Source organism: Eretmochelys imbricata, chromosome 26 (genome assembly GCF_965152235.1).
Source record: "Eretmochelys imbricata isolate rEreImb1 chromosome 26, rEreImb1.hap1, whole genome shotgun sequence".
Classification (NCBI taxonomy): domain Eukaryota; kingdom Metazoa; phylum Chordata; order Testudines; family Cheloniidae; genus Eretmochelys; species Eretmochelys imbricata.
In genome coordinates, this window is record NC_135597.1 from 8212759 (window position 1) to 8284847 (window position 72089).

The window sequence follows — 72089 nt, forward strand, 5'->3', positions numbered from 1 at the left end:
GATGCTAACAAGTGTCTCAGGGATGCACAAATGAAAGACATGCAGTGGGGATCAAACCCTGCCAAATGTTGGAGTTATTATTGAATGAGAGAATGAATAATGATGCCTCATTGATATTATTCAGGGGCCTTTTCAAAGCCTTGCCCTGCAAAATTCCAAATGTCCTCTCGATGTGCTGGACACCTATAATTCCCATTCAGATCACTAGGCATTCAGTGCCTCACAGTAACGGGCCCTTCCATACTGGGAAAGACGTCTATGCTTCATGCCAAGGAAGCTGCGTTATTACTTGGCAGGCTCAGTGGGTAATTATGTTATGCGCTGCTTATATCTGATGTTGTGCAAATAATTCCTCCCACTGTTTCTTTCAGATCCTGAATTGTTTATTTGTTTGAATAGCTAAGGGAAAATATAACAGGCTCCCAAATGCTTTTTTCACCCACATCTACAAGGGAGGGCCCATTCTCCTTGGGGTGCATCCTTAACACATTTGTGCATGTAACTCCCATTGATCTGAACAGGAATGAAGGGCCTGGTGCTCAAAACCGTGTGAGAGGCTCACTACATTGCAGAGAAGGCATCAAGAAGAGAATGCAGTACAAATACACAGCAGGGCAGCCTCACATCTGCAACTCTTGTGTGCTACATCATAGGAAGATTTTGTGGCTCTGGCAAGTAGCTGGAGCAGGAAGTCTTGAACTTTTAAATGGCCCCCCCTGGACCTTCTAGAGACTGGAAAATATGACTGAGTACAAAGGTCTCCTGGAAACCCCAGGATACACACATCTTGCTTGGTTTCGAGTTTTGTTATAAAAGCAGTAAGGCTCAGAAACATTTTGAATGAGTCTGGGATGACCAGTGTGTTTAAAAAAGAAAAGAAAAGAATATTGTGGCAAGTTTCTGAAACGAGGTGAAATTCACCCCCCTTTCATCAAGTGTTTCCTTGAGATGGAATTTACTAGATTCCAAAACACAAAGCGGAAGGGACTAGCCTCACCAAGCCCTGAAAGCCGAACCCACTGAACTTCAGACAGCTTTGGGGTCAGGGGACTTCTGCAAGTTACAGAGGGCCAGATCCCCAGCTGGTGTAGATTAACGTAGTTCCATGGGCACTGAAGTCAATGGAACTCCACTGATCTGCACCAACTGTGGACCTGACCCAATGTGTTGTCAACTCTCTATTTGCATCAGCAGGAATCTAGGGTGCTCACAGCCTCTCAGGACTGGACCTTAACTGAGCAGCAGAGGTGATCTGAAGTTGAAAAGTCTTCATGTCAGAACTCGCTTCACTGAGACCTTTCAGAGATACATAATATTAATGCTTTCTTTCCCCATTTCCCTTAACTTCTGTTGCTGTTGGATCAACCGGTCCAGCCGTAAAAAAAAAGGTTATATCATGAAGTGGCTTTAAAGTTTAAGCTCTCCGAATGTACCCATGCTGAAACCACCACGGTATATTTATAATTCTCTCTCGCAAGATGCATTAGATGTTCTTGTCCCCTTCCCTCCACCCCATTGCACTTCAAAATCAGAATCGCCGGAGCTTTAAAAAGAAGAGACAGTGAAAATCAAGCCCTTTAAACGGTAGGGAAATGATGTTACAGTCATTTCAAGGGGTCGGTGCTTAAAGGTGCTTTGGGGCTTCAATGCCCATTAAAATAAATGGAAAGATTCCCATTGACTTCAATGGGCTTTGAATCAAGTCCACAACTCTCAAAGACTTCAGTTTTAAAAAGCTTTGATCCACACTGTGTTAAGACGTGCTGCTCCTTTGATTCAGGTCACTCCCCCTACTTCAGTATCCGACCCTACTTCCCATTAAAAAGAACAACTTCCTGCTAGCAGAACTATTCCAGCAGAGCAGGGTTGCCGGAGCTGAAAAGTTGCATGTAAAGATCCCCCCTCCTCCCCAATCCCATTAGAGATCTCGAACCTTTAGACATTCTCCCCGTTTTCACCGAGGGAGATAGTGTGTATTTTAATGGTCGGCACGTTACGGTTCTCCCGAGCGATGCTCCTTGATGGGCCAGCACAGCAGCATGTCCTCAGGAAACCTTTGCTCTTCACTTTGGCTCTGGTGCAGCTGGACTTGTCTTTAGAGATTGCACTTTTTGTAGACATGCTTTGCATGGTGGAGAAAATCTTCCACTCGCAGACCCCATGGGACTTGGAAATCCTATAGAAGGTTTCCCCTGACCCTACAGGGATACAGACAACATCCTTGGCACCGTCCATACTGGGCCTAGCTGGCTGGTTCAGATTGAAGCTAAGGGAATGCTTGTTGGCTGCTTGCTTCCTTGTGAGACATTGGGCTCGCAGGACATTCTGGAAGGCTTTTTTAAACTCTTGACTCGAGCACGGGTAGATGATCGGGTTGATGCAGCTGTTCAAATACCCAAGCCAAAAAGTTATTTTAAAAACCGTGTCTGAGGGCTTGAGTGCAGGAAAGAAAACGCCTGGAATGGAAAATACAGGGAGTGTTAAGACAAAACTGGCGAGAAATTGCAGATAGTCAAAGTGTAAGAGAGATAACAATGAAAACAAATCAAGTTCATGATTTTTGGATGCTCCAAAAACAGACTCATTCCTCCTGGGGAAGAGAACATTTCCGAATGTATGGTGCTCTACAATTACATAGACAGTATCTAATAACTGTCCCAGGGGACCCTATCTGTTCAGTTACAGATGCAGCAGTAATTTCATATTTTAGGTTCTACAGAGTCCATAGTTTGGTGAAAGGAGGTGACAAAGGGAAATTACTTTCTCCCAGGAGCTCATTCACCAGACTGCTCGGGTAAGTAAGGAGACAACTTAACGGGATTTGAAATGGCCCGGGAATCACCACCTCTGGGATCCCAGCTAATGGGCAGCCCAATGACCACGTTCACACAGGAATTTTTAAAGGATCCTAAAGGACCTGAATGCCTCCCTCACTTAGGAACCTTCAAAAATCCCAGCCCACAGATTTTTCAGCATCATGCGCCTAAGCCAAAATTCACAAAAGCCAATGGAAAGGTTCCCATTGTTTGCAATGAGAACAGACCAGGCCCTTGAGCAATAGCTGTATAAACCGTAGGAGTTGCAAAATGTCTTTACTATCCTGCAGTGGGAGTGCTTAGCAGTGGTTAACTGAAATTGCTAGAATGGTAAGGCTGTTTCTCATGGAGCTAATTAAAAAGGGAAGGGAAAGGGTGGCTCAAAGCCAAAACGGGCCGATACTTTGTTCAACTGTAGTCGGCTACAGGGAACACTGATTGTAAATGCAAAGCCAGTATAGGTATCATTTTTTGAAGGGATCACATGACCCGTCTCCCTCTGCTTAATAACCGTGGGCTCCAGCTCGCCTGCAACATGGGGAAATGTATGGATATGTGTGCAAGACACAGGCCGACCTAAAAATCTCCCTGCTTGGTTAACACTCTGTACCAAAAAAAAAAAAAAAAAAAGCAATTGTTCAATGAACTTATTGATTTTTAAGAAACCTTCTCCTGTCAAAGAAAGTAGCCAGCCGTTTGGGGTACGCTCGGTCCCCACAGATTTACAAAAGCCACAAAGCACGCCAGCGATTTGTTTTTGACTAATAGCATGGGACATCTACTGTAATGGACTGGCTTGTGTGGATACCTACCCCTGTCATTTTCCAGGCTGGAACCAGAACTGCTTGCATGTGTATCTTAAACCCTGTACTGGAAATACCTACTAGATACTTTCCTTTAGCATAAGCGCCAGGAGCTGTGTGGTCTATCCCAGCTGTTGCTCTGAGGCTCTGAACGGTCATGAAGGAGGACAATTGTGTAGTCTCTAAATGACCATAGAGTTATGCTGTTTTCACTGCATTTCACTACATTCCTCTAATCTTTGAGACGCAGCTCTTTGGCAGAAGGCAGTCTTTTCACCTTATTGTAAAAGCAGCTATTCCAAACTTACTTAACATAAAATTCTTACTGTAACTTTTCCATTTTAAAAGATTTTATCCCATGAGCAGAAAGATTAGCCTGAGTATGTTCCTACTGGAGCGGTTCAAAATTTTTAAAATGGCCAAAAATTCAGATTTTGACTGATGCCACCTCTACCCCTTCAAAAAAGTCACCACTTAAAAAAAAAAAAAAGTTATTTAGCCGGGGTAGCGCTGGATAAATTTTTTTGATTTTCAGATTTTTTTGTTGAAATTAAAAAAAACCAAACAGTAAAAAAGGTTTATCAAAGCCAGTGATTTTTTTTAAGCTGTTTTTTCAACCAGCTTGACATAGAATCCTAGAAATGCCAGGCTCGAGAAATCAAGTCCAGTCCCCTGCGCTGAGGCAGAACAATGTAAACCTAGACCATCCCTGACAGGTGTTTGTCCAGCTTCTTCTTAAAAACTTCCAATAATGGGGATTCTACAACGCCCTTTGGAAGCCTGCTCCGGTGCTTAACTTCCCTGATAATTAGAAAGATTTTCCTAATATCTACCCTAAATCTCCTTTGCAGCAGCATAAGCCCACTACTTCTTGTCCTACCTTCTCGTGGACATGGAGAACAATTGATCACCATCCTCTTTATAAGAGCCCTTAACGTATTTAAAGACTATCAGAGCTCTCCTCAGCCTTATTTAAATACTAAAGTTGCTCAATTTTTTAAACTCTTCCCCATAGATCAGGTTTTTTAAACCTTTTATTATTTTTTAGCTCTCCTCTGGACTCTCTCAAATCTGTCCACATCTTTTCTAAAGTGAGGTGCCCAGGATTGGAGACGATTCTCCAGCTGACGCCTCACCAGTGCCAAGTAGCTCAGGATAACATTCCCATTAATGTACCTCAGAATATTAGCCGTTTTTGTAATTGCATCACATTGTTGACTCACATTCAATTTGTGAGGCCACCACAGCCTAGCCAATTCCCCATTTTTTAGCTGTGCATTTGTTTTTCCTTCCTAAGTGAAGTACTTTGAATTTGTCGTTACTGAATTGCATTTTGTTGATTTCAAACCAATTCTTTAATTTGTCCAGGTTGTTTTGAATACTAATCCTGTCCTCCAAAGTGCTCGCAACCCTTCCCAGCTTGGTGTATTCTGCAAATATTATAAACATACCGTCCATTCCATTACCCAAGTCACTAATGAATTAACTAATTAATTAATTCATAAATATTTGTCAAGTATCAGCGGGGTGGCCGTGTTAGTCTGTATCCACAAAAACAACGAGCAGTCCGGTGGCACCTTAAAGACTAGCACATTTATTTTGCTACAAGCTTTCATGGGTAAAATGCCAAGTGGGTTTTTTACCCACGAAAGCTTATGCCCAAATAAATTTGTTAGTCTTTAAGGTGCCACCGGACTCCTCTTTTTTTTTTTTTTTTTTTTTTAATAAATATTTGTGTTTTCTTGCCAGGGATGTCACATGTTATTAGTAAGTGTTGTTTGTAGCCACCCTTACTAATAATTCTGCTTGGCGCTTGTAGAGTAAGATTCATTCTTGGGCAGAGGCCCAGCACAACGCCTATGCATCCGGCATGTCCCACTTAAGCAAAGTGACTGAAAGTGTTGCTAGAACGTGTGGCATTCTTTCATTCCGAGGATGTAAGTGGTGCATAGGCTTCAGACTGGCCTGCTACATGACGGTACACTTCACCCATAAACGTTAGTTATAGTAAGAAAGCTTACCGACGTTATTCAAATGATGCTTGTAACATGAAGAGAGGCACGTGCCTAAGTGATTTGCTGAATCAGGGCCATAATGACCAAAATATAGAAACGCCGCTAGGATACCGAAGATGGCACACTGATGCTTGTGGAGAATTGTTTACAACGCTGCCGGCTAGCAGTTCCAGAATAACACTAGAAATTCGCCTGTAATAAGATCCCACAGTGCCCTCGCTCAGACGCTCAAGCTTCTTGGAAATGAAAACAGTGCCGTCTGGCTGTGAATGAAACAGAGAACTGGATTCCATGCTGTCAAAATATTGCCTGTTCTGGGGGCCCATGTTAAATAATAAAGCCTCTAGGACCACTTTCTGCTGCAGATCCACCATCGCATGAAATCCTTAACAGGTTTTTGAGGGAAAGATCGTTCATTATTATGCTTTCAAAGTACTTGCCTCCAATAATGTGACCCGATCGTTCCAAAATCTGTGATTACTTTGGACAACATATCTTGGATATAAACATCATCCCAACTTCCCAGAAAACACAATTTGCTTGTTTGGGTCTTTACAGCCAAGATTTTGATCAATAGCTCTTTTATCATTGACATATCCCCCCCCGCCCTGTGAAATCATAAACATGCCTAGATTGATAGGGATATTGTTGTACTTATTTGCACAACACATGAAGTTCGCCAGAAAACAAACATTCATCATTTTTGTTCTCCAAAATCATACATACAACGATACTGTTAGAGACATGGGCCTGAATGAAGACAAAAGATCTCAAATTGAACTGAACTTTGGGGAAGTTCAGATCACCCCCCTGACCTTTGTGTGCCCAACCAAACCCCCCAAGCTGAAGAAGTTTGGATTCATTGCATTAATGCTTCTCTGCTCTTGAACCATGCCAGAAAGCAGTTCCTGAACACTACAGTGTTTCATTCTGGTCTCAGGGGAGCCTAAGACAAGGCGACTTTTGAAAATGTAGGGGAATGTATGGGTTCATCTGTAGGATCTGAACTCAGCTGCTTCTGGATACGTGTTCAAACTGAAACTTAGAAAGTTCAGAAAAGTTATTTAAGCTGCATGCACTGAAAAGAGTTTTTCTGGGTGAATGTGTGTGTGAGAAGGTATCAGGATATTGCCTGAACTGGACACACAAATGATGAGAATGATTAATGACTCTCATGCTGCTTCTGCTGATTTCAATCCCTATTGTCAGATGCAAAGCGATGTCTACCCACCATGACACAAACCCTCATTTTCTGAGCTGAAATGATGGGCACAGGAAGTACCTTAGGGGCAAGTGAGGAATGGGACATGTGGCCAGAGTGCAGTGTAATCTAGTTATCTTCAGTTGGTGCAAGGTCTCTTAGGGACCACAGCCAATTGGTGCAAATTAGAGCAGCCACTAGGCTGCTTTAAGATGCCCCAGGCTATGACTGAGGCAGCATATGAGAGAGTTGTAGCTGATTCCCTGACAGTCAGGCTAGGCACAGCAGAGAACCTTGCTCTTTATTTTCAAACAGGTAGACGTCTGGCTGTGGATCACAACTGCTACTCGTGCATTGCACATTACAGTCATTTGCCCGTGTGAATGTGCCTTTTTTGATTGAAAATACCTTTCCTATTCAATGTAACACTGATAATATTTTAATTCTTTACCAAGTGACTCATCCAAACTGTTGTACAAAAGAAATCAGATCAGTATTTCATGATTTTTCTTCGTGACTATGCCAGACATTTCTTAGTATACAAATGCTATTTCCCTGTAATAACAAAATGCCCTACAGCTGTTCATTATCTCTCTGACAGATTCTTTTTGGTTGGGAATTTCAAAGGCACCTAAGGAGACCACGATGCCCCAATTCCATTGAATTAATGTGACATCAGTTTGTCCATTCCTTTCCCCTTTTGTTTCAATGCAAAAGGTAAATGAAATCCAAGTCCAGGAAGAGCTCTATGAAGCCAAATGTAGTAGTGGGTGAAAAAAAATTGTTTGCTGTGACTTTTGGCTCATTTTAAATGGAATGCTAACGCTCTGCCAAAGACTGTTAAAAATAGAAAATAGCCAGCGTCAAAGCCAGGTTCCTGCTTTTCTGGGTGGGTGGGGGGATTTGTATGCTAATTTATTAATATAACCTTTTTGGTTGATCAATGTAGCAACTTCCTATTTAGGAACAGCACATTGTACATGAAAAGGACACAGAGTAGCTTTAACCGTAAACATGGGTTGCCATCTGTAGAATCCACCATCTTCCTTTCTTAACTCTTTCATTCCCATGGTAGATGCAACTTGCACATTTTAGACAAAATTGTGCTTTCACATTCATGGACTGGGCCGGGCATCAATGCAGCTTTGCAAATTGACACCAACCGAAGATCTGGTATGTCTACTTCAGTGGTGTTGCACGGGCATCATTTACATCAGGTCAAAGGGAATGTAAAATTTGTCCCAATCAAAACAGTAGCATATTTCACCCTCTTTACACCAGTGTAAATGGCTTGCACAAGGGCAGAGCAATTGTAAACTGCACTGAGGATACTTACATTCTAAACCACCGTGTGGTCTGGGCAAGACCTTTAAGCTCTGTGTCTCGTCTGTATAATGGACATAATACAAGACTATTGGTGTAATTAGTGTTTGTGTAGTGCTTTGTGGCTATAAAATGTTAATCTCATGCTGCAGAACTTGAAGCCAGAACTTTACTCACCCCAAAGCTAGGGATATATTTTGAGCCAACATTTTAGATTGTCCTGTTACCGAGATCTGGGCTGGTGCTCATGTCCATGTCAAGTTACTATTATTACACCCCAGCTAATACAGACAGAAGCCCTAAGGTCCCTAGTGATGTCAATTGACGTGAGTGATAGGAGAATGCAATGTTTTGATGTATCTTCTACGAACGGAAAGACGTTTTATTTATCTTTCATCCATGAGTTTCAAAGCACTTTACAGATATTAATGAATGAACCCTCATAAGACCCCTATGACACAAAAATTATTTCCACTGTATTGCTGGGGAAACTAAAGTACACAGAGTTTAGGTGAATTTCCCCGGTTACTCACAAAATCTGGAATTGAACCCAGATCTACAGGTTCCCCATCCTATGCCTTCATCACAAAACCATCCCTCATACAGCATTTACAAATCTTACATTCTACAGTGTGATTTTACCAGTTCACGAGTCTGTCACTGTATTACACCCGCCTGCTCTGTGAAACAAGGAGAAATATGCCAACTGTGAGGTATGACATCTTTTGCCACTTTAGTGTGCTCAAAGCAGCGAAGGGTAATGAAGTGCAAAAACAGTATAATTTTTATTCTGCACTAAGTGAAGGCTTGACATGACTAATGTAATCTCCTGCCACGATTGTGCTGTACTGTCTGCCCTTGAAAGAGTGAATCAAAATCACATTGCTTGGAAAAATCTAGACAGGAATCCCACTGACTATGGCACTTATTTGATGACTTATATAAACTCATGACCAATAAATATAAAGGCCCAATCCTCTGTCCAAAAATAGCACCATAAATATGAGAAATGAACACACAGAGTGCTCAAAGACTATAATAGCATTGGCTTTTATTCCATAATGCTGCTGTGTAAAAAACATGAGGGCAAATATATAGGAATTTGGTTGAAAAGCATAATAATTTACAAAAGAATATGATATGCAGTGTACGTACGCATCCTTTAAAAAAACCCGGAGAAACATTCTAGTCTGTCAGAAAATACTGTTTTGGAGTGGCTAAGTCATTATGCAAGGTAGCCTATTTCCTCTTGTTTTTTCCTCCCCCCCCCACAAGATGTTCTGGTTTAACTTGGATTTAAACTTGGAGAGTGGTCAGTTTGGACGAGCTATTACCAGCAGGAGAGTGAGTCTGTGTGTGTATAGGGGTGGGTTTTTGGAGGGGGGTGAGGGAGTGAGAGAACCTGGATTTGTGCAGGAAATGGCCTAACTTCATTATCATGCACATTGTGTAAAGAGTTGTCACTTTGGATGGGCTATCACCAGCAGGAGAGTGAATTTGTGTGGGGGGGTGGAGGGTGAGAAAACCTGGATTTGTGCTGGAAATGGCCTAACCTGTTGCTCACTTTAGATAAGCTATTACCAGCAGGACAGTGGGGTGGGAGGAGGTATTGTTTCATATTCTCTGTGTATATATAAAGTCTGCTGCAGTTTCCACGGTATGCATCTGATGAAGTGAGCTGTAGCTCACGAAAGCTCATGCTCAAATAAATTGGTTAGTCTCTAAGGTGCCACAAGTACTCCTTTTCTTTTTGCGAATACAGACTAACACGGCTGTTACTCTGAAATCTGTGGAAAGTGTTATTTTGATAAAATGTTCATTAAAAAGCTAATCATTTTAATAACGTAGAAGTGCTCCATTTAGACATTTTTAGTACAGAATGTTAATTTAGAAATGACTTTTCGTTTTGAAATTTAATTGCATATGATAAAAACATTAAAAATTACATAAAAAGTCTACATTGAAATGAAATGTTCTGATTTTAATCAAAACAAGATGTTTTAACTGACCTAAAATGTTAAGTTTCCAAAATTCACCACTTTCCCCTGATTTGGAACAAAAATATATTCGGAAATGGTGGAATGTCCCACAAAACAAGAAATTGCAGTTCCTGCTCAGCTCTAAAAATTTGGAGTTGTTCAACTGAGTTATGAAACCTTCATATAGGGCTTCATTTCAAGGGCTTCATTATTTCTGGTCATTGTAGAGCCATGGTACCTTCTGCAACAATAAATGTGTTAGCCCTGACCTACTGCACAAACACCAACACAGGACAATTACATTCTGCCTATTACACTGTCCCAGCAGTTTCAACTGGTTATGGCAGTAGTTATCAACATCTTCCATACCATGAGCCTTCTCCACATCCCTACACTCCCTTCCCATCTAGCTGAATGGGTTGGGCAGGGTGATACCAGTGGAGTTCATGACCTCCACCTTGAGAACCCACTCGATATGGTATTTTTCTTCCAGTCCTTTAATATTGTGCAGAGTCACTGTATGCATTTAAACCTGTGATGTGTTTAAGACCAGAGGTGAACGCATTCAGTGCTGAATGGAAGTTATCGTTAACTGGTAGTGGTAAGACGTATCTGAAGGTATTTCATTCAGAGCATTTGAAGGCATAACAAGAACCAATGGCTGGAAGTTAAAGCAAGACAAATTCAAGTTAGAAAAACAGTAAAAGCTTTGTTATCCAGCACGAGGGAGGTATGGGAGGTGCCGGTTAATCAAAAATTCTGGTTAACTAAGAGTTACATTTAACAATGGAATACCACTTTTCAAAGAATTAGAATTCAATAAAATGGATAAAGTATCAAATAGTTTACAGGTACTCACCAATCCAGTAGTAGTACGTCGCTGAAGAGTGGTTGGTTTCTTGAAAGCACTTAGGTGTATACAGGTAAAGTTCTCTATACAGTAGGTTATCTTATGACACTTCATATCACCCAGATCACTAAAAATACACGTAACGCTAAAACTATACTGAACATAATTGAATCTTTCTTTGATGATTCAGGAGGCGCTTCGGGATCTTGCAGTGCCTCAGGATCATCATTATCAACATCAATCATCATTGTAGATGTGGAAGGTGTAGAAGACTGGGCTGAATCTGTAATGACCCTACGACACACCCTGGAAGCTGCTTTTTTGAATAAATCCCTGATACCAGCTTGCTTGCTTACTTGTCTTCTGCCTCTTTTGCATAAACACAGAGTGCAGAATGTGTAATTGCATAACCTCCAGGGCTGTACACTTGTCCCGGTTACGAGACTGAAGATTTGTGTTGGGAGATATCAGAAATGCCAGTTGATAGAGTTTTCCGGTTGGTAAAGTGCCGGATAACACAGCTTTTACTGTAATACCCTTTTTAAACAATGAGGATGATTAATCATTGAACAAACCATCACTTGATGTCTTCAGATCAAAACAGACTACCTTTCCGGAAGATATGCTTTAGCCAAACACAAATTAATGGGCTCAATACTGGGTTATCTTCTCTTCATCCCAGGGCATCTTTGCAGACACAGGGAGCAATACAGTGTCACCATTCATTCCTGTCAATGGCTTGTTCATCCTGTAAACCCAACCTGGACTGATCCTGCATACAATCTAGTTGGTGGTCAGTGGCAGTTGTGTGAAATTCTCTGGCCTGCCTTATACAGGAGGTCAGACTAAATGATCTAATGGCCCTTTCGGCCTGTGAAAACTGAATCCATGAAACAATTTTGGATAATAAATGAATCAACAAAAAGCAAAGTCTGCTTAAGGATAATTCACAGACAGGAAAAAAAAGAGTGTTAAATAAATGATTCACTTTGAATTGTTCATCCACTTTCCTCCCCATCATCTGGTTAATTACTTAGTTCCCCATACTGTGGCTGCTACTGCTCAGCATATGTGAGTGCTCCACAGTGCACTTGTAAAGTTTCCTAGCAGAGCTAAAGGATGGGAGAAGAAGCGAGCGGAGAGTTAAGAAAGGATAACTGCTACTACAATGGGATCTATGCCATCAAGTGCCAGCAATGCCCCTCTGCCATGTACATTGGCCAAACCGGACAGTCTCTACGCAAAAGAATAAACGGACCCAAATCTGACATCAGGAATCATAACATTCAAAAACCGGAAGGAGAACACTTCATCCTCTCTGGCCACTCAGTAAAAGACTTAAGGGTGGCAATTCTGCAACAGAAAAGCTTCAGAAACAGACTCCAAGGAGAAACTGCTGAGCTTGAATTAATATGCAAACTAGAAACCATTAACTTGGATTTGAATAGAGACTGGGACTGGCTGGGTCGTTACCCATATTGAATCTATTTCCTTAAATTAAGTATCCTCACACCTTCTTGTCAACTGTCTAAATGGGCCATCTTGATTATCACTACAGAAGTTTTTTTTTTCTCCTGCTGATAATAGCTCATCTTAATTAATTAGCCTCTTACAGTTTGTATGGCAAATTCCACCTTCTCTGTATGTATATATATATCTTCTTACTCTACGTTCCATTCTATGCATCCGATGAGGTGGGCTGTAGCCCATGAAAGCTTATGCTCTAATAAATTTGTTAGTCTCTAAGGTGCCACAAGTCCTCCTGTTCTTTTTTAAAATCCTCTGGGTTCTGTTGAACTCTGCGCATAGAACAAGATACAACTTGAGCAATGGCAGAGCAAGCTTCTTGTCACTGTGCTGCGACTCTGTTCTGGATGGATCATCTTCCCTGGAGGTGAGGAGGGAGTTCAGAGTCCAGATTCATTCGGTCCTTGGCCCCGAGTTGGGTCTGCGAATTAGTCACAATTTTGGTTTGAACATTTCACCCACTAGCAGCCTGGGCTGAGAACGCTAATTTGTTTGACGTAGGCCGGCCAAAAAAGCTGTCGGTATCAACCATTTTTCAAGTGACTGCTGACATAGATTGGATCACCACCAGCGATCAAGCCAGGAAAGGCTTTACATCTCCTAACAAATCCAATTCAGTCTAACCCTCAAGGACTCTTATGTCTTAGCTCGTATTTCTTTTGCAGAAGTAAAAGGTTAAATCCTGGTAAACACCACTGTTCATTTCCTTCCTTCTTGAGGAGTTATTTACTTCTGCGCAAAGGGAGTGAAAAAATGTTACCAAAACAGAATTCTCCATTCACACCAGTTGTGTTTTACACTCACTCTGCACTCACTTTTCAAGTGTGTAAATGACTACACAAAGTACAAGGCACGAGAGAATCAGGCTCCAAGCTTTTCCATGTGCATATCATGCCGGTATACCTAAATGCCCACCATGTCGTGCTGACAACCAGGAAAGAAAAATTAAGTCAACTTTTAATTCCTGTGCATTGTAGATTGGTTAAATGATTCTTGATTTATGTTGTGCATTCGAACGGATACGTTTTATTAAGAGAGTCATTAGCATGATTCAGTCTCCTCTTATTCAGAAATAAAATTTGTGATTAGTGTTGTCAGTTCTTTTAATTTGCTTTCCAGATTAAACATTTCCCATCATTTACCCTTCCTCCTTCCCCTCCCCCAACGTGTGAGGATTTTGTTTTTCCCAATATAAGCTTTTATTTTTGTGTTTGCCAACTTTGTTTTCTGAAGCCAACAGCTGTATGTTTTCCACATCCTGCTGCTGATTAAATGCCAAGACAGGCGCAAAGGCACTCTCTGATTTCTCTGTAAATCAATTACTTGGAAGTTATGGAGTTGCTTGATTACAGTGTATTCAAAAATCAGTACAGATGTCAAGTATGCATGTTGATGCTCAAATAAATTGGTTAGTCTCTAAGGTGCCACAAGTACTCCATTTCTTTTTAAGTATGCATGTGTTAATGGAAAGCACATGGCATATGGAGTCCCCAAACTGTACAGGTTTCTGGCCTTCCATATTATAGGAAGCAGCATGAGGATCGTAACCCTTAAGTCTTTGTGTCCTTAGGACTTTTGTAGGAATGGTATATTGGTGAATATTCTGAAAACACGTAGAGGACTATGAATCATGGATGTTAGACAACATCATTTTCAAGGTTATGTTCCCCACTTCGTTTCTTCCGTATATGTGTTCAAAATCCAGTGGTGGAATAAGAGCACAGGGGTGATCGAAGGAGCAAGCAGTAACCTGTGAAATATTCATGCTTGTGTAGAAATATTAGGGTTTATATTCTCTGCAAGACGCAGTGATGAGTGGGAGACAATCACAAACACACCAATGGCCACATTCCATCCAGTAAAGTGCAGTGGTTCATAAACACATTCTGAGAAGACAGAAACAAATGAGGCTTATTATTGTTATTTGATCGGGGGGTTGCATCTGAAGGTGTCTGAGGGCTCCAGTGGAAACACAAATTAAAACAAATTAAAAAGCATGAAGACAGAAGGCTGAGCAGCAGACATTCCCTCAGGGAGATTGGCCCTGTATTATCTATGGCTTTCTACACCTAAAGTGAGGCAGTTTGCGAGATGGAGGTCACCAAACATGGTTAAACCCATTTTTGCCCTTGCTCCCAAGCTTGGAGTTTGCACTGGATTTTTATTCCATGTGACCACTCTACCTACACTGTTCCTTATTTTCAGATCAAATAGAAATATACATATCTTACTTCTTCAGAGTGATCACGGCTGTGCTCTGTACTTCTACTGCCCTGAAGCAAGTGTCACCCAGCCCTCTTCCATGGAAAGAATCTTTAGTGGGAACAAATATAGGATCAATTAAGCTTTGAAAAGTAGGAAATGTGCCAGATTTTTGTAGCATTAAATTAATGTACCAAATACAGAAGGGCGGTTTATTTCTTAATACCGGTGGGCATGCAGAATGGATAAACCTCAGTGCCTAGGATTCTGGAATGTTTTGGATAAGTTGTTCATTCTTATTCCCCTTCCAATTCTTTGCATGTCGGAAATGCCAAAATAGCAAGAGAAAAGCTGCTCTCATGCACCAGACTTTGAATTCAAGGATCACTAGATCATACAGTAGAACTCATCTATTTCCCCACCACTTTTGCTACACAGTGTAGGGGAAGGCATTTGATGGATTGGATTGATTGAGTGAGTGGAGGAGGCTGGGCTGGGTGTTGGAATTGGAAATATTTGTTACAATCTACAGGTGTCCCTGGCTCTGGGTGCTCTGTTGGGATTTTTTAAAGGGGTATTTTATGTTATGTTCTATGTGTCTAGTTACGATAAGTGCCAGTTATATACATAAAATAAATATTTCTGGCATAAGAAACAAACACCAAATATCACATATGCAAGCCAGTAACTTCCAGATTTGCAGCCTGGATCTGCAGACTCAGAATGTTCAGCTAAACACTTGGAGCCAAATTCTGCTCTAAGTTACACCATTGTAAATCTGGAGCAACTGATAGATCAACTCCATTATTGATGAAATTCCAAGAAAAGAAACAAACCAAAAAACTGGTTACAGTGAAATTACTTGGGATACCAGTATTGCAACCCTTGTGATTCTATCATGATATTTATGTTTTCCCTAAAGGCTCCAGCTCTTGGAGTCATGTGACTAAAGGAGACTCCCAGCTTTCATTAAAAAAGTAGTCCTCATGGTTTCAGAAGAAAAAGCTTGAAAACATGAACCCTAAAGGCTCAAAACCCAGAAGGCAAATAAAAAGAGCCCAACATTTTTTTTAAGAAAAAATCTCATTATTTCCAAGCCACTCGGGGAGTGGGGGCAGCTAATATGATTTTTGAACATTTGGGGTTGGCAATACTGGGATTCGCACCCCAGTGCAGATGAATAATCTATGTCCCTTAAACTTCTGAACTGAATCCAAACTTTTGTGGATCACCCATTCCCACCTCTTGATGCATGATGCATAAAAAGCACTCTGACATCTTTTTGAGTGGAAAATGACATTCCTCCTGGCTCACATACTCTAGGGGCATAAAAGTGGTGACTTGAAATCATCCCTGTAGAAGACAAGAACATTTTTACTGGGAGGGAAATCTTCCCATTTGACAGGTAAATCAGCCAGGAAAGCCGTACATGCAGAGCTTAAGTCACTACCGTGTAAAAGGTAAACGTTGTTTAAAAATCTCTTCTTTCATTTTTAGGTCAAACTGGCTGGAATATGACTTGGGGGACTTTTGCCGTTGTGTTCAATGTGGCCAGGATTTCATCCCAAAACTAACAAGGACTTTGCAATCCATGTGTATGGCAGATTCCCCTTGTGTTGAAGAAACACTCCAAAGAGATATTTCCAGCTGCTGTTCTTCTTGGTTTTATTTTCTTTATATTCAACGGCTCCACACTCATGCACGTGTACCTTCCAGATCTTGTTGCATACAAATGTGCTCCCTCTCACTGACCTGCTGCCACCCTGCTTTGCTGCAGTGCTTCTCTGTTATTACGGAACATGCTGAGATGTTAACAGAGGGAGTCTCGAGCCGAATGCTGTCTCTGGGGCCCACGTTTAATATTTTCCGACATGGACACCATTTAGGGCTGGATAGTCTTAGCCTTTATTCCGCTGTGCAGGGGATCAAGGGGGGAGGAAGGTCTCCTCCTTTCTTCTCTGCACAGCCCTGCTTAGATTGTGACATCTGCTAGGCTGGGGGAGAGCATAGGCTACTTGCAGAGCAGGGAGTAACTGGCAAGCCAGAAGGGGCGGAGAGGGGCATGGAGTGGGGGGACCCCTGGCTCCACCAGGTTAGTTGTTGGTCAGAGCAGATGGCAGGATATACAGGAGAGAGGGGGCTGTTGCATGAAAAGGGGCAAAATATTTCACTCCCTCCCTGGTGTAAACAGGGAGCAGAGGAGAAAGTCCCATGTCATTCTCTGGTTGCTTTTACACGCCACCCCAGAGTCAGCGACGAACTAAACATTCAGTAAGGGATGGGTGGCTCCAGCACATAACACTCTGATTAACCCAGTTAGCTCCTGGATGACCACTTGATACTAGGGCTACCCTACTGCAAAGAAAAACGATGCAATTAAGAGGTGCATGCACATAAATAACTAGCCACCCAGTCTGATACTCAGTCCTTGTGTCTCCTTTATTCCACTCCGTTGAGTCACATCTGACCCTCGATTGTCAGCTCCGCACAGCCAGGCTCACATCATGGGTCTTTATTTTCTTGGTCAAATTCCGAGCACAGTCCTGGGCAATTATTAAAAATTATATCAGCCACCAATCCTTCTACCTGAGCTCTTTGCATAATTCCACCAGAATTTAATTTAATCAGGAATCTCAGTTTATAACTCAGCTAGGAACCATTATTAATGATATGACCATAACACTGAGAGGCCACAAGTGAGATAGGATCATTGTACAAACATCACCATACTGAGCGACAGTCCCTGCCCGAAGAGATTCCCATCTAAACAGCGATATCAGATACTTAAGACACTACTCACCATGAAAAAGGGTCATAGAATCTGGCATTAAATTGATAGTGCCTATAAAGCAGAAGGCTCTCCTGATGTGATATGGTATATTTCAGAAAAAGAAGAGGCTCCTATGGTATTTTGTAGAATAGGAATAAAATATAAACCAAGCACACTGATGTCACCGCTGCTAGTCATTTTATGACTTCCCGCAAGCTTTGGCAGTCATGGTTTTCTATGTTGGGTTTAGATTCTTATTATACGACATGCACGTTCTCCTGACAACCATCGTAAATTTCAAAAAAGGGAAACAGCCTTTTCCTATGGGAATAGAGTGATCGCCAGAGCTGGGTGAAACGTTCTCGTAATGAAACCTCAAAGCAGGTAAAATGTACTGTGGCTGGTGTTACTCAGAATTGGAGGCAATATATTGATTGAGCTTGAGCCCTGTTCAAGTGAACTTGGGTGACTCCCACTCAAACAAAACACAGCAGTGTCAGTCGAGTTTCACTCCTCGGGAAATTCCAAGGATGTGGCGCCTAGGGACGTGAAATGAGAATAAAGGTTCACATTAACTTCTAATCTCAAGCCATCATGTTTTCTTCACTGCTGCACTTATATTTGTCCCATGCTGTCAGTTAAACTAACAATAACTACGATGGCTTTTAATGCTGATCCGTGCCATGTAGCTAAGATACTCGTCTGGGACACAGGAAACGTGGGTTCAAATCTCTGACTTGCCAAAGACTTCTTGTGTGACCTTAGTCAAGTCACTTAGGGCTAGCACGTTAGAGGTATTTAAGCAACTAATTCCAACTAAAATCAATGGGAGTTAGGTGCCTAAATTCCTTTGAAAGTCTGGCCCTTCCTTGTTCAGTGCCTTAATTCCCCCTCTGTGAAATAGGGATAAGAGCACTTCCCTACCACACAGGCTCTTGTGAGGTGCTCAGATACCATGGTGGTGGGGGGTGACAAGTGCAATAGACAGATAGATGTGCAACACAAGTGAAATTATTTGGAGTACAGAAATTCTTGCATTTTGTGATGAGCTCAAAAATATCGGTGTTGCCAAAAAATGTCAGCACCGTCAGGCCCAATTCCAAACTGCAACATTCAAAAAGGTCTCAGGTTGGAAATTTTGTACATATCTGATGTGGAAAAAAAAAACCCCAACCCTTTAGACTCCACTTTGTGGCAAAGCAAAATGTGAGGACATTGAAATTACATGAGACAAAAGAATAATTCAGGAAAAGTTTCCAGACCATTCCACCACCCAGGTAGATGGGATAGAACCCTCATGCAAGGATTTTGGATGTTCCATACCTAATATTTAGTTTAGCGCACATATTAAGTTATTATTATTAACAATAATATCCAGCTCTTATAGAGTGCTTTTCATTCATAGACCTCAAAGCACTTTACTAAGGAGGTCAGTATCATTATCCCCCTTTTACAGATGGAAAAACCGAGGCACAGAGTGGGCCGTGGCATGACTAAGGGGGTTAGTGGAAGAGCCAGAAATAGAATACAAGTCTTTTGACTCCCAGTCCAGTGCTACACTGCCCCAATTAAAATATATGGTTGTTTCTGTTCTTTATTCCCTTCTTCATTGTCACTGATTTTCTTGCTGTGATTTCATGAGGAGAATGAGATGTTTGCTATTTAGATCCATTCCTAAATCACCCCAGGACTTCACAGCACCTGAAGTGAAAAAATGTGGAAAAATCTCAGCGTTCAAGTTTTTCCCCTTGTTATTTCTGTCCATGAGTACATGGGAAGGCAGTGTTCTCGGGAGACTGGGAGTCTGGACTGTTGCATTCTGTCCCTGGTTCTACTGCTGACTCGCTGTGAAAAGTTGTTCTAGTCATGTCACTGCTCTGTGCCTCAGTTTCCCCATCTGCAAAGTGGGAACAACCACCCTTACCTCACAAAAGGACTCGGCAGGTCCTTCCATTCAGAGGGCTTTGGGATTCTGTGACCAGTGCAAAGTATCATGATCATAAAATAAAGGCCTCTTGAAAAATTAGATTTTGGATTTATGCCTTCTTATGGAGCAGCTAGCATTGACCAGTGTTGAGGAGAGATCACAGATTGGCTGGGCCCATTAATCTCTTATGGCATGGCAACTACCATTGACTTGCTGGTTATGCCATGCAAGGTGGATGAATTGACAGCTTCATGCCTCTTGGTGTTTCCCTTTGTGCAAAGTCACAGAATCATAGAAGATCAGGGTTGGAAGGGACCTCAGGAGGTCATCTAGTCCAACCCCCTGCTCAAAGCAGGACCAATCCCCAACTAAATCATCCCAGCCAGGGCTTTGTCAAGCCTGACCTTAAAAATATCTAAGGAGGGCAATTCCACCACCTCCCTAGGTAACGCATTCCAGTATTTCGCCACCCTCCTAGTGAAAAAGTTTTTCCTAATATCCAACCTAAACCTCTCCCTGCAACTTGAGACCAAACCACTGCAACTTGAGACCATTACTCCTTGTTCTGTCATCAGCTACCACTGAGAACAGTCTAGATCCATCCTCTTTGGAACCCCCTTTCAGGTAGTTGAAAGCAGCTATCAAATCCCCCCTCATTCTTCTCTTCCGCAGACTCAACAATCCCAGTTCCCTCAGCCTCTCCTCATAAGTGATGTGTTCCAGTCCCCTAATCATTTTTGTTGCCCTCCGCTGGACGTTTTCCAATTTTTCCACATCCTTCTTGCAGTGTGAGGCCCAAAACTAGACACAGTACTCCAGATGAGGCCTCACCAATGTCAAATAGAGGGGAACGATCCCGTCCCTCGATCTGCTGGCAATGCCCCTACTTATACATCCCAAAATGCCATTGGCCTTCTTGGCAACAAGGGCACGCTGTTGGCTCATATCCAGCTTCTCGTCCACTGTAACCCCTAGGTCTTTTTCTGAAGAACTGCTGCCGAGCCATTCGGTCCCTAGTCTGTAGCAGTGCATGGAGTTCTTCCGTCCTAAGTGCAGGACTCTGCACTTGTCCTTGTTGAACCTCATGAGATTTCTTTTGGCCCAATCCTCCAATTTGTCTAGGGCCCTCTGTATTCTATCTCTATCCTCCAGCGTATCTACCTCACCTCCCAGTTTAGTGTCATCTGCAAACTTGCTGAGGGTGCAATCCACACCATCCTCCAAATCATTTATGAAGATATTGAACAAAACCGGCCCCAGGACCGACCCTTGGGGCCCTCCCCTTGATACCGGCTGCCAACTAGACACGGAGCCATTGATCACTACCCGTTGAACCGGACAATCTAGCCAACTTTCTATCCACCTTATAGTCCATTCATCCAGCCCGTACTTCTTTAACTTGCTGGCAAGAATACTGTGGGAGACCATGTCAAAAGCTTTGCTAAAGTCAAGGAACAACACGTCCACCGCTTTCCCCTCATCCACAGAGCCAGTTATCTCATCATAGAAGGCAATTAGATTAGTCAGGCATGACTTGCCCTTGGTGAATCCATGCTGACTGTTCCTGATCTCTTTCCTCTCCTCTACGTGCTTCAGAATTGATTCCTTGAGGACCTGCTCCATGATTTTTCCAGGGACTGAGGTGAGGCTGACTGGCCTGTAGTTCCCAGGATCCTCCTTCTTTCCTTTTTTAAAGATGGGCACTACATTAGCCTTTTTCCAGTCGTCCGGGACTTCCCCGGATTGCCATGAGTTTTCAAAGAAAATGGCCAATGGCTCTGCAATCACATCCGCCAGCTCCTTTAGCACTCTCGGATGCAGCGCATCCAGCCCCATGGACTTGTGCTCGTCCAGCTTTTCTAAATAGTCCCGAACCACTTCTTTCTCCACAGAGAACTGGTCACCTCCTCCCCGTGCTGTGCTGCCCAGTACAGTAGTCTGGGAGCTGACCTTGTTCGTGAAGACAGAGGCAAAAAAAGCATTGAGTACATTAGCTTTTTCCACATCCTCTGTCACTAGGTTGCCTCCATCATTCAGTAAGGGGCTCACCCTTTCCTTGACTTTCTTCTTATTCCTAACATACCTGAAGAAACCCTTCATGTTACTCTGAACATCTCTTGCTAGCTGCAACTCCAGGTGTGATTTGGCCTTCCTGATTTCATTCCTGCATCCCCGAGCAATATTTTTATACTCTTCCCTGGTCATTTGTCCAATCTTCCACTTCTTGTAAGCTTCTTTTCTGTGTTCAAGATCAGCAAGGATATCACTGTTAAGCCAAGCTGGTCGCCTGCCATATTTACTATTCTTTCTACACATCGGGATGGTTTGTCCCTGTAACCTCAATAAGGATTCTTTAAAATACAGCCAGCTCTCCTGGACTCCTTTCCCCCTCATGTTATTCTCCCAGGGGATCCTGCCCATCAGTTCCCTGAGGGAGTCAAAGTCTGCTTTTCTGAAGTCCAGGGTCCGTATTCTGCTGCTTTCCTTTCTTCCCTGTGTCAGGATCCTGAACTCGACCATCTCATGGTCACTGCCTCCCAGGTTCCCATCCACTTTAGCTTCCCCTACTAATTCTTCCCGGTTTGTGAGCAGCAGGTCAAGAAGAGCTCTGCCTCTAGTTGGTTCCTCCAGCACTTGCACCAGGAAATTGTCCCCTACCTTTTCCAAAAACTTCTTGGATTGTCTGTGCACCGCTGTATTGCTCTCCCAGCAGATATCAGGATGATTGAAGTCATAACACTCGCTTTAGGTGCCTAAACATCCTGTTTCAATTGCTCCCAATGCCTTTGGCTGTTTGCATTATTGAAAAATCGTACTTCCAGGCTCCACCCATCAGGTCACCAGTGCCCAGATGTACTCGGTGGGTAGGACGCAGGACTAATGGCAGAGGTGTGGTGTAAACGGCAAGGCAGTAGGGGCACTGGCAAGAAACCAGACTAGCTTCCTACCCCCAGTCATGTGATCCATGTGGGTCTACTGAGGACTATGTTGGAATAGCCAACTAAGAGAGAGGGTGGACATTCCTGGTCCTACTTGCCGGGGACGGGGCTCTGTAGCAAAACATGCCAGCAGACAGTAGTCAGCCTGGAAAGAGACACAGGTGTGGTGAACCCTGCCTTAGGGAGCAGCCGGCCTTGTGAGTCTCTGCAGTTGTGTGGTATTGGTCTGAATTCTAAGGAATAAAGTCGTGTTATGTTGCAACCTTCCAGCAAGAGCATTTATGGTTTTATCTATGACAGGTTTCAGAGTAACAGCCGTACTCAGTCTGTGTTCGCAAAAAGAAAAGGAGGACTTGTGGCACTTTAGAGACTAACCAATTTATTTGAGCATAAGCTTTCGTGAGCTACGAGACACAGCACAATCCTTCAGTGGCCACCATTACAGAGCGTGAGCGGTAATGGAGTAGAGTAAGTCAGTGGGGTGAAAGGTAAGGGATGGGTGGCTGAATTAACTGATTTTCAAATGTTTAGGCTCGCCAAAAATTGCTCCCAAGGGACAGGATTCTCCCACGAGACAGACCCAGGTCAAATCTTCCGATATTCCTGTTTAAAGAGAAATATCAAGCCACGGGCGGATTTCTCTCCTGTAGCACAGATGGGACGAGTTGTTTTCGGCATGGCCTTTGGGAATTCCATTCTGCAAGTCCATTGGCCTCTCTGTGAAATGGCCAGAGGGAGGGGGGAAGCCTGCAAAGGCCCTAATCTGCATCTTTGAAGGACACGACGCGTTATATTCAGCCAAAGCAAACCCAAAAGAAAAATACGACCACCCACAAATCCATAGCCATCTCAGGCTTTGTGGCTGTCACTACACTCCTCCCTGTGGCTACTTGTGACATCCCATCAACAGCACAGAGAGCACTTGGCTTCTCATGCTCCGGAAGGATGCAGCTGAAGTTTTTTGGTTTAGCGCTGGTGACATTTGCAAGCTGTTGTTCTCTTGGGCTTCGGACACGACAACAACAAAACAGTAATTAGAATCCTGCTGCCGAGAGGCATGTAGGCAGCAACTGATGGTTCCCTCCAAAGTATTTGTGCCAGTTCCCAAGATTCATTTACTACTATGTGACAAACACAAATACCCCCTCGGATATCCTCTGCTCTGCTCGCTGTGTCCTAAGAACAAGGAAGGATTAGTGCTCTCCTAGGGCAATTTCCTTCCAGTATAGTGCCCTGTCCCCATGATCATATCCATCCTCAGCCGACTGGATGGTCCCGTGTTGTTCTCCAGTTCCTGAGCCCTTGAGGCAACAGTTATGTCCCAGTAAATACAGTCCAGTCTTCCACAGTAGGTGTCCAGCAATCAGTTGTGCTGCTCTGCTTCTGTGGAGCTGGTTCCCAAGGATCTCAACTTAGTCTGTACCTAAGGAGCCCCCCCATCCTACTGTGACCCCCTTCCCGAAAGGTCCTGTGTTATCGCTTTGCCTGAGGAGAGCCTGAGATATCTCTCAATAGCTCCCACCAGAAGGAGGCTCCTAGAGACTGCTATGAATTACCACCTCCAGCATTCTCCAGCTCTGCAGTAAGTTTTGACATACCATAGTGTGATCTCCTGCTCTGCACCATCTCCAGACTGGTTCCACCACAGTTGTGAACATATCAAACCTTCCTCTGTTTCGAGAACCTAACTCAAACTCTCAAATTTGGAGATATTCCTACATTTCCCTTGCAGTGTCTGGCAGAGACAAACAGGAGGAGGAGCCTGCATTGAGGCAGGCCGTTCTGATGGCATGCCCATTCAGAAGCAGATGCAGATATGCTGCAGAGTCTGCCAGGACACCTGTTCTTCTGAGGTTTCTGGCTCAGCTGTACAACTTCAGTTTTGATAAGCATCCAGGTTTGTATGTGGTCATCTGAACCAAGCTCTGGAGGAATGAAATTCACCTATTGTGATCTAGAATTGTTAATCCTAACTCCAGAACAGAGCTACATTAGCTATTGCTCATAGAGTTTAAGGCTGGAAGGGACCACTGTGATCATCTAGGTTGAGCTCCTGCGTAACGCAGGCCAGAGAACTTTCCCCAAAACAATTCCTGGAGCTGATTTTTTAGAAAATCATCCCATCTTGATTTTAAACCTTTCCCATAATGAGAATCCACCAGGGCCCTTGGTGTTCCAGTGGTTAATTATCCTCACTGTTAAAAATGTATGCCTTATTTCCAGTCTGAATTTGTCTAGCTTCAGCTTCCACCCAAAGGCTCACGTTAGACCTTTGGCTAACAGATTGAAGAGACCAATATCAAATATTTTCAAATATTTAAGAGCAGAAATGATCAGTGCTACTTTACACTTCTATAGTACTTTCTATCCAGGGAGCTCAAAGTAGCTGAACAAAACTTGAAGCTTCTGCAACGCAGGGAATTATGATCTCCTTTTTACAGACGGGGAAATTGAGACACACGGATGTTAAGAAATTGGCCCAGATTTGTGAAAAGAAGGCTACCGCGGAACTGGGAAGAGAATCCAGATCTCCAGACTCCCCGTCCTGTGTTGTAGCCACCAGACCGTCCTTCCTTAATTAGGCGCTGCATTTTTGTTTATGTAAATCAATGCACATTCCATAATCCCTGGCTAATTGATACACAACCTGCACTCATCACCTCCATTTGAACAGAATGCCAGAATGTAGCCACATCATCAACTGGTCAATCACAGACCAGCCATGGTGTGGAGGGCGGGTATTAAAAGCATTTATAGCTGTTATCAGCACCCAGCAGGATTGTAATGGAGGTAAACAACATGGGGAAGCTAACCCGACACTGGCAGGTGCAATGTAAGTGACTAACCACAGGGGAAGGGAGAGAACGGCTGGGATTAGAGAGGCCATCAGGCCAAGAGCCCGCTGTCCAGGGGAGGGAGGTCAGTGGGAAACTTTGCACTGAGAGATGGCATGTGAGAGCACACCCCCAGCCTGGGCAGTGAAAAGCTTCTTCGTAGCCACCTCCTGTGAAAGAATCAACTGTACTTGGAGAGGTCGCTGGTCTCCTGGTAATTTCTAATCAGGAGCAGCCTCCAGTCCATGCCAGTGGAAAGGCAGAGAGTGAAAATATTGCAGGGTTTCTAAGAGGGAAAAAGCAAGCCATTCTAAAGGCAGTCATTGCCCCCCTCGCACCTCATATCCCTACCCGCTTTCCCCCTCCACCCCCCATAATGCTGGACTGCAAGCTTTAAGCCCCAGCTTGCATTGTGGGGGAAGGTGCAGCAGGAGCTGGGAGTTCTGACTGACTCAGCTCACATTCTTCTGTGAGCTCCAGGACAGCACATGCTGGGAGCTGCAGCCCCACCACAGGGTGCAAGGTGGATTTCCATGCCTGCCTCGGTTCACTGGGTGAGTTCACAGGGTAGCCAATGCTAGCAGCCTCAAAGCAGTCCTTGTTGGCCTCTCCACAGGAGTGAAACATGGAGGAAGGTTCTTTGATCCTGGTTCTCCCCCCACTTATGCCATCGCAGCCCAGATTCAATCTGGCCCATGAGAAAGAAGTGGCCCATGAAGACCCACTACAGACTCACAATTCATGTATTAGGATCACGGCTGCACTTACATGGACATTGTTCTTCCATCCTTCACAACCAAATGTGGACACCATAAACGTTAGGGCCCAAAGGCTGGTCCTCAGTCACTCCTGTGCAGTGACGTTCACTGGGGAGCATAGGTGAAGCCAGGCAGAATTTCTCCAAAATGGATCAATTCCTGCAGTGGGTCAAGGGTTTGTCCAAGGACTTAAGCAGTTCAAAAGAGGGTGCAAATATCCTATAAAGGGCATTTGCACCATCAAACTCTAGTTTCCCTTGTGGCAGACAAGAGACAGGACATTTAGGTGTATTAATAATAGAAACTATTTGTAGAGGTTCCTGCTGGACACAGACAAAGTACCTTGTGGTTCTTCCTGGTTCCAGGTTAAATTTAGTTTGTGCTGCTGAGAGACAATCTCTACTTGGGTCTCCTTTAGTCCTGGCCTGGACTAAGCAACCATGGAAAGGGAAACAATTCTGCTGCCGTGCACTGGGCACATACATTCAGGGAAAAGCTGAGAGTTGTCCGGGAAGGGGGTGTGCAAACCTTAACAGTAGAGCTGGCTGGAATATTTTTGATAGTTTTGTTTTCCAGACCTGCTGTTTTCATCAAAGTGAAAATGTTTTGTGGAGACATATTGATTTTGATGAGCTTTTTGCTGGCAAGGTCCAGGATGGACTCTCTGGTCAATTTGAGAGACAGAGACAGAGAGCGCAAGGGGATTAAAAAACCGGACCTTTTTGCATAGAAAATAAACAGCGTTTGACACTATCCCCTTTGACCAAAATGTTCAAAAGGGGATTTTTTTTTTAGTTCCAATGTGTAATGCATCCAAAGTTTCTTCCAAAACCTCTGAAGCTGTCACAAATCAGAATTGTTGTTCTCCAGCCAGCTCTACTTAGGGTGACCAGACAGCAAGTGTGAACAATTGGGACAGGGTGTGTGTGTGCGTGTGTGTGTGGGGGGTTAATAGGAGCCTATATAAGAAAAAGACCCAAAAATCGGGACTGTCCCTATAAAATCAGGACATCTGGTCACCCTAGCTCTACTAAACAGCATCTCAACCAAGCCAGAAGGGGGTAAAATGGGCTTAACACCTATTCCACAGCTATCTATCCTGGGGATAAGGCTCCTAAAAGCTCTGCCAAAAATGAAAGAGTGCCCATGCAGTGGAAGATCCTTAGAAAAGGTTGGGAGGGCATTACCTACCCAGATTTTAAACCATCCCCTCCTGATTGTCACCTATACGTGTTAATTTCACCTAGATTGTCTAGCACTCTCCATTCAGAGGCTGGTCTTGAACGACTTTGGAGGGCTCTCTCCGCCGAAGGTATTTGAGAGGGTACATATGGCAACTGGTGGCTGATGAAATGATCTACCTGTAGCTCACAAGAACATGCTCCCCCAACGTAAAGCCTGGGTATGTTTGAATTCCTGCGTACACCCTGAGAGCAGGCATGCAAGTGGAATGTCTACACTGGTCCTGCGAGTGTCCCTCTTCCAGTCCAGGCACAGGTCACTGATACAGACACTGTTGTTATGGACACATTGGTTACTAACACAGTGAGAAGAAAGTTTCTCCCTTGAATCTCTTTGCCCATCATTGATCAGTCACTGAACAACATGTCGTGCAGGCTGCTGGATGCTTTCCTTATTATCTTGTTCTGATTGCTGACTCAGCTTTGCTTTACACCCTGTTCTGATGGCTTTGCACCCTACCTGGCCTGTCTGAACCGGGCTGACATGCACTTTACACAGCGGCCAGAGAATCTAGCACCACTAGGCTTTCCCAGACATGCTCTCCTTACGTCCAGAGACTTGCTGTGCTCTCCTGACTATACCTTGCCTTTGCCTATGATGATAGACCTGTGGACCCCAGTTTTGCACTGAGCTATCTACATGGGAACAGACCCCTCCATTAACATTGTTTAGCAGTTCTTCATGGAGTTGTTTTATTCCAAAAAAGGGCAAGATTGCAATAGGTGTCAAGGGTCTGTTGTTGGCTCTCTTTCTTTTGGATGTTCAATATTTTAAATCTGCGTATCCTGCTAAAGGAATCAGCATTGCATTTATTTTCTCACAAACTTCACAACATCACTGATATTGGCTTACGCTGATGGTTACTTCCACATCCCTCCAACAGGTATTTGGAGGATTATTCTGATTTGTATATGTTTGCATAATGCGTCAAAGGTTTCAAATAGAATGGGTTGGGAAATGTTTTTATTATAATTATTTGTATTGCAGTAATGCCCAGGAGCCCAGTCATGAACCATGACTCCGTGGTGTTAGGTGCTGTACAGACTAACTGTGGAACTTCAAAACTTTTCATGTAATGGAATTCTTGTTTTCTAGTCAGCACTGTTGAGACCCCGCAGCTCCCCTTAACTTCAACTAGCATCGTTAATGCTCAATACGTCTGAAATCTGGCCCCTGGGTGCTTCGCTTGCTCTGCCACTAACCACCTTTGTGACCTTGAGCAAGTCACTTTCTCTCACTGAGCCAGAGTTTTCCCATCTGCAAAATGGGGATAATGATGCTTGCAAAGCGCTTTGTAATCTATGGATGAAAAGCCCTGTATAAAAAAGCGAAGCATTATGGGTCTGTGATATAAAATAGATAGGAAAACAGCCTGGATCGAGACGTACCAGTGGTTTTGCATAATATACGTGTCTTCGTGCTGCATTTCTGTTTAGCACTCTTTTTTCCTTTAACAAAAAGGGCAAACAGATTTTTGGAAAAATGATTCTAAAGAGAAACCATGTGAAGATAGGGAGACTAACCTTAGCAAACTTTCCTTATAAGGGATCAAAGATTCAAAGTCCAGTGTTGAATAAGGACGTTTTCTTCAACCTAAACCAAATGGATCAACAGCAGCAGCAGCTCTGGGTGGGCAGCCACATTTGAGGATTTTTTTTTACCAAAGTGCGTGTAATGTGCTCTCAAACCCTTTTTGGGTATGTTTGGGACATCTTGGCAACAAACATTCCAACAGAATGACACTCAGAGCAGAAAGAGCCAGTCCCTCCCAGGGTTTTTCCTTATGCAATGACTAAGTCTTTACTCAGACACTTTTCCAGTATTGCCCAGCATTTCAGATGACAGAATTAGATAGATTCTGCAGCCATTGACTTTCATGAGGCAACAACAGCTAAAGGATTTAGTGAAATATTCTGTTGGAATCCTATAGAAGTTAATTGAAAATGGTCACCTTTCTAAGTTATTTTTTTAACACTTTCCCTTTGCATTTCATTGAGAATTATATCCCTATCCTAAAGGAGTACTTGTAGCACCTTAGAGACTAACAGATTTATTTGAGCATAAGCTGTAGCTCACGAAAGCTTATGCTCAAATAAATTTGTTAATCTCTAAGGTGCTACAAGTAGCCCTTTTCTTTTTGCGGATACAGACTAACACGGCTGCTACTCTGAAACCTGTCCCTATTCTAGAGTCCTATAGAATGGTACAAAGCAGCTATCGAAGAAAGGAGATCATTTTCCATTTCACTCTGCAGGTTTTTAGGGAAATTTCCATTAGATGCCATGGATCCTTTATTGGTTTCATGCTTCTGAAGTTGTATAAGGCTTTCCCATAAGGGCACAATTTCAAAGCTCTCGTTTAAGCTTTTTCTGGCATAAACTGGCCGCTGCTGCAAAGAGATCAGTTTGCTGATGGTTAGGATGATTTAACGAGTTTGGACAAGAACTAATTTAATAACTGCAGTTTATAAACTATAGTCTGTTTTTCTTTCATATGTGTTTTACTTGTATCCGCAAAATAGAGGGGAATAAAGCTCTGCAGGCATCTAAACCAGAAATTCATGTGGAATCCTGGATTTTATTGCAGTGGATAAGTAATTCTGTATTAAAATAATTTTCTCTAAACAAACCTTCCAATGCTGAAGTTTGCTAAATCTGTAACAATACAAACACTGATACTGATTCCCAACACCTCCTTGGCCCTTGGATTTAAAAACCACAATAAACATAATCATGAGCATAACCCACTAGAATTTGAGTGGTTTATTCTTGTTTTCCATTTGGTCTGCTAATCCAGCTATTACCTACACCCAGACTCTTGTGCTACATCACAGACATTGTTAAAATGCAGAGTAAGTTTTTTTTAAAGGGATGCATTCAAATTTTGAAACTGTGTGTCATTCCATCATTTGCAAATAGCAAACAGCTGAGTTAATTATTCTTTTCAAAGGGAAATATATTTGCACTCGCTCTGTTTTTTTTTTAAAAAATGGTCACCTTTGCAACAAAATCCAGGGAAGCTAAAATAATTCTTTTGCAATAAAGACCTCATCCAAAACCCACTGAAGTCAATGGCAGCCTTTTCACTGGTTTCAGCAGGCTTTGGATCAAGTCCTAAAGGGCAGATGATCAAAAGCTCAGTTCTCATTTAGGCACCAAAATAAATTGCCAGGTTTTCAACAGATCTCAGCACTTTAGATGCTTGTTGAGTGCTTAGCTCTGGAAAATCTGCCCATAAATGTCACAATGGGAGCACTATGGAAAATCCGGACCTGATTGTGGGTACTGAGCAACTGAAAGTCTGGCCCCTGGGCTTCTTTGAAAATCCAGCCGTAATTTTGCAAAGAGAAATATTGGTGTTGAAGTTAACGGTGCTTGTGTCCTTTACGCCTGCTAAGGATTTGGCCCATAATGTCTGTAAAGGTGGCCAGAGGACAACAATTCCATTTGGTGGAGGAATTCACAACTGGCTTCCTTCCAAACTGTCACAAAACCTGACATGCTCTGCAAAGGAAAATTCTGATTGAGTTTGAAGTTTTTATTTCAGCTCAATAAAAGTGTTTTGTTTCAGTTGCCACTTTTTACAAATGTATAATAAAAAATCGAAACAAACCGTCCTTTCAAAATGAAAAATCAAACCGTTTCATTCCAATAATGGCAAAACGAGATTTTTCAACACTGTGGGAAAAAAATTTCCCCATGAGTTTTTACTAAACAAATTATTGGTGAAATTGACATGATTTTGAGACGTGTTTCAATTTTGAGGGGACTGCGTTTTCCAACGGAAAATGGTTCTGTCAAAGTTTTGCAGACCAGCTCTAACCCACAGCAAGGCAAAAAGAGATCCCCTCCCAACCCCGGGAAGTTCTTATAAAAGGTTAAGGTGTTTTGCTTTACTTACCAATAGGCATGACTATAAAGAAAGGAAGCCAGCACAATATGAAGCACCCCACCACTATTCCCAGGGTCTTGGCTGCTTTCTTTTCCCTGGAGAACTTCAGGAGACGCACTGAGAAGTGGGTTTTGTTCTTTGTGCAGGATGTAGATCTGCTCCCTACCGAGGTGTTTTTGCGATGGATCCGGAGGGTCACCTCTTCAGAATGAGATTTCTCCGTTTTCAAGCCAGAAGTCAGGCCTTTGCTTTCCCTTTTGGCCACCACATACACTCTACAGTACATCACCAAGATGATGGTCAAGGGGAGGTAGAAGGAGCCAAAAGCAGAGAACAGTACATAGCCAGGCTCTTCAGTGATTTGACAGATGGTCTCATCTTCTGGAGCTGGCTCCTTCCAGCCAAAGAGAGGTCCAATGGAGATCACCAGAGACAAAGCCCAGACGCTTAGCAGAGCTAGGAGTCCCCTCTTTTCCGTCACTATAGCTGGATATCTCAGTGGGTAGCTCACCCCAATGTATCTGTCTATAGAGATGATACATAGGCTCATGATGGAAGCCGTGCAGCATAGGACATCGACAGCTGCCCAGATGTTGCAGAAGATCCTTCCAAAGACCCAGTAGCCCGAAATCTCAAAAATTGCTGAGAAAGGCAGGACAGTGGAAGTTAAGAGGAAGTCCGCAACAGCTAGGTTGATTATGTAGTAATGGGTCACACTCTGAAGGTGTCTGTGGCAGGCTACTGATAAGATAACCAGAATATTACCCAGCACCCCAAATATAATCAGCCCCCCTAAAATAACCCCTAATAATATGGCCTTAAAATTGTTCACTATCCCTACAGTCTGGGTGCAATTTGAACAGTCAGAGGAATTTCCAGGGAGGAAAACCATTGTCGCTGGCAGATAAAGTTCATCCAGCTCTTGTGCTCCACTCAACTTTCTACTGCTTAAAGTGCTGAGATCAACTCTTTGAAGGTTTTGCAGGCAACATTTGCCCAGCTCCGTTGGTAAAAGGTATTATAATAACAACAATAATAATGCCTTAGAAACACAGAACCAGGATAAGTAACTGATCCAGAAACATCCTGGAAAATCCTCTCTAAGCTTCTGCTCTTCTGGTTGCCTTTGGCAGCCAATTAGCAACATAGCCCCAGTTTTGAAGACTTTCCAAGTCTGGCCTCCTTTGGATTCTTCCTGGGACGAGGGGGCCTCAGCTGTATGGTGTAAAGTAGGGGCACCAATGAGGACATTTCTCCTACTTTCCAGGATAACTGTCTCAGGGGAAATGGAGCTGCAGTGCTAAAATCATTCCTGCTTTTTAGAGACAGTAAGACTCAGTTTGCAAAGGTGAAGGGAATAACGTAAAAATCCCCAGTGTCTTAATTTGGATTCCTCCTCAAAGGAAGTTGGTGACACTTTCGCTGGCCTCTGTGTTGAAATTTTATTTCGCACCTGGAGTTGTAGAAACCTCGGCAGTGGTAACGATGCTCCGTCAGCTCTGTGATTTTCCAGCTGAAGGATGCTCATCCGTAGCAGGCTTCATAGTCTTGATGGGTTGATCAAAAGTTTCTGAACCTCTGGGAAAATTGTTGTCTTGTCACTTGGTCCCCTGGGCTCAGGATCTGGGCTTATTAACACTAGCTTGTTGTAGGCTCAGAAGGAAAGGGGAGGTTTGCCTTGTCAAAGACACCTTGATGCTGTGCTCTTCCGTGACATGGTGCCCGCCTAAGAGAGGTAAAGAGACATGGACAACATGATTCAGACAGCTCATGGCTACCTACTGCTGTGGTTTCCCAAGCAGAAATATTTTCTGGAGCCTGGGAATCTATTTTAGTGAACCTTCCCCATCAGCTACGATATTAGATTAATATCCCAGTCCCTTCCACCCAGTGGAAGCCCTGCTGTTTGGCCGACGTTGCTCCAGACAACACAGGCCAATATGAATTTTTGTTGTCTGATCAATTTTTCTGACCACCTCTCCTCACCCCCAGCTAAGAAACAATATTATATATTCAGCACAAGCCTGCCGTCCATTGACCTGAGGGTAAAGCAATCAACCCTGTTTATTAGCTTCCCTACAGGGACCTTTTATTAAAGATACAAAGGGACAGAAATCAGAACTAGAAACTGATTGTAAACTAAATCTGGAATTTAGTCTAGAATCCCCCAAAGTGACTCCCTTGCAGATCAAACTGCTCATTAGTTAGAATAAGCCACACATTTTAGAAAGCTACAGGGGAAAGTGACTTGTGAAATGTATGGGGTGTTGCAGAAAGAAGGAGGTTTTACTGGCTGGAATAGCATTTCAAAACATCTGGAGGCCAAATTCCTCCTCAGCCAAATAAAGATGGAAAAAAGATAGAAATGCGAGACTGAGGATAGGAATTTGAGGCAAAAAGGGCAGGAAGGTTAGTTATAAGTGACAGCTAATCATCTCTTATAATGCTAGGGATGGTCTAGATTTCCTGTTCAAGCACTGATCAGATATTTGAAAGGCCATCAATAGCGACACAGACCTCAGTTCCCAGATAAGAAGAACCTCCGTAAATTCTTATGGGCAAGCTCACTGTATTATGTCTTGCAAATTAACTCTCCCGTCCGATTAAACACACTCCCAACAATCCAGCAGCAAAAATCAACTCATCTGCGAATCCCAGGAGTGTGTATTTTTCTACAGGGATGGAAATAAAAATAAAATTCTTATTTTAGCACCTGTAGATGCCCAACTCAGATGCACGGGTCTCTTTTTTTTCCACGGTGGGTATTTGCCTTCCTTCCAATGCTACATTTACATTTGTCTTTCCACAGGAGGGAATGAGACCCCGAGTTACTCCAGGGAAAAGGAAGGTTTTGAATAAGCACATAAATGAAAAATGAAACCCCCATAGTTTTAAGCATCTTCTGATATTATTATTATTATTTTATTTATTATAAGTCTGATGATGGAACAGGGAATTAAATGATCAAACTTCATTCCCAAGTGCATGAATAAAACTTCCCAGCAAGTAAAGGAAAGGAGAAGGCAGAAAAACGGTAAGCGAGGCAGGAAAGGAAGGAGGTATGATACATATATGCTCCAAACAGCCCAACATCTGACCCGACCCTCAGCCTGCGTGCTAGAGGTCTCGGGAGACTCTGCCCTACCTCTGCCCTTCACCCACACTCACCTCCTGGAAGGCTGCACAGCTCCTGTTGCTGAGCATCTGGGAAGGACATTCACAGACAGCCCATAGCACAGCACTGCAGTCTCCTCTCTGCATGCAGGGATGGGGCACTCAGCCGGAGATTCCACCAGCCTTTCCTCCCTTTTTAACTCCCCTTGTGTTTTGATGACTCACAATTACAGTAATGCCCTGTGTCCCAATGGCAGAGGGGCTCGGGGCCAGCTTCTCCGCCCTCTCCCACTTGCAATGTTCAGCCCCACACTGTCAAGAAGCTGCTGTAGCAGGCAGTATCCCCTGCCATTACCGTAATCTCCAGCCGCTGCCGTATTGCTCAGAAACAAAGAGCACTCATGGGATGCCCAATTGTCTTTTGCGCTGATTTACTGGGTTTTGCATGGGAAAGGAGTGAGAGAATTCAGAAAGTGTATTTTTCAAACGCGAAAGATACCTAGTTGGCAGAAATGTCACATTCACAGAATTTATGGGGTTGATAATTGCCTGAAAATGAATTGGCAAAATATCACCTGAAATTACATGGGGGAGGAAAAAAATCCCATGAGTCTCACACAACTCTGTTGGAATAAAAAACGTGCAGTGCTTGCCAGATAAAATGAGCATGAAGAAAATAACAAGGACTGACAAATATTCCTATATACACACACACCATAGCTCAAGAAAGATAGACAGTTATTGCCTGCTTTCCCCATTTGGTCCACGTTGCAATGATCCTCCTCTTTTCCCAGGTTTTCCCTGGACAGGGGGAAGATGGAGTGGAGCTTAACTAAATGGTTGGGGAATTGCATCAGGAAATAGTGTCTGGTTTAGGAAGAAGTTCAGGAAAGTGAAGCATGAGAATCTTGTATTTAGATAATAAATTGTGGGGGCTGACCTTTTGCTTCTGGCTCTTTTGACCTATTGAACATCTGCCTTTCGGTTTTGTGCTGTATCAGTATCAACTAACAAGAGAATAGAAAAATACTGAGTCACAAAACTGCGTGTGCGTATCTGTGAAAAGCTGCCTTCAGATTGAATGCCTACAGGGAGAAGGATGAAAAGAGTTGGACTTTTATATGGACTCCAGTCGCCGTAGTCTAAGACAGGATACTGGGCTAGATGTGTCATTGGTTTATTCCAATGTGGCAGAGTCACCTTGGTCTTATATTAACATGGAGGATTCTCTGCACCTTGAAGTCTTTAAACCATGATTTGAGGACATCAGTAGCTCAGACACAGGTGAGAGGTTTATTGCAGGAGTGGGCGGGTGAGGTTCTGTGGCCTGCGTTGTGCAGGAGGTCAGACTAGATGATCATAATGGTCCCTTCTGACCTTAATGTCTATGAGTCTATGCAATCAGGTGCCACACAGTTCCCTGGATTTCAGTGGAAGGATGAAACATAAGAGGCACAGTTGGTTTGGATGCTGGCTGAGCATGACTTGTGACTCTTTTTGCCTCCATGTATAGTGGGAATAATGGGGTGCTGTGAGACTGAATTCACTGACGTTTCCAAAGTGCTTTGGAAGGTGCCAGAGAAGTGCAAGGAATTATTATTAGCATGATCCTTGCACAATATTATCCTGGAATTAAAATCCCTCCCTGTATAACAGCATGTAAGGAGCACCTATTAGACAGCCGCACAGGGAAAGAGAGAGAAAGGAGGAACAGCCTTATGGACCAGCATTGACAGACACCACAGAACATAGCAAATCACTGATTATTGGATTGCTTTCACTGACGGCACTGCAAGAGACCACTGACAACCGCTCACGACAGTATGTGGAAAAATTTCATCTGTCGGTCAGACCATTGAAACAAAAAAGCTCAAACAATGGGCTAATGAGGTGTTTCCCTTTTTGAGTTGGAATGACAGAGTACAAAATGTGATTCTGGCTGGCCAAAACATTGTTGGCTATTTTAATTATCTTCCCAAGACTTGAACATCAAGGCAAGAAACATAACAACCTGCCTAAAAATTATGTAGAGGTAGAGAAAGGGGGAGAGAGAGATGTGAGATAAAGTGCAATTGTCTCTGGGGAATTAAGTAGTACTTGATGGAAAAGAGACAGATTAGACCTAAATACTATTTATATAAGATGTTGTTGATGAGACAATGGTGCAATCCTCCAATCGTTATAATCACGTTTTAAGTTATCGTCAATGGTTAGGCAGGTTGGGAGCTGTGACTCCTCCTTGTATGATACTTTGCTTCTCTGTTCCCATATCCCTTCCTCCGCATTTGTTTGCCTGATCTACCTGTTGCATTTTGTCACAATGGGATTGTCAGCTCTTTGGGGTAAAGATGATCCTTTTGCTGCATGACAGTACAGTGCCTAGCGCAACAGGTCCTTGATCCTTAAATGATGACCGCTAGGCAGTCTTACAATACAACTAGTATGCCCAATCCATCTAAGGTACTAACCTGGCCGCCACTCCTGTACTATTCATCCACCTCGTGACTTTTCATGTATCTCTCCTCACAACACCCCAGTGCTATTATCCCCATTGTATTAACATAGAGACTAAGTGACTTGTCCAAGGGAATCTATAGTCAGTTTTTCTCAGTTCTTGACTAGCACCATAACCACTGGACCATCTTTCTTCTCTCTAGTAGGCAAACTCATGAAATTTTGACTAGAACTGGGTGGAAATTTTTAACGAAACTCGTTTTTCTGCAGAAAAATGAAGATCTGGGTCTGTAGTAGGGTGTGCTGAGTCAAGAGCTGACTCAGCACCCATCACTCAAATCCTCCCCAGTATAGGTCAAATGGGACTTAAATGAAAGATCAGTTAACTGAATACAGCCAGAGCTGAGGGGCTAATTTGAGGGGGAAGCAACCCCAGCAGCTGGGAGCATGTAAATTGCCAGGAAGGAAGTACTGGGGGGAGAGATGAGATCCTGATGGAAGGCAAAGGTAGGCAGGACTGACTGCTATTTGTTCTGTTCCCTTCTCGAGAAGCAAGTGGGGTTGCTGGCTGGAGGACTGTAAAGACATATAAATTGCACTAGAGACAGAGGCTTGCTGAAAGAACACAATCAAACATGGTGGTGGTGAAGGAGACCTGAAGTGGTGTGGTCTGTGATTAAGGCCTGTCAAGGGGACCACCCCATGACAGGTCACACTAAACATTTCACAGAGTCATGCAGAATTCACTGAGTTGTTTCAGTTTGAGAAAATAAGCAAAAATCCTCCCTCCTCCCCCCGCATCAAACCATTTCACTCAATGTTTTCAAAACGAAACATTTTGATTTTGCAATTCAAAACAACTTTTTGTTCAGAAATTCCCTTCAACTTAATTTAAAAAATGAAACATGAATAAAAAGCTCAAAACTGAAAAGAAACATTTCATTTTGGGTCCAAAAAATGTTTTGTTCCACCCAAAAGGATCCCCCCCAACCAGCTTTTCAGAATTGCCAGCAAACCAAAAAAATCAGCTCTTATTCAGACCCAATGTGGTAGAAATTTGATGAAAATGTTTTCAGGATCATCCCCTTTCCTTGATGTGGTCTCAGAACTGAGCTCCAAATCATTGCTTAAATGAGGCCCAGCTCTGAGCATTGCCTCAGTCACATGTGTGGTTTCACAAAAGGATTAGTCACAGTGCTTTGACAAACCTGCCCTGAATACTGAATACGCAATGAAGCTGAAATCTGTACAGCCGAGGAGGGGTTGATTTGTGTGTGTGTGTGTGTGTACGCACGTGCACAGCTCTATTTGTGAATAATTCCCCATGAGGTAGGGGGGAAAACAGTGTTTTTCTAAGGGTCTGAAGCATTATCAAAGGTTATGATATGAAAATCGAAACTGGTCTGGATTTTCCATTCCATGCACTTAATCGAGAGTGGATTCAATGTTTGTGTGGCGCAGTGGTCAAGAAGCAAAGCACACCTTGCAGGCTTCAGCACTGAAAATGCACAGGGACCATTATGGGCCAGACTGGTGTAAATCAGCATAGCTCCATTAATGTCATCAGCCAATTTACACCAGCTGACAATCTGCCCCTATATGTATCTCAATGCCACTTAAAATCTCATTGCTCTTTCCTAAAGAATCCAATCTGTGTACATTATCGTGAGATAAATGATACCAATAGAATTTCTCATCAAACCTATGGGAAGCAGCAATGATGATATAGATACTAGACATTAATATGGAAATGATTCCAAAGTATTTTACAAACATGAATTCCTTCAGTCTCACAACACTCACGTGAAGTCACTAAAGATCTGGATTTCGGGGAGTAGTATTCATTTTAAAGACTGGTGAAGTGTGGCAAAGCAAGGTTTGAGTGCTCATCAAGTTAGCAAGGAGAAAATCAATTGCAGAGCTGAGACTATTAGAAGCTCTGACTCCGAGACCCCACGCTCTCACAGCTTTATACAGCTCTCAATCACCTGCTGGCCTTTACTACGGGCAAGAAAAGTGCAACCGAACAGCAAAAAAAGTTGAGAAGATCCCAAATGTTTTGATTTGGGAATGAGTTTGAAAAAAGAATCCATCCTCATCTTATGACAGTGACAGTTACTCCTTATTTGCCGTCTTAGTTTGAAAACAAAAAATCCCATGGGAGTAAATTACAGAAGAAAAAGAGCTGAGACGGGAAGAGTTTTTTCAAACCTCGCAAACCTCAAAAATAGGTCAAGAGGTTCACAAATGCTCGAACTTCTGAGGTTTGCCCATTCATCCCTGCTAGGTATTTTAAAGGTAGTATTTCTTATTTGTAATACTCTTGAGTGCCCAGAGGCTCCAACTCTGCTTGGCGCCCTCGGTGCAGTACAAACAAATAGTGAGAGACAACCAATTAGAGAAGACAGCCAAAAATGGGAGAAAGGAGGCATTATTATTAAAATGATCATGCTACTCAGTTTTTCATAGGAGATCTCAGTGTCTCAGAGTCCTGAAGTGTCATGGGTTTTCATTTCACAACCAGAAAATGCTTGTTCAAGAGATATTCTTACAGTGAGTAGAATTTGCAACGTTTGCCAAGACCTAGCCATTCACCGGAATGAGCATTCAGTGTGATGAGTTGGCATTTGGAGTGAAGAGAAAAGTCAAATGAAGATGACACTAAGCTGAGGGGAGAGGTAGATACACTGGAGGGTAGGAATGAGGTCCAGAGTGACCGAGACAAATTGGAGGATTGGGCCAAAAGAAATCGGATGAGGTTCAACAAGGACAAGTGCAGAGTCCTGCACTGAGGATGGAAGAATCCCAGGCATTGCTACAGGCTGGGGACCGACTGGCTAAGGACCTGGGGATTACAGTGGACGAGAAGCTGGATATGAGTCAGCAGTGTGCCCTTGTTACCAAGAAGGCTAACAGCGTATTGGGCTGCATTAGTAGGAGCATTGCCAGCAGATGGAGGGAAGTGATTATTCCCCTCTATTCGGCACTGGTGAGGCCACATCTGGAGTATTGCGTCCAGTTTTGGGCTCCCCCACTACAGAAAGGATGTGGACAAATTGGAGAGAGTCCAGCAGAGGGCAACGGAAATGATCAGGGTGTAGGGTACATGACTTACGAGGAGCGGCTGAGGGAACTGGGCTTGTTTAGTCTGCAGAAGAGAAGAGCGAGGGGGGATTTGATAGCAGCCTTCAACTACCTGAAGGGGGATTCCAAAGAGGATGGAGCTCGGCTGTTCTCAGTGGTGGCAGATGACAGAACAAGGAGCCATGGTCTCAAGTTGCAGTGGGGGAGGTCTAGGTTGGATATTAGGAAACACTATGTCAGGAGGAGGGTGGTGAAGCACTGGAATGGGTTACCGAGGGAGGTGGTGGAATCTCCATCCTTAGAGGTTTTTAGGGCCTGGCTTGACAAAGCCTTGGCTGGGATGATTTAGTTGGTGTTGTTCCTCCTTTGAGCAGGGGGTTGGACTAGATGCCCTCCTGAGGTCTCTTCCAACCCTAATCTTTTAGGATTCTATGATAGGCACTATCAAAAGCTGTTGTTTTGTTCACAGGTCAAGACTAGAATTGGTTTTCAATGGAAGCCAGTTTTGTGGAATTTTTTTATTTCTGTTGAAGTTTTCCAGTTTCTTGATGAAAAATTGAAAACAAAAATATGCAGAAAGCTTTGCCACTGGAAAACTGGTGCTGGGGGCGGAGGAATAGGGGGAGAAAGGAGGCAAATCAAAATACCTCAATTAGAAAAAAATTGCAGTTTCAGTTTTTCGTGGAAAATCCAAAATGTTCTTGAGGGAAGCTTAGAAAAAAAAAAAAGTTCTACACAATTTCTTATAAAAAACAAGTGGTATTTTCCAACAAACTCTATTAAAGACACGTCTTTGGTATTTTGCAATAAACGCATGCTGAGAAATATACATCTGTCATGTACGCTCTTGTAGATCAGAACATGATTTTCTCATTGGTGTAAATAAAGTTTAATAAAAATGATTGGTCCTGCTTTGAGCAGGGGGTTGGACTAGATGACCTCCTGAGGTCCCTTCCAACCCTGATATTCTATGATTCTATGATCGCTTTTACATGGCTTGTTGATGTGCTCTCAGGGTGAAATTCAGAGAGCCAAACAGAGCCTATTTAGGGTCTATTTCGAGGTTTTAAGTTGGATTTGAGTGGTTCATAGCCTTGCGCTGGCTATCTGCATTGGGTATCAACTTGAACCAATGTCCTCATTTCCATGAGTAATGAAGGAAAGTGGTTCAGACCTAGCTTTTGAGGAGTTTGGGGAATTGGAGGTACTGGCAATGGTCACAAAACGAGAAGAGCAAGAGGTTTTGAAGGGAGACTGATTTTAAATGGAGCTGATGTTTCCTCACTGTCGGGGTCTAGATGTGTACAACCCTTCTTGCACTGCAAGCTTACTCCACACCCTTAATTACACAATCAAAAAGAAATTTAGATTCATGACTGCACTTATCAATGCCACGCTCAGGAGGAATCACCTTATTTAAGATTAATGTCCTTGTCCTTGGACACCCTTCTGTTTCACTCCTTTTTGGAGAAACAGTTCCAGACTGCAGTTACAATCCACAAAGAAACATAAATTCATTTTCAGTGAGGAGCTCACGGATACAGCGAGACCATTGAGCAGGCCAAGGTCAGAGGAGTGGTTGATAATGACAGTTACATGCTTATTTGAAAGATGCTACTGGAGTCCAGCAATGGTCTATCCATTAGAGGGCATGTCTACTTTGCACACTAAGCCAGGGCTCTGATTCAGATTTGAGCTCAAGCCCCTTTTCCATTCACACATGAATCAGTCTGACTTGGGTCAGCAAGCGCTCAGGGCCAAGGTCCTAGGACCCTGCTAGGGGGTCCCCCTGTGATCTTGAGGCGTGGATGCAGCTCAAGCCGCAGACGCGACTCAGGTCTGTGTAATGCCGTACAGATGCGTTAGCACGGCAGAGAGACCTGGGCCTAGCAATTGTAAACCCAGGTTTTACAACGCAGTGTGGATGCTCAAGGAAACACCGACTACACCAACCTGGGTCCCCCAGATCTGAGTTTGCAATGCAGGGCAGACCTACCCCTCGTCACGTCATCAGGCGGAGATGGTCTCGGTCGTAGCAGGGTCAGTTCATAGAGGGAAAGATGGTCTCAGCATTAAGGCACTGGCGCGGGACTCAGGAGATGTGGGTTCAGTTTTTGGTTCTACCCCAGACATTGGGTTCAATCCTTGGCAAGTCGCTTCGGCCTGGAGCCACAAAAGGACTTTCAGGGGCCTTGAAAATCACTGGTCTCCACGCAGGCTGACTTGGCACTGAATGTGTGGAGGCACCTACAAGCCAAGCCAGGGGAGGGCTTCGTGCGCGACAATGGCACCTAAAACTGGGATTTCGTTGCCTAAATCTAGCCTTTAGGACCTCCCTAAGTCTCCTTGTGGAGCTGGCCCTTCGTCTCTGCAGCCCTCTTTGTGGCTACAGTGCGGCAGCCACATCTCTGACATACTGCAGCAGAGCGGTCGCCCGCTCCTGCCCTGAAGGGCCTAAAACAGCCCAGGAGAGGGCTGTGGCTGGGAGCCAGCAGTGCCCAGGCTGACTGGGGGAAGCAGGCTCAACTGTGGCCACACCCCAATCAGGGCTCAGCTAGCCCTTATAAGAGGGCAGTGGGCCAGGAGCGGACAGAGTCTCCTTTGGCTGTGGAAGGAGATGGGCCTGGCTGCTGGGGAGCTTGAGAAGGTACCTGGAGTGGAGCAGGGTTGGGGGAAGGCCAGAGGAGCGGGGAGACACCAGATTGGAAAAGCCTCAGGCTGCTGGCCTGACAGAAGGCCAAAAAGGGTACTGGGGTTGCAGGGGGCAGCCCAAGGGTAGGTAGAGGCAGCAGGTCCAAACCCCCCTTGCCTGTGATGATTGCCTTATACACTGCAGTCTGCCCCAGTGTGTGGGGGATCAGTGGTGACTGTCAGTAGCCAAAGACTAAGGTGAGGTGGGGATAGTGGGTGGGGGCTTCCCCGGGGAAGGGGAGATGCAGATCTGTGGGGGCACTGCCAGGGGGATGCAGCCCAGGAAAAGGGGCACTGGGGGTCTGGGAGGGGCACAGGGGCCAGCGGCAAGTGGGACACTGGCCTTCAGGGGGCGCTCTGGAGGCTGGAAGAGGTAATGCCCTGAGAGACCAGCAGGAGGCGCTGCAGGGGTGAGTCCCGCACCATGACACATACCCCGAATATAAATGTGAATTTGGGCCTTTGCGTCAATACAGTCCCTCCACTGTAAGTGAGAGGATAGTCGTGTCTTTTAGCTGCATCTCAAAATATTTGGGGGAAAAAAGCCACGAGTTAATTGAAAAATAAGCTATGACATGCTGCTAGGGTTCTATATATATTAATCTTTGGGTTAGATGCCAGCCCTTTGATATGCCTTTCAATAGGCTTAGAAGTATTAGATTTTTACTAGTAAACATTGGTAAGTGTCAATTTCACCATGCACACAGCACCAAGGAAAAAAAGATTTCCATCAACAATAATTGAACTTTACATATTGGGAAAGTAAGAAAAATGCTGCTTGAAAACTTATTGATTTCAGGATATTTATTTTGATGTCATGTTGTCCATGTGTTTTAATGGTTCAAATTTAACTTCAACATGAACAGTGTGATTTAAGTTTTCAAATCTCAGTGGCTACTGTCATCAAATAATTGTCATCTGATGCCTCTATAATTTCTCACAACTGTGAACATTTAAACTGATAAAAAAAATAAAAACAAGTGCTTAAACCCCATAATTTCCCACAATTGTGAAAATTTAAATCAATAAAAATAGACACAAATGCTTAAAAATCAACATTGATATTATCCATCAATACTATAAACAATAAAAATCAAATCATGACAAGCTTATCCATCAAGTTATTGGCTTTGTTAAAACAAAGTGATAGCAAGTATTGCTTTGAGAAATCAGCCCCCAGGGTTTAGGAAAGTTTTTCAGTTTACCACTGGGTCAGAAGGAAAAACCCACCGATGAGCAAAATGATTTAAATGTGCTTCAGGAAACCTTTCTCCCATTCCACAGGAAAAGGATTTCCCCAGAGATGAGGAAAGCTGGAGGTTCGTAGAAGGTAAATTGCAACTCCAGAGTATTTAAAAAGGAGCCACTGCTGGTGGGTTACAGATGCTCATTCGCTGAAGATGATCATTGAATACATGGGCCTTGGAGGGTACTGCTGTCTGAGGTCTGAGGCTTGGAACTGTGTAATGTGTGTTCACTACAGATGACTTAGTTTTCCCCTTGTCGCTTTAACTATAAGCGTTATAACATACTGGAGAGACACTGATGAACAGCTCTACGTGGACTGTTTGAATGCAATCGGATTAGAGTTATTCTCTCTGAGGGACAGCAGCACTTAGTGCTGGAAATTACTCACATGAACAATGATGGGATTTTTACCAATGTCTTTGATAAAAGACGAGAGCTGAAATTTTCCAAGCAGCCTCGATTTGGAGGCCCAACTCCTCTTCACCCCAATGGGAAATGGGAGTTTGAAAATCTCAGCCCTGGAGTTCAAGATGGCATAGGCAAAAATGTAAGTCAATGGGACTTGTGCCTAGGAAAATCCCACTGTTAAAGAATTTGAGACTAGCTCTGGATTGGAACATGCTCCACGTTTGGGAAAGCTGGGTCCATCCTCCAAACTTGGTCCATTTTCAAGTCTAACACACAACCCTTGATTTGTGGCCTCATCTCTAAAACAGCTAATCATGCTAGCAAAATACTTTTATTTTCCAGTCATCTGTGGAACACCCTAGAAATGTTAGTAATGAAGTGAACCACTAGCACCGACCTGTAATGGTTTTGCTCACCTAATTTAACAGGGACAAGAGGTTGGGGGAGATATATTTAGAGACAGAGGGCCATTGAAATTAATGGAGTTATGTCAATTTCCACCCGCTGAGGAGCTGGCCCAGAGGATATTCTGTGATCGCTGTGGGTCTGAAGGTTGACGAATAGATATTTGTCTATGTTTGTTTGCGTGGAACTCAGGAAGAATAGCTTTAATGAATTTCTTGGCATAACTTACGACTCAAATGATCTGGTAACATCCAACCACAGAGAGACCTATTGCTAACTTCAGGAAGATTGATTTTTTTTACCTACTGCTGAAGCACATCGATCAGGAGCTGAGAATCTACTTCAGTGTCTCCCTTCCCCCTACCACCCCCCTTCTTGTTTATCTTCTGCGTCTTCAGGTTTCCAGCTTCAATGTCTCTGCAATAGTAACGTGGCTTTTCTACAAAGTTGTTTCACAGTGAAGGTGGGGTTCTGTGCCACTTTCTCTGCTCTAGCTTGAATTTAGCTTTCCGTATGTTAAGCACTTTGGGATCCTTTTGGGCTCAAAGGTATTATATTAAAAGAATTGTTCTAGTGTGGGGGAATATATACATACCTGGAAAGAGCACCATACGTTGTAGAAATGTATCTTAAAATGGTCACTTTAATGAGGTATTTGTATATTGCATAGTCACTTACATGTATCAAGGAGCAGTGTGGCCCAGTGCATACTATACCAGACACAAAGTTAGATGATCTGGGTTCTGTTCCTGCTTCTGATTTTGTTTTGGTACTGTAAACAAGTCACCTCTGTTTTCTACCCCCCACTCTGCCCCCTTGTTGGTTTTGTCCATTTGGCCTGAAATCTCTTTGGGGCAAAGATTATTCTCTTATTATGTACATGTACAGCCCCTTGCACAGTGGGGTCCTGATTGCAGCTCAGGCTTCTAGGCAATACTGCAGTAGAAATAATAACGTATTACTCATCAGCTCCTCATACAGAACTAGCTTTAGGTGTGTTATGGCCGTTCGTTATAAGTCTGCAACTTTACGTTCCTCTCCAAAACAACAATCACCTGATGGCGTTAAATAATCACAACTTGGAATACTTTTTTGGGAAGAAATTCTCTTCTGGTTGTACAGATGCCTTTTGCTGCCTGGAGCTGCAATTCAGTCTGAGTTTTATCTATCCTCTCATGTCACAGTGATTGCTGGGATCATCATTCTAGAGCCAGGGCTTCATGGGCTGCCATCCTCTATTTCGGTTGCCCTGCAATTTAGTATATTGTTCTGTCATCTCTTATAAGTCCCTATCTTCCTGTTGTGTTTGAACAGCAACTTTTGCCTGAATTTCCCTCCTAAGCAATTTAGACCATAACCACAACTTATATTTGATCGATAGGACCTTTCATTTAGAGCCCCCCCTCCACCCCGCACTTTGTAGACGGTAAATGCAGAGCTTTTTTTACCCACTGCAACCTCCAGGCAGCGATTCTCTGCCAGCAACATTGCACAATGGTGTTTAAGAGGGGATGTGAAAAGGATGTATGGTGTAACTGATTTACCAGTCTTTCTGCAGAAGTATGTTTTTCCATTATTTACTGACCATATATCTTGTCCCAGACTCTCATAAACAAGAAAAGAACCCAGCAGATGACTATGAAAGTCAGCAACTTTAAAAGAAATATGACAACAGTAAGTCATTTTGGTGGCGTACAACTTTTTGATGGCAGCATGATCCCTTGGACGGAGTATATGACCCCAAACCCATTGAAGTCAACATCTGGAACCCTGGAAACTCTACTGAGAGTACTTTGTCTTTGAACTCTCCAGCCACACCCAGCGCTCTTGCATAACAATAGCAGCTGCTCCACACACAGAGAGCAGCACACCCAAGAATAACTTCTTTTTTGACTTCCATTCTCCAAGCCATTCTCAAAGCACACCCACTTGCAGCCCATTATACTCTAATAGAGCTCTAATACAAATAGAAAGCTAGGAAATTATCCATGGATCTCAAAGTGCTTTTCAGGGGAAGTCAGTGTTGTTATCCACATTTTACAGATGGAGAAACTGAGGCATGGGGAGGGGAAGTGACTTGTCCAAGGTCACCTGGCAGACCAGTGACAAAGCTGGGAGGAGAACCTGGAGTGCAAGTCCTGTCCAGTGCACTATCCACTAGGCCATGCTCAATACCAACATCAAAGAATGACTTTGTGATGTGCCACAATACCGTATTGCCAGTCCCAAGCATTCAAAAATCATGAGTCAGGACTGCCCCCCGGCCCGTCATTGTAAACAAACATTGAGTTCTTTTTAACTTGCCTTCTGGTTTTTCAGTTGTTAGGGTTCACCTTTTTCAAGCTTTCTTCCAGAGAGTCTCACATAATCACAGGGCTCCAGAAGTTGGGGCTTGAAAAGAAACCAACAACAAATATCCCAAGGCTCAGGAGAAACACCGCAAGAGTTGGCAACAGTGCAATCCTTCTTAAAGGGGCAAATTCAGCTTAATTTTGAACAGAGCCTGGCATTTGAGTTCTATCCCGTTGATGATTTTATACAGTGAAATAGTAAAAAACAGCAAAGCGAGAACAAAAAGCATAGGTAGATGATTTCAGATGAGACGGAGAGTCGATGAGGTGACAGGAAGGGGGAATATTATCCCAAAATAGCAGGGGAGTTTTGCTCACACTGTTTAGACTACATGTAATATTTTATTTCTGTGGATTTTGGGTTAGATGTATCCACAATCCCCACCTTCAACCGCTATGATAATTCCCATTGATTAAATGACCCCCTCTGACATGGCTGTAGCGGGGAAAAAACAGACGAGTTTGCACTTGCTGGTCTTCACTAACAATCAACACTGCGATGCTTTCTCATTTAGTCTTACCCCTTGGGAGTCCTTTCCAATGAATAGGCTAGAGAACCAGAACATTTTCAACTGTCCTTATTGACAAGGCTTTTTTGATAGGTTGGCTCCTGTTGGTATCATCCAGGTTAAGGTGCTAGAGATGGTCCTGTGACATCAAGCTTTTTGAAGAGAAGAGTTTGATCCCAGGTGCATTACAGTTCTGATCTGCTTATTAGGACAAGGAGGCAGGAGCCTTCTCCTCCTCCTCACAGTGATAAAGAAATAGAGCAAGGGGGAAATATAGAGTCTGACTCTCTTCTCTTCTCACCACCCCCGCCCATCCCACTCTGTGGCATTGGTCAAGAGGAAGTCCCATAACTGCTTTCCTTTTTTAAAGAGAGCCCTAAGCGTATTTTTCTCTATTGTTATAATCTTCTGCACTTCTGTAGCGCCCACAACCCAGCAATTGTGGCTCTCAACTCTCTGCCCTAAGCTACTAGAGACTTTTCATTGGGATTTCATGGGGATTTGCAGCTTTGCTCTCAGCACTTCTATAGCGCTACAGATCTCAAAGCACAAATGGTATTATGCAGGGGGAATATGCACAGCTCCCAGGCTCCTGCTCTAACCACTAGACAACACAGACTTAAAGCAGGTTTACGGAGGTTTTTACATGAAAATCTCTCTCCCCCCGCTCAAAAAAAAAAAAATCTGTAAAGACCTTGCTTCATCCTCCTTCAGATTCAACTCTGTGTTGCCAACAAAATCCTCTCGGTGATTATTCTGTCTTGACTACTTGGGCAAAGCTTGCTTCTTTCTTCTGACATCCGCTTGCTTCTTCATCTATCTATTGTGTTTTGTCACAAACCGGAGTGATATGGGGTAAGAGCTGTCTTTTACTTCATTTCTATACAGTAAGTCAGGTGCTGATTAGGATATGCAGGTATCACTAGAATACAAATGCTAAATAATTGTTCTTTACTGTTTTCACTTCTATAAGCTCTTTCATGTAAGGATCCCAAATGGCACTAAGCAGAATTAATCAACAACTTCCAGACTCCTAGTGCTGTTACAAACTCATTGGGTCAGTTCTGTATTTAAGCTTATCAAAAACATGAATGTGATTTACATCTCAGTGGCACACTTGTGGCTGCAGGGATTCGAGGCAGGCTTGATGCGCATCTTCACACCCTTAAAGCAAATTGTGACTTCTCCCTAAAGATGTGAGTATTTTAGTAATGTATTCCTGTTCTTAGGTTTTCCAGCTCTCTGGCCATTATTACTCAAATACGCACATCAGTAATTCCCTTCCTCAGAGCCAGATTCTTATGCTTGTATAATACCATTTACTGCAAATTAACATTTCATGAAAAACAAAGCAAATAACCAACCCTCCTGACTGAATGATATTTAACTACTCTGCTTAAAAACCTCAGCAGGCAAAAACAACTAATTAGATTTGTAAAGGCAAAATGTTTTGACACCAGCCGGGACTTTAATGCAACAGTGCTGTGTATTTTTCCTAAGCTCAGAGTATTTCTTCCCAAGGAGACTTGCAAAGCAGAAGTGGTCTCCTTATTTCAGTAGATAATTGGTACCATTGTAAGTGTGACACAGAAAATTAAAACATGGCAGTGACCTGAAGTGCAGCCTTAGCCAGCTCTAATGAGCAGATGACTACAGCAGCTTTTTATCCTCGTCCCTTTTTGTCTGAATACAAATGGAATTGAATCAAAGCCTGCAGATCTGAACACCCCCAGACATTTTCCTGACGTCAGATTGGCTGGGACCTTTGGGTTTTTCTCCATCTTCCTCTGTACATGGGACCTGGCTCTCTGCTTGGATCAGGTGGGTATATCGCATCTCATCAGTTCCCTGCCTTTGCAGGGGCCTGGGGGACCGGTGGTGCCTCGGTATCTCCTGTTTTCTCCCTGTGACACACAGTTCAGTTGCCTAAGCGCTGAAATGTTTTAGTAGAACCACAGCATCTGGACTTAATGCATGAGTGTCTGGGTGAAAATAGATGGCTTGTGGTACCCAGGAGGTCAGATGAATGCTTCCTTCTTGCCTTAAGCTCTATGGGAGTTCAGAGAGGGGGTTATTCAGCAGCTAAACCTAGCTCCTATATATATATATATATATATATATATGTATATATATATATATATATATATACATATATATATATATAGGGTTGAAACCCAACTCCAGCACTGGAGCCCTCTGAACATGGAGGTATAGAGCGAGCAGACAGCTTCAAAGTCCAGATATGGAGCCTCAGTTTGCAGCTGGAGCCCATAGCTTAATTCTGCATGTTGCAACACCAAGGGGGCGTCATGGATTTACAGGATCTGTGCTATGTCCCGGACCATAGATGGTCTCCCAAGGGGTCACTCTCTTCCACAAGGGTAGGCCATGTGTCCTCAGCACCTCCAAGGCTGAGCCTTTGGGCTCCAGCACTCTTGTTCTTCACTATGAGCTCTGCCCAGGGAGTCTGAGTGACACCGACTCCTGTTCAGAGACTCTAGCCCTTTCAGGGATCAATGCACGTTCGCAAGTATCTGCAGTGACTCCGTGCAGACTTTTCAGAACAGAGTAGGGTTTATTCGTCAACTGAAATACAACATCAAGAAGTCCTTTGGTTAGCACAGAGAAGCCAGAGGTTTAGAGACCTCAGAGTGGCCAAAGTCAGGGTTCCACCACTCGAAGCTGCTGTAGAATCTCTCTTGGCTCTAGCTCGTTCTCTCTTAGTCCCAGGAGGGAGCTGGTGTGCCTCTGTGAGCCCAGCTTTTATCACAGACACCTCTTCACCATGCTGTGGTCACATGTTCAGCTACCTCTGCAGGTGATAACCTTCAGCCATCTGGGTTTCCATTGTCTCTTCTGGCTCCTCCAGGCACATGCATAGCCTCTGTTCAGTTCAATGCTGGTCTCCCATCAGGTGGCTATGTGAGTCAAACACCTGGGGCTTTCCCTTTACACTCCTTCGTAGCAATACAACACACCTGGGGAAACTGAGGCATGCACGAATCACAAAAATATTACTAAAATTCCCACATTCATCACAGGATGCTATTCATTTCTAGCTTCTGTTTTGTGGACGCCAGAAGGAGAGGTAAATTACTGGAAGAGTAGTGCCTAGACTCTTTTCTTTGGACTGGGTGCATATTTTAAAAACCATCCTTAGAGGTTTTTAAGGTCTGACTTGACAAAACCTTGGCTGGGATGATTTAGTTGGTGCGGTCTTGCTTTGAGCCGGGGATTGCACTAGATGACCTCCTGAGGTCTCTTCCAACCTTAATATTCTATCTTATCTATAGCTCTGCACATTGGATATTTAAATATATCTGTTGTAAAACACTCCAATAAACATAGTTTACATAATGAAGGAGCAAACAAAGTTCAGAAGGGAAAAAAAGATTTCTCCTTCAACCTTCACCCTTTGCTAGAATTGGACTCGGCTCAAACCTTTTTTAAATATTGTGGGTTAGCCGCACAGAGATACTTTATACTCACGAGTTCGCAGCTGTAAAAATGCCAACTCCACTTCCAAATGTTACATTTGTTCCCTACCGCTATAATAGATTAAAGCAAAACCCTGAATCCAAACACACCTAAACCTTGAGGGTGTTAGTAATTGGATCTGATCCCTGCTTTGTTAATGTACTTGTCATTCGATAAGACACAAATGAAACTAGTTGGGGCCCTGAAGTATTTTGCTGTTTAAAGTTCATTTGCAATTCAAGAAGCTAGCAGTAAAATACACAGGGTCTATTTTGCAAAGCCCTTCCCCAGCAGAGAATGTCCAGATCCCACATTTGGGCATTTAAATCAGCATCTAAAACTGACATGTATGTGCCTGGATTTGTGCTGGAAATGGCCCAACTTGATGATCACTTTAGATAAGTTATTACCAGCAGGACAGTGGGGTGGGAGGAGGTATTGTTTCATGATCTCTGTGTGTATATAATGTCTGCTGCAGTTTCCACGGTATGCATCCGATGAAGTGAGCTGTAGCTCACGAAAGCTCATGCTCAAATAAATTGGTTAGTCTCTAAGGTGCCACAAGTACTCCTTTTCTTTTTGCGAATACAGACTAACACGGCTGTTACTCTGAAACCATGTATGTGCTTTAGTCTGAGTTGATTTGTAAGATGCCAGAGTTTGAAAATGGGGCCTATCCGTGTCTGTTTTGGAAAGTCATATGGAACAGAAAGTGGTTTAAAACCCAGCAGAACAGAACAATAGAAAATGCTAAAACACTGTCCTTGTCAGGGATGACCTTACAGAGGACTGGAAGCTCTAATAGATTTCTTAAATTACTTTATTTTTTGCAGTGTTGTTGCAGCCCTGTTGGTCCCAGGATATGAGAGAGACAAGGTGGCTGAGATATTATCTTTTATCGGGCCAATGTCTGTCAGTGAAAGCGAAAGAAGAGTTCTGTGTAGCTCAAAAACTTGTCTCTCTCACCAAAAGAAGTTGCTTAGATAAAAGATATTATCTCACCTACCTCATGTCTCTCATATTCCTGTGACACTTTGAATGTAGTACTACTAATCAGCATGAAGAACAAATACCATTGGGAATGTCAACTTGTATACCAAAGGGTATGGTTAAATGTGCGACATTTTCCTTCTATTGCCAACGAATGAAAGTCCAGGAGAACACAATTTATTCCTAACAACTTCCATTGTCACATGGATTACAAAGCAGTTTAAATTTGAAATTGCATATTACCCGTGCTATAGTGGAGTGAAAAGAAATGGGCTGTTTGTTACAGTGGGAAAAGCATTATATAGTTCATAAAGAAGGAATGATGTATTGTGCTATTTATCACTCTCTGGACCCAACCATAATCACAAATAGCTGGCTACTGAAGGGACTAAGGGCACAATTAGAGGGAGGAAATACGAATTCTCTTATTCTGTCAATGGAGGAAAGGCTGATTAATTTAGTTAGTTGCTCAGAGATTCTTTCTAAGGAATAACTCTTGTAAGTTCAGGCCACATGTTAAATGCCCATTAGAAATATAAAAGGAATCAGTCTTCCACTCACAGTGATAACAAATGGGAATTATCTACTAGGTACTGAGTGCCTTGTGCTTAGAGCAGCGGGATGGGGATCTGATTCTCTTTGTGTAGTCATTTACAACTGTGCAATGCAAGTGCAAAGTGGCTGCGGTAAAATGCTACCACATCATTGTTTTACACTGACGCTGCACAGGGGGAAGTAGCTATACAAGATGCCTGGCAACGGAGAATCAGGCTCTAGGGTCCACAGAGGACTTCAGCGTTGTGACACTGAGGGCAGGTCTACACTTCAAACACGGCATCGGCACAGCTGGAACAACAATGGGATCCACAAACCCGGAGTTAGGCACTTAGATTCCCGACGCAATGCATGGGGAAAGATAGGCACCTACTATGGGATCCACAAAAGCCAGCATGCTAGGCAGGGAGCTGCCTGAGCTAGGCAATGGAAGATGCCGACAAAAGGGGTGTGTGTCCTAAACCTCATCCCGCTCAGGGATTTAGGAGCCAAAATCCAGATTTACAGGCAGGCACCTATCTCTGCTTGCGATCCACAACTGGGGACCTGTCTGCAAGAGTCAGATGGCCTTAGCTCTGTTCTTGCAAGAAATGCAGGAGGAGCAAGAGAAAAGATTTGAATAGGGATTTCCTATCTCTCAGGACACTGCCCTAACCTCTGGACTATGGGATAGTCAGATGTGAGTCTCCCTCAATCTCTTCTGTTGAAGCTGTTTCATTTTAAGCCACTGGGTGCACGTTTGCTGTCACATTGCCCATTATGGTCTCATCCGCCACGCCCGGATGTTAGGGCGGAAATACTCTGGCAAGAGGAATGGATAGCTGTTATAATCCCCATCCAGTCCCTCATTGCCGACGCCACAATTTGCCTGCCTGGTTTTGACTTGCCCCATCGCCAGTGGTCCCTGCTGAACAGGTTCCGGACCGGGCAAGGTCTCTGTGCAGCCAAACAGTATCGCTGGGGCCTTCGTGACAGCCCTTTGTGCAGCTATGGCATGACACAGACGATGATGCACGTTGTCAATGAATGTCTGCTGACTAAGCTCAGCGGTGGCCTAGAAGAACTGCATCACGCCACTGAAGATGCCATCGCTTGGCTAGACGACGATGCACACGCTAAATAAATAATTTAGTCTAAATAATTATATTTGGAACCAGGAGCCAGGAATCCAGGTGTGCCTCTGCTCCCAGGTGGGTGCCCTAAGCCACCATGCTAGAGTGTCATTCTTACTCTCTCTGGGCCCTGGCTATTTTGTGGATCGTCGTGGGGTTTAGGTGCCTAAATCTCTTTGTGGATCTGAGCCTAGTAGTAGAGACTCCTATGTTCTACTCCCAGCTCTGTCAGTAACTGATATTTGACTCTGTGCCTTAGAGAAAGGACATAAGTATCTACTTCACAGAGGTGTTCTACGGATTAATTAATATTGGTCAAGTCTTTTGACATATTGAGATGAGCGTTTTCCTGTGAGTAGAAACCATTATTCCCCCTTGACCTGCCAACAGTGATCAATCAAAATGGGAATTGCGTTTGTAAACCCATTCAGTTTACTGGTGTTTCCGCAAATTAATTGCACTCGAGTTATTTGTGCCTTAGAAAATCCCTGCTCCCTAGAGTTTGCAAAACTCAAGCAATTTTAGGGGCCTGCACCTGTGAATTTCTAATGTAGCGATCACCTTGCTATTAGATTTCAATAAGAGTTGAGTGTGCTCAACCTTTTGTAAGAGCGGGGCCTTTGATTTGCGAGACGGCTGTGCAGACACCTTTTTTGGCAGGGATGTGGGATTTTAAAGTTCTCTTTATACTGAAAAATGAGCCTGAACCAAAACCCTCTTTCTGAACATCCACAAACTTTGGGGAAGTAAGTTGGATCCAGATCTTCTCTGAACTCTGTGGCTTGGGGTAAGGTTCTAGTTGAAAAACCCGCCGAACGCCAGTCGTTGAGTTTTGTTTGACTTTTATGTTTTCCATGCAAAAACCATAAACTGGATCCAGCTCATAAGCTTCAAGAAAATCAACGCGCACTTTAGGATTTTGTTACAAAAGTTTGCCATGGCGCTCTCAGAAATATAAAGGGAAGGGTAACCACCTTTCTGCATACAGTGCTATAAAATCCCTCCTGGCCAGAGGCAAAATCCTTTCACCTGTAAAGGGTTAAGAAGCTAAGATAACCCTGCTGGCACCTGACCCAAAATGGCCAATGAGGGGACAAGATTCTTTCAAATCTGGAGGGGGCGGGGAACAAAGGGTTTGGTCTGTCTGCGTGATGCTTTTGCCGGGAACAGATCAGGAATGCAAGCCTTACAACTCCTGTAAAGTTAGTAAGTAAGCTAGCTGGAAAATGCGTTAGATTTTCTTTTGTTTAATGGCTTGTAAAATAAGATGTGCTGGAGGGAATGTATATTCCTGCTTTTGTGTCTTTTTGTAACTTAAGGTTTTGCCGAGAGGGATTCTCTATGTTTTGAATCTGATTACCCTGTAAGGTATTTACCATCCTGATTTCACAGAGGTGATTCTTTCACCTTTTCTTAAATCAAAAATCTTCTTAAGAACCTGATTGATTTTTCATTGTTTTTAAGATCCAAGGGTTTGGGTCTGTGTTCACCTCTATCAATTGGTGAGGATTATTATCAAGCCTTCCCCAGGAAAGGGGGTGTAGGGCTGGGTGGGGCAGGGGGGATATTTTGTAGGAAGACGTCTCCAAGTGCGCTCTTTCCCTGTTCTTTGTTTAAAACGCTTGGTGGTGGCAGCATACTGTTCAAGGACAAGGCAAAGTTTGTACCTTGGGGAAGTTCTTAACCTAAGCTGGTAAGAATAAGCTTAGGAAGTCTTTCATGCAGGTCCCTACATCTGTACCCTAGAGTTCAGAGTGGGGAAAGAACCTTGACAGGCTCTAAACAGAATGTGCTGTGTCCATGTGAGAACTTTGAGTTAAGATCAGTCATTGCAGCATGGAGCCATAGTGTCCCAGGAGGCTAATAAGAGGGAGATCAATCAGGAAAAGATTTTAGTTTGGAAAAATAGAGGCAGAAAGGTTTTCTTGTTCTTCCTGTTTAATTTACCAACCCAAAACGGCGTGTATGTGGCAGGTGGGAGAGCAAGTCAATTCTTTGTTGTCGATGCTCGAGCAATTTAGGCTAAGGAGAAAAACTAACGATAACTATGGTTCTTTAATCCTGTAGCACAATATTATTGAACCTGGTGCTAATTTTGCTACCATCCTACTGTGTGTTAAACTCTGACTCATTTTAGCAAGGAGGGTGGCAAGGAGGAGGAGAGGAACTTAATGAGAAAAGCAGTATATTAATTTACTTTATCTGCCCAAGAAGCCAATGATGATGACCTAGTGTGACTTTCTTAGACTATTCTTCTTTACAAAAGCAACACACAAGACAGCGGGTACTAGGCAAAGGCCAAGTTCTCTTCCTGGATTTAAAAACAACCGCACAAGATGTTAAACTGATGTTAAAAACCATCTCGCGGCAATTTTGTGGTTTGGTTAATAAGTACGGAAAGCTTTTCCTTTCAATCGTATCATTTAAAGTTAATTGGTTCCTGCAGGTTCTTTCTATTCACTTGCAATAAAAACACAATCTCTTTATGTATTAGCAATGAAAGCTATATTATGATTTTCTTTTGGATGATGATAACTGAGGTTTTTTTTTTTTTCATTTTTTTTGTGGGTGGGGGGGGCAGGGAAGAGGTGGGACACTATATTAGCAATGCTGAACTATAAGGGATTTTGTGGTATAGATGCTAGAAATGAAATCAAGTCGCTCCTTGAGATTCCCCCCTTCCCCCTCTGCTCCCTATGGCACAAGCCTTGAGTAACTAGAGAGGCCCAGAATTACAGGCGATGCTCAGAGATGGTGGAAAAGAATTCGGGTCTGATCTGAAGAGGAAGATATGCCAGCTGCACTTTGTTAACTCCTGCAATATTTCTGTCAGAAACTAACAGTTTGGCACAGCACACTACCTTCTAAACGAGGCCTGAATACCAGAAAACCAGCCTTGGGTTTTTCATTCGATGGATAATGGTGCTGAGACCCAACACTGTAGATCCTATGTGATAATCCGTTACAAAACAATCAACACATCTGCAAGACAAAGTAAGATCCATAGTTTACATGGGAGAAGCTAAGGTACAGAGAGATTGAATGACTTGCTTAAGTTCAGAAACTGAATTAGAACTCAGGACTTCCCGGCTTCCAGCCCTTTACTCAGACCACCTCTCCCTCCGAAGCAAAGAAGTCCCAATTATCCCAGTTAATTATTCTGGGTCCTGATTTATTTTCCAATGTAGGCAGTAGGCAGTGGTAAATTTGGGCTTCTAATGAAGCTATGTGAAATATTCTTGAACCTCCTTGCTTGGGAAAGTTTGACCATAGGCAGAGCTGTGAAAACACTCACTTATCCCTGAGATGGCTCATCTTGCTTCTCCTCTACCCTCCCCCCACAAATCTCCAAACCTGCCTCCCTGAAGACATCTAAGGTCCCTAGTTTTCCTACCGATCTGGGCACTAGCTGAGAGAGCCGGAGGGGCTTGCTGATCTCCAATATCCATGTAAACCTAGATCAGTTTGTGATCCTTTCCACAATCTAAGCCCTGGAACATTCACACTAGAAGTCTCCAAATGATTATTCCATTCTGCAGCAACTTTTGAGATTTCAAAATTTGTTTTCCACATTGGAATGAAAACCAAGCTTTTTTTTTTTTTGAAGGTTTTCACAAAATGGATTTGTATCAAAACATCCGTTGGATCAAAACCTGAACTTTCTGATCACTTCTGATGAGAGAAAGACAGAAGACGACCTGAATCAAAGAGTCCTGTACCAAACACCTCTTCCTGATTAAAACTTGGTCAAAACGGGTACGTCTCCATGAAATGTTTTGGCTTCTATAAAATAGCATATTTAGATGAAATTTAATTAAGTTGACAATGTTCCAAATGGCTCGAATTCACCCATCTGCAGTCCCATTCTCCTTTAGTACAACCTACCAGTGTGAAGCTAATTCCAAGCAGATGGACCTGATTTTAATTCCTCTGCTTTTGCTAGCTCCCCCATTTCCATGCTATTAAGCAATTCAGCCACATTGGGAAACATCCTCCTTTTACTTCTATACAAGGCAAACCACAGTGCTTTTCCTTATAGCTTGTGGTCCCTGTAACCTAACCGGATGCTTTTAGCCAACATCCACGGCTTTCTCATACATAACATTTTCAAACCATATCAGGCTTGTACTCCATATCTCACTGAGGAGATCAGTCTTTGAGTTGTGTATTTATTTTTTTATTTACTGGCATTAAATCTCTTATGCATATATGGTATCATGAGCTCTTTGGGTGAGGCACCAACCCTTAATTGCATGTCTGGAAAGCATCTACTTACTTACCATAAATGATGATGATGAAAATAATAATTAGAGCTGCTTGCAAAATGTTTGTCAAAACAGTTTTCTATGTGAAAATGCTGTTTCTACTAAACTCATTTTTTTTTGCAAAATCATATTGATTTCACGTCAATTTTTTTTAAAAACTTTGAGATTTTAAGATTTCATTTTGAAGAAACTTTTCTTTTCGTGATTTATTTTATAGAAATAAAAAACCAAAAAGGGTCAAAATCAAAACAAAACATTTTCAATTACTGAAACAAAACATTTTGGTTGACCTGAAATATAGCTAAATCTATCTATATATTGAATTACGCTTTGTGAAAATTTTTTGGCTTTTCTTCCTGATTCAATACAAAAGGGTTGTTTTTTTTGGTTTTTTTTTTTTTTTAAAATCTCAATATTTTTCACAGGATGGGAAATCCATTTTCTGATCAGCTATAATCCTAAAGTGCTTTCTCAACTGGAAAAGATACACAAATGATACAGGAATTTCTGGCATGTAACCATTTCTGGCATGAAACAAAGCAGGTACTCACTGGTGCACAGCAACTATACAACAGTTTAGGACAGGAAGTGAAGATTACCACATAGGTCCTGAAATTTCAGGAGGACTTTCTGATAGTCAGGACCACAGAATCTGACAGGATACCATGGCTAACATATTCCTTTTCTTGCTGAAAGTATCTTAGAATCTTCAATGATGTCTCCCTTGAGAGGGTGCATCTGGCAGGATGGTGCCTCTTAATATCATGCTGGGCCATTAGTTCAATACTTGACTTTGAAGAGAGAATGCCATTGACTGATTCACAGATGCTACTCCATGCAACATTTAGGGGCTCTACAGAGGTCCTCCATCAAGAAGCACAGATGTGGCTTGATCTAACATAATTCTCACCATCTGACAGGATCGCAACGCAAAGGTGTTTTGCCAGAATGGCAGGCTATTCAGTAATAAAGACTTGTCTGTGTCCCAGCACGCTGGAAGCCCATGCAAGTCTGGAAAAGTACTAGTGAGATGGCTGTGTGATAGGGGCAAAAAAATCGGAGCTTAAGGGGCTGATCCAAAGTCCATCGCAATCAACGAGAATCTCTTTATTGACTTCAGTGGACTTTTTAAATAGTCTTCAAATGCCAGAGTATGAAAACCAGCCATATTTAGCATTGAATTGTTCCCCTTTGTGACACTCTTTACTGAAAACACTCTCAGACTGGCTGTTACTATCCATGATCTACCTTTAACAACCTGTTGTGTTAAGTACTGCACGCGCCAATAACGGATCCTTTTTAAATGTCCTGTGGTCCTGTCCTATATCCATTTGTCCATCACGTCCTCTGTGAAACATCTCCTTTAATCACTTTCCAGTTTTACCCGCACACAACACGCTACCGAGAATATCCGTCCGTGGCTCCCTTTTTGCTGCATTGGAATTGAGGAAGATAACCCACTGAGGGCACATTTTGTTGTGTCACTGTATGATTATTTCTAATTTTCTAACCAACTGGTGCAATCCTAGAAATTAACTTCTTAACCCAGGAAAATGTGTCCCATTCTTTGAACGATGGCCCTCACCTTGAGCTGTGAATACCAAAGCTACAGCGCATTGAGTGGATTCATTTAATATCCTCCTCATTGGTCACTTACCCTTCATACAGTTGTTTTCCAGGACTCTCGATATCTCCTCTCATTGTCCCTTTCCTTTAGAAGAATGAGGAGCATCAGGAATAAATCAGGACCTTGGAGGTCACTGTGTTATAAAGAGGAATCCCACTTGAGGATTGAATGGGTCAGGGCTTTGATAATGGGATGCAGATCCTTCCACGGTTGGGTCAATTCTGGCTCAGGGTTATAAGGACCTAAAGTCACTGCACTCTTTCCAGCCATTCAGTGACTTAAGTGAAAGTATTCAGTAGCCCTCGTTATTTGTATGTCACCCTGTCACTGCAGTACTGGAGTGCCTCACAAACATTAATACCACAGCCCTGTCAGTGATGCCAAGGATGCTTGATCCACGTAGACTGAACTTCCCTGTCATAAATAAATATGGTGTCTGTGTAAATCAGTGTTGAGGGCACACTGGTAATGTGTTAGGGGCAGCTTCCACTGCTGATGCTATACCTATCCTCTGGATGAATAGAAGACGTCACCCTATACTATTACAGCATCTTTCACCAATGCAACATTTACAGGGAGGTAAGGTTAAAACCAAGAGTAGCATTGTAAGAGCGAAAATGGCTGTATGGTTACGGTACTAGACCGGAACCCTGCAAACACGAGTTTTTTCTCAGCTCTGCCTCAGAGTTTGTGAGCTTGGGTAGGTCTTTAGCCTTTAATTTCCTTATCCCTAAAATGGGGAAAGTGGAACGTTTCTTACAGGGGTTCTCCTCGGCTAAATTAAAGGTTTATGAAGTGTGCTCAGATGCCAAGTATTATTAACAAAACAAAACATACCTTCTGATGCTAAGGGCTAAGTAGTATTTTTCTGTATAATAATTCAAATGTGTTATTTAAATTTCTGTATATTTTTTTTCTGTTAAGCTCTAGCTTCCTCTCTATTTGCTTCTTCATCCCAGTATTTCAGCATCAGATTTTATAGACCTCCTGTGAGGATTTACGAGTGTTTGACCGCATACCTGGAGGTACTGTGCCAAAAGCTACACAGTGTAATTTGGGTAATAACAATAATTATTTAGTAGTTCTAATTCAGGCTTTTAAATCACTAAAGGTGCCTGAGAGCAGGATGCAAAAATACAGTCCTTACGGCCTCTAGACATTTATATTGTTAGCAAACTGTACAATACTGAACGCCAGTTTCACATCTCATGAGTCACCCTCGTAGAAATAACCTTTGTGAATCCCTTGGATCTTAGTTGATCCTTATCTATTCCCAGAGTTTATCATCTAAGAAAAACTAATTAGCCAACATTTCACTGTAGGCCCATTGAAAAACCAAAATGAACCAAAAATATTTCAAACACAACAATAGGAAAAAATGCAAATGTAAGTTCTGTTCCAGTATTTCAGGTTCAGACATTCATTAAGTACGTATGATGTTCCATACAAACAAAGTATGTCTGTCTTGTAAGCATTTACTGTAGGCTCGATGGATTTAATAATTCCAGGGTAAGGCCCTGTTAGGCAGGGAGACAGATGAACTTGGGTCCCCTGTTTTCTGCCTGTGGCACACAGTAATTTAGTCTCCAGAGGGCTGTAATACTTTGGCGTAATTCCAGTTGTTGGGTTTAGGTGCTGGGTGGTGTCCTGTGGCCTGTCATACACAGGTGATCAGACAAGATGTGCTAGTGGTCTCATCTGGCCTTGAATTCGATGATTCTGACTCTGGACCAGCCTAGCAGAGCTGGCTTTTCTCATACAAACAACCTACTGTCTACCTAACCTGCCACTGTGCAGCTGCTACCCAGGGGGAAATCAGCCTTTCAGACTGAGCAGCTGCCTCCAAAGCCATGGAACCATAGTCACAAAGTCTCTGTACATTAGATATGGAAATGGAAGAGCTCTGTTAGGTTCCCTAGCCTGTTCCAGTGCATCCTTCTGGCAAATAAGATTGTTTCCTCTCCTGTAATTTCTACTACTCTGGCCAGTCTCGTCTTAAAGTGTCTGAAGAGATGGGGCTTCCACCACTTGCATTGGAAGACAATACCACAGTCTCATAGATCTCCTTTTTTCAGCAGTTTCTCACTAATATTCAGTCAGGACCAAGGCCATGCTGGGCATTTATTCTGCCTTGAAGGGACAACACACACCACTACTATCTCCCTCCCAGATAGTTTGAGCCTCCCTTTACTGAGCTGGCTATCCAGGTAGATATTACGCTGTGAGAGAAAGGGCAGGCATTCATCTCTAGGAATGCTCCTCATCCCTTTAGTCACTGGTAACAGGGGTTGGATATTATGATACATTGCCCTTCGGGGTGAAAAATCTTTCCACCTTCAGAACCCTGATAATGGCAAGATACAGGGAAACTTGACTCTGCACTTGTAATTCCTTTGGATTCCCAAAGCAGGTTTCACTTTGGGAAACAGATTAAAATGACGTCCCTGAGGCATCTACCAGATGAGAGTATGAATCAATTTTTCAATTTCACAAATTCACTGCAGCTTAACCAGTCCCTCCCCTCCCCACAGGCCACTGGTATCTCTGGGAATTGATTGAGGCTTTACTGATCGTTAGCCAGGTACAGCAGTCAGCTAAAACTTGCCTGCTTTTGGAGGAATGCAGTATTCTGTGGCTGTCAGCTTCTTCTCCTGCATTTAGGACTATTTTCTGCTGCTGATTCAACAGACTAGTCCTGGGCAAACCTCCAAATGTTCAAAGATTTCACTCAGGTAAGCATCTGGATGCTTTTCCGCACCTCTTGAGTGGGCAAAACTGGGTCAGAACACTCATAATGACAACAATAATCCATCCCCTGTTGTATAGTCCCAGCTTCTAGCAGTCAGAGGCTTAGGGACACCCGGAGCATGGCGTTGCATCCTTGACCATCTTGGCTAATAGCCATTGATGGACCTGTCCTCCATGAATTATCTAGTTCTTTTTTTACCCCAGTTATACTTTTGGCCTTCACAACATCCCCTGGTAATGCATTCCACAGCTGACTGCGTGTAGTGCGAAGAAGTACTTCCTTATGGTTATTTTAAACCTTCTGCCTATTAATTTCATGGGGTGACCCCCTGCTTCTTGTGTTATGTGAAGGGGTAAATAACACTTCCTTAGTCACTTGTTCCGTACCATTCATGATTTTACAGACTTCTATAATAGGCGCCGACTCCGTGGGTGCTCCGGGGCTGGAACACCCACAGGGAAAAATTAGTGGATGCTCTGCACCCACCAGCAGTCAAGCTCCCCAACCCACTCCCTTGCCCCACCTCACCTCCGCCTCCTCCCCTGAATGCGCCGCGTCCCCGCTCCTCCATCTACCTCCCAGTGCTTGCCGCCACTAAACAGCTGTTTCGTGGCGTAACAAGCTCCGGGAGTGGGGGGGAGGGGGAAGGAGCAGGAACATGGGGAACGTGGGGAAGGAGCAGGAACGTGCGTTGTGGGGAAGAGGCAGGGCTGGGGCGGGGATTTGGGGCAGGGGTTGGAATGGGGGCGGGGCAGGGCTGGGGTGGGGTCTGGGGGCAGAGAGGGGTCGAGCACCCACCGGCGCCAGCAGAAGTCGGCACCTATGACTTCGATCATCTCTCCCCTCAGTTGTCTCGTTTCCAAGATGAACAGTCCTAGTCTTTTTGAATCTCTCTTCCTATGGAAGCTGTGCCACGCCCCTAATCATCTTTGTTGCTCGTCTCTGTACTTTTTTCAAGTCTGTCTTTTTGAGATGGGGCGACCAGAACAACTGCACGCAGTATTCAAGATGTGGGTGTACCGTGGATCTAGGTCGTGGCATCATGATATTTTCTGTTTTATGACTTATCCCCTTCCTAATAGTTTCTAACAGTGTTAGCTCTTTTGACTGCAACTGCATATTGAGCAAATGATTTCAGAGAACTATCCACAATGGCTCCAAGCTCTCTTTCTTGAGATCCGATGAAGTGAGCTGTAGCTCACAAAAGCTCATGCTCAAATAAATTGGTTAGTCTCTAAGGTGCCACAAGTACTCCTTTTCCTTTTGCGAATACAGACTAACACGGCTGTTACTCTGAAACCTTTCTTGAGTGGTAACTCCTAATTTAGACCCCATCATTTTGTATGTGTAGTTGGGATTATGTTTTCCAATGTGCATTACTTTGTATTTATCAACACTGAATTTCTTCTGCCATTTTCTTGTCAGTCACCCAGTTTAGGGAGATGCCTTTGTAACTCTTCACGGTCAGATTTAGACTTATCGATCTTGAGTAATTTTGTATGGTCTTCAAATTTTTCCACCTCGCTATTTAACCCTTTTTCCAGACCATTTAAGAATATCTTGAACAGCAGCAGTCCCAGTACAGACCCCGTTATTTACTTCTGTCTGCTGTGAAAACTGACCTTTTATTCTTACCTGATGTTTGCTATCTTTTAACAAGTTACTGATCCATGAGAGGACCTTCCCTCTTATCCCAGGGCTGCTTACTTTCCTGAATAACCTTTGGTGATGGACCTTGTCAAAGGCTTTCTGAAAATCCAAGTACATTATATCCACTAGGACTAGATCACTTTGTCCATGTTTGTTGACATCCTTAAAGAATTCTAATAGATTGGAGAGGCATGATTTCCCTTTCCCTATGTCCATGGTACCTGCATGGGCCACAACAACTGGCTCCTCCCCAGCAGTGCATATAAGACTATCTAGATATTTCGAGAGGTCTGCAGCCTTCGTACCTGTCAGGCAATTCACCATGTGGTTCTGTCGGTCATCACAAACCCAGCTATCTATATTTCTAATGATTGAGTCACTCATTATGATTACCTGGCTCTTCCTAATAACTGGGGTCCCCTCCCCTGGAGGGATATCCTCAGTGTGAGAGGATACCATGACATCATCTGGAAGAAGGATCCCAACCATGGAGGCATTTCCCTCTGCTCCAGCTTGATGTTCTCCTTTGAGACTTTCATCCTTTTCAACAACACCAAGGCTGTCAGACTGGGGGTGGGACCACTTTGCTGTGTCCCTGGAGGTCTCAACTGTGTACCTTTCTGTCTCCATTAGCTCCTCCAGTTCAGCCACTCGGGTCTTAAGAGCCCATATTTGGTCTCTGAGGGCCATGAGTTGCTTGCAACAAATGCAGACATATGTTACCTGCCCGTAAGGCAGGTAATCATACATGTTGCAATCAGTGCAATAAACTGGATAGTCCCCACTCTGCTGCTGGGCTTCTGCCTGCATTTATTTTTACTCTTGCAGGGTTTTTTTGTTCATTTGTTTGTTCGTTGGTTTTTTTTTTTTTTTTTGGGGGGGGTGGGGGGAACGCGAGGGTGATTTTGGGTTAAGTTTTGAACATGTTTGTTAGATGTATCTGGTTCTCATGGTCCCTCTCCAAACTCCCTTGTACAATTCCCCTGTTCTCTAGCTCCTCTAGTCAATTAGCAGCTGTCTTTTTAAGACCCTGTTTTCCTTGAGTTGGTCCTGCTCCCTTGCCGAGGGACTAGGGACCAAAGGACGGCAGGCTAGAGTTAGGAAACTCTCAGCCTTGCCTAGCAGATCGCTTGGCTCAGCACACAGCCCCCCCTCCAAACAGACCTCACTATAATGTCAATCAAGCAGGTACATGGCAAGTAAGCAAGCACACAACACCAAACAATCTCACTCCAAGAGTCACATAGTCACTGCTCCTTAATCTGGAGAACTCCCTTACAAATCTCTCCTTTGCTGGTCTTGTTTGCTAGCTTGAACCCAAGTCTCCCAAGTCCCAAATCCAGTGCACTATCCAGATTCTTAAAGAAGCAATGCCACTGTCTGCCCCTGCTTTATTCAGCAATTCTCCAAATAATCTGTCGGTTTGGAAGGGAACGGTTGCGAAAGCTGCTTCTCTTGTGAATTAGACTTCAGGGTCTGGGGGAGAAGATATTGATGCGCTGTTAAGGTGGTTGCCTGGGCCCTAGGGGAAAATCAAACTGTACCCATTTGCAGCATCAGCTTCAGAAGGACTTTGTGGCAAATATTTTATTCAGCAGAGTTGGAGGTCTCCTGTGTCTAGAGGGCAAGAGTTTGCTGATTTCTGTACAACAGGCCTGAGGGTCTGGCTGCAGAGTCTCTGCTGGTGTTGGATGCGTTGAGTCACAACTGCGCGTCATGGAGCGGTACATGAAAGGGCAACGCAGAATAGTCAAAGTGAAGTTGGGACAATCTTATTCACCTGTTTACAAACCCAGTAAAACTTTTAAACCTCTGATGTTCAAGTCACACTTGAATGTTATGGGCCTCACTGATTTACATTAAGGCCCCCTTTACACTGTTCTGGCAGTGAAAAGAGGCATTACAGTGGGGGTAAGTGCCATTTATTCTCTTTGGAAGAATTTACTTTGCCAGAACAGTGCAAACTTTAATGAGTGTTGCAATCCAAGAGAGGAATCGCCATTCCTGCACTGTTATAAGTACCTTCCCCTTTAGAGAATGTGGTGTAACGGATAAAACACAGGACTGAGAATCAAGTGACCCGGTTCTATTACTGGCTCTGGCACTGGCCTGCTGGTGACTTTGGGCAAGTCACTTCACCTCTCTGTGCCTCAGTTTCCCCATCTATAAAACAGAGATAATGGTACTGATGTGCTTTGAGATATATTGATGACAAGCACGATATAATGGGCATTATTATATTGAATCAGTTCTTCATTCGGGCACAACACCCCAATCGGTTAGGGAATTATCCCCATTGTGCAGATGGCAAACTGAGGCACAGAGCAGCTAAGTGATTTGCCAAAGGTCTCACGGGCTGTGGCAGAGCAGGGAATTGAACCTGGGTCTCTTAAGACTGAAGCTAGTGCCCTAACCACTGCCTGCTGGAGATATAGGACAAAGCCCCCTGACAAAGGAGACAAAGATGGCGTACGTCTTACCAGTGCACCCTCTGGTTTCTGGACTGCTCTAGGGGTCAAGACGAGCAAAGGCAGAGCAGTCCTTGTCTGCTCTAAATTATGGCTAAGTCTGTCTCAGGCTGATCATGGGACGCTGCGCAGCCCAGACTCCTGACAGTGCCACAGGTCTGCCTCTGGGCCATCCCTCGTGTGGGGGGACACTTCCAATGACCTTATGCTGTGGGCTGTGCTGGAGACACTCTTCCCTGGCCAGTTTGCAGCTCTGTAGCTGGCAGTGCAGGGGGACTGGACTGGGGGACAGAATCTGTCTCTAAGATCTTTAATCTAAATCTCCCCTGCTGCAGTTGAAGCCCATTACTTCTTGCACTGTCCTCGGTGGATAAGGAGAACAATTAATTACCCTCCTCTTTATAACAACCTTTTATGTTCTTGCCTAAGTTATTCTTCACTTGTTCATTCCCTATTTTAACCTCAGATCCTACCCTGTTTACAGTGACGTTCGCTATGTTACTCATCTGATCGCTGCGAACCTTTTTGGTGAAAACTAAAACAAAACATGGCATTTAACACTTTGGCCATTGCTGCATTTTCTGTCCTTGTCTTTCCCTCCTCATCGTGTAATGGGCCTCCCCTGTCACTGGTTTTCCTCTTGCTTCTAATGGATTTTTAAAATGTTTTCTTGTTACTCTGTATGTCGCAAGCTGATTTAATCATCTATAATGCTTAATGTAACCAAACTGATTTTTTGTACTTAGATTGTAAGCTCTTTGGGGCCAGGACAGTCTTTTTGTTCTGTGCACCTAGCAAAACGGAGTCCTGGTCCGTGACTGAGGCTTTTGCAAGACACACAGTTTTTATTCAGTTTTACATGGAGAATTTTTTTTTACTTCTTATCTGAGGTTTCACACTGCAGGTTTGAACTGTGGCCACTTCTATTTATAAGTTCAACAACAAGTCGACTGCACGACAACAAACTCTTTCAGAATAAACAAGCCCTGCGGTGTCGGCCTGTAAGACGTTTTCTTCTGAGAGAGTGGGTAGGAAAGACATGCTGGATTATTTACTCCCGGCATGGATGGAGAAGTGAGTGGATATACTTGGAGGAGGGAAAAAAAGTGTTTAATTAGATGTGTGAAGCAAATGAGGCTATAACATGACGTCGTAAATCCAGAGAGAGAAAGTGAGCAATACCTGAAACTGGTGAGAATTCTTTTTATTACCTATTATTGTAAAATTAGGCTTAAAAAGGACTTGAATACATTTTTGGGGAAAAAAGCTGATCTGACTGGAGAGATGGGCCAGGTGATTGAGCAGGATTTCTCCACCACCAATTTCCTGTGCTGTTTTGAAACCTAGATTACCTGATAAACTAGACCCCAATTCAGAAAAGCACTTTTGTGTATGCTTCAGGTCAGCTGAAAACATTTTGACATAAGCACGTACTTAAATGCTTTCCTCAGTAAGGATGCTTTTCTGAACAAGTGTCGTAGCTTGTCAACTTCTTGGGGCAAGATCTAGGAGCCTGCTCCCATCCAAATAAATGACAAAACTCTCATTCATATCAGCGGTGAAGAATAGGATGCGATAGGGCTGATTTTTCCTATCACTTACTGATTTTTTACAAACAATTTCACTGGCTTTTAACACCTTTTGTACGGTTCCTGCCTTACCTATCATCTTATCTACGCTATTGTGATGTCAACTGTAGTCTCGGATCAGCCAGTCGTGCCAGTATTGATTGCTCCCATTATATTTTCAAACAAGCACCTTCGTGCTTTTTCCTATGCCACCCCACCCCCGTGCATGGGAGGCATCCACAAGGTCACCTCATTGTCTTCCTTTAAATCCCTCCTGAAAACTTTCATCTGCTGCGATGCCTACTAAAAAATCAATAATGATTACACAGGTTGCGTGCTATGACCACTGTCCAAACAATAACCAGTATTGTTTCCTTGAGCTTCCCCCAACTGTTTGTTCCATCCACCTGTAGTTTCTTGTCTTATACTTAGATTTTGTATGCAGTGTAGCTGTATCGATCCCAGGATATTAGAGAGACAAGGGGGGTGAGATAATATCTTTTGTTGGACCAACTTCTGTTGGTGAGAGAAACAAGCTTCTGAGGGATAGTAAAAAGCACAGGAGTAATACAAGCAAATTTAGACCACAGAACCTGAGCTTTCCATAGCTGTAACTTTGAACGTTTGAACTATTAGCCTTGGAGGTGAAAGACTGTACCCCATTGCCAGTGAAGCAGACAGTCTCCCAAAAATAATGTCAGAGCGGTCTTGATTCTTCTTTAACATATTTGACAACTGAGTCAAACGTGGCGGTGATATAAGAAAACAAATTATATGTGACATTTAATTCTTCATAGTTTAACTTTTTCTTTTCACAGAGGATAGTGTCAGCACTCGGTTCTGATTCAGGGTTATTGTAAATAATAACAAAAATCTTCAAAGGGCTATTAAACCCTGGTGCCCCTAGTTAAATCAATCTCTAACTGTAAGAGATCAGATTGAGTTGTATGTAGGAGGCAGATTATCTAACATCTCTAAATCACTTTACACATCTCAGCTCAAACTTTTACCACTAAAAGAAGAAACCAAAGAGAACTATTTTTTTCTACAAGTTCTGACCATCAATGGATATTGATCACTTAATGATGCTAGTCTTTCAACTTCAAATAGTCTTTGATTAAACTTTCCTTGTTTATATAGATTTTGGTATCATCATGATGAACAACCCAGCTCCATAAGAATATTACAAAATTAAGATCTAAGAGAAAAATATAAGGGGATAAGCAGTGAGTTGAAATGAGAAGGCAGAAACTTGAACGAGGCATTGAGCAAATATGGAGTAAATGAGTCATATACTTTAAGATGCTTTTGTGACACTTCAAATATTGTAAGGTCAAAATCATACTTATCTAGAAATGGATGAAATAATCATAGTCAAATGTATGAGTCTAGAGACTAAACCTTGTTAAATCTAAGCGTTCTGCATTTGCTATATAAAATCTGCTTGTTTATGTGAAGAGGCTATAGACTTTCTGGGCTGTCATATTGTGATATATGGAACTATAGACCATCCTAGAGAGGAGGAATTTATTGTACTAAACAATGAACAACCTACAGACAAAGAAAAAGGATTCTACACAAATCCAGTTTCAGCTTTCTCTTCCTTGTTTACCAATGACCATACTCTATCTAGAATTCCATCTAGCATGTAGAGACATCCAACAGCTGAATACCATACTGTAAGTAAATATTATTCATAAGGGAGGTAAGCCAGTGGCAAAGGAGGAAAGGGGCAAGGGATTGCATGCTCCAGAGCTTCTTTGGAGAAGTAAATATATCATTAACGAGATGATAAACAGGAAGACATAATCTCAGATTAGTTAGCTTCAGCACATAAATGAGGATCAGATGGATTAAAAATCTATCTATTTTTTTTTTAAAACTCAGTGCTTCAGAAACAAGAATGGACGCCACTGCAAGAGATGTCATTTGGGGTTAATCAGCTACAGTCAACATCTACCTGGATGGCTTAAGAGATTTTTTTCGGTACGAGCACACTCTTCGCAATTACTTTCAACAGGAGTTGTTTTAGAATGTAAGATATTGATTCCAGCCTGTCCATATGCCAGATAGGTCCAGATATCTCTGGGTACCTGTCATGGGTGTGAGCCTGAGAAGGTTCATGGGTTTGGAAAGGTTAGCAAGGGAAAGTGTGGCTGTTTATCTGAACTTTGATCATCCTTTTCAGTTCTCCTGTTTTCTCTCCCATCTTCCCCTAATACCAACCCAGTCTATCCTTTCCCCTTTCGTCAGAGTACATCCATTCCTTGCACGAGCATAATCCATCAACACTCCATCTCCTTTTCCCACTGGCCTCAGACCTTCAGGTATAATTAAGGATGGTGTCTGGCACTTTCTTCCTCTGAACTATGACAAGCAGCTATATCCAACACTTGCCTGGCATTCTTGGGTGAGCATCAATTCCCTCACAACCCTCCCTGACTCCAAAACAGCTGAAGAACTTCTGCAGAGCACCCAAGATGAGTTTCAGTAGAAGTAAGACTCCTCCTTTTGGGAGTACGTGGGTGGGGTCACATCATCAAGAAGCAAAAGGAGAAGTGGGAAACCAGCTAAAACATGAGACCTAGAATGAGTTTTAATGAGTTGAAGATTTAGGCTGGAGGTTGGGTACAGTTCAGGATCTGGACAGGAGCTTAGCCGATTTTTTTATTGCAGCCAGTTCCCCCTCTTCTAACCAGATACCAGAGCTGGTTGTATTGTGCAGGTATCTGCCAATTTCTATTTTTATAATGGAAACATAGACAGACCTTAAAAATAGCACTAATGGTTTGATACAGCAATTCTGCCTTAGGTCTGTTTCTGTGTACTGCATAGTTAATGCAGTAATTAGCAATTAACTTTTTAGGGGAAAAAATCTAATGACCAGCCTTTCTTATCCTTTGATAAACTGACAAGTGTTGCTGATTAAATGCCAATTTAGGACACTTAGTTATTGGAAACAGCACAGAAGAAACTGACACACATCTTGAATGATTTAGAGTTTAAAATGTTCTTTAAAAATCCTATGTCTGCTCTGTCATGTGCAGGATTTCCTTCATATCTGACTTGACATTAGCTTGATTTTAGAGTAACAGGAGTTCAGATCCCCTTGTGTAACTTTCAAGGCTTTAGGCGCTTGGTGGGATAGACCTGGGATCGGAATAGCCAATGAGGAACACAAATGTCACATGACTTCCATCATGTGACCTTTCCTCCTCACGTGACCAATTCCAATGAATCCCTTCTGGCCTTTAAACTCTCTGAATTAGATTGGTTTATAAATAATTCAACAACAACAAAAAAGGGTTCAATGCATTTGGTTGTTTGTCCTCTGTGGATATATTTCACCAGCTCTGTTAGTAACCTTCCTAGACAGAGACCCCTAGGCAGTGCAAACCACTGCTGCTTGAAGCTCACACCGAGGTTGGCTTTTGAATACTATTTTATTTCAAATTAAACTGTTCCCATGGCTTTACTGTGAAACTTCATGCCAAGAGGCAGCTTCTCTATTTTCTCAGATTATTGTTTTTGTAACAGCAGGGCGATCCAAAGGAATGAGGTGAGATCACACTGGATTTTTAGACAATCAACTTCGAATGCAGACGCAGCCCTAAATACAGCAATGGTGACTTGCCCGAGAGCTGGCCTCAGCACCACCCACCACAATGATACCTTTTTCAATTCTGTTCCCCCAGGCTCTCTCTCAAACCACACCCACCTGCAACCCAGTTAATGGGGATGGGGAAGTCCATTACGGAAACACCTATTGTGCTAAACATTGCACAGACACATAGTCAGAATCAGTCCCTGTCCCAGACAGCTTGCAATCTCCATAGACAAGACGGACAAATGGTGGGAGTGGAAACTGAGGCAGAGAATTGAAGTGAGACTAGACCAAATCACGAGCAAGTCAGTGGCAGAGCCAAGTCTCCAGACTCCCAATCTAGGGGCCTGTCCACGAAGCCTCTCCCCATGTACATTTATTTCCATACACATTTCTGAAAACTCTTTTTTAATCCCTCAGCTATTCTCTTCATTAGGCCTTTAAAGAACATATTAAAAGGGAAAGAGAAACCTCCCCGACACTCTCACATAACTCTACAGTAATAAAGAGGACTACTGAAATACCACAATCTCTAAGAACAAATTTCAAGCCTTACAGTGTGGAAAATAATTAAGCAAAGACCGTTCTCTGACCCAAATGATCCCTTATGTATGACCTCAAGTAGTGGGAGAAAATTCTCTCTTTCCATTAATCACAATTCCCTGGATGAACCCTTTCCTGAA

At 43.2% G+C, this 72089-nt stretch overlaps 1 protein-coding gene across 1 annotated transcript; it reads right to left on the reverse strand.

The window, feature by feature from the left end:
* Positions 1–1935: 1935 nt before the first annotated feature.
* On the reverse strand, positions 1936–31969 carry ADRA1A (adrenoceptor alpha 1A). Its single transcript, XM_077805768.1, has 2 exons — positions 31087–31969; positions 1936–2456 (listed from the first exon to the last, which is right to left on the reverse strand). Exons 1-2 carry the CDS (start codon positions 31967–31969, stop codon positions 1936–1938), a joined length of 1404 nt encoding a protein of 467 aa, XP_077661894.1.
* Positions 31970–72089: the final 40120 nt, after the last annotated feature.

Coding starts and splice junctions, on each gene's coding strand:
- ADRA1A (XM_077805768.1), bottom strand. CDS start 31,969: ATGGTTTTCCTCCCTGGAAATTCCTCTGACTGTTCAAATTGCACCCAG. Junction 2,457..31,086: donor CTTTATAGTCATGCCTATTG/GTAAGTAAAGCA, acceptor TTTCCATTCCAG/GCGTTTTCTTTCCTGCACTC.